General features: G+C 46.1%; 7 protein-coding genes and 2 pseudogenes across 7 annotated transcripts; 5 read left to right on the top strand and 4 right to left on the bottom strand.

Moving 5' to 3' along the window:
• The first annotated feature begins 16,460 nt into the window (after window positions 1–16,460).
• On the top strand, window positions 16,461–18,088 carry LOC117193240. Its single transcript, XM_033397987.1, has 2 exons — window positions 16,461–17,798; window positions 17,869–18,088. The coding sequence occupies exons 1-2, from the start codon at window positions 16,716–16,718 to the stop codon at window positions 17,896–17,898; spliced, it is 1,113 nt and encodes a 370-aa protein (XP_033253878.1). The 5' UTR covers window positions 16,461–16,715; the 3' UTR covers window positions 17,899–18,088.
• A 22,816-nt stretch (window positions 18,089–40,904) lies between these two features.
• LOC117193746 (immune-induced peptide 3-like) lies at window positions 40,905–41,188 on the top strand. The gene is made up of 2 exons (XM_033398471.1): window positions 40,905–41,012; window positions 41,076–41,188. The coding sequence occupies exons 1-2, from the start codon at window positions 40,961–40,963 to the stop codon at window positions 41,144–41,146; spliced, it is 123 nt and encodes a 40-aa protein (XP_033254362.1). The 5' UTR covers window positions 40,905–40,960; the 3' UTR covers window positions 41,147–41,188.
• Window positions 41,189–42,024: 836 nt separating this feature from the next.
• On the bottom strand, window positions 42,025–42,430 carry LOC117194029. The gene is made up of 2 exons (XM_033398656.1): window positions 42,322–42,430; window positions 42,025–42,236 (listed from the first exon to the last, which is right to left on the bottom strand). Exons 1-2 carry the CDS (start codon window positions 42,383–42,385, stop codon window positions 42,073–42,075), a joined length of 228 nt encoding a protein of 75 aa, XP_033254547.1. The 5' UTR covers window positions 42,386–42,430; the 3' UTR covers window positions 42,025–42,072.
• A 975-nt stretch (window positions 42,431–43,405) lies between these two features.
• On the bottom strand, window positions 43,406–43,870 carry LOC117193550 (immune-induced peptide 3-like). Its single transcript, XM_033398297.1, has 2 exons — window positions 43,656–43,870; window positions 43,406–43,583 (listed from the first exon to the last, which is right to left on the bottom strand). Exons 1-2 carry the CDS (start codon window positions 43,708–43,710, stop codon window positions 43,516–43,518), a joined length of 123 nt encoding a protein of 40 aa, XP_033254188.1. The 5' UTR covers window positions 43,711–43,870; the 3' UTR covers window positions 43,406–43,515.
• Window positions 43,871–58,259: 14,389 nt separating this feature from the next.
• On the bottom strand, window positions 58,260–58,628 carry LOC117193749 (immune-induced peptide 1-like). Its single transcript, XM_033398479.1, has 2 exons — window positions 58,482–58,628; window positions 58,260–58,420 (listed from the first exon to the last, which is right to left on the bottom strand). The coding sequence occupies exons 1-2, from the start codon at window positions 58,537–58,539 to the stop codon at window positions 58,266–58,268; spliced, it is 213 nt and encodes a 70-aa protein (XP_033254370.1). The 5' UTR covers window positions 58,540–58,628; the 3' UTR covers window positions 58,260–58,265.
• A 306-nt stretch (window positions 58,629–58,934) lies between these two features.
• LOC117193048 lies at window positions 58,935–60,233 on the top strand (annotated as a pseudogene).
• Window positions 60,234–61,074: 841 nt separating this feature from the next.
• LOC117193402 (immune-induced peptide 2-like) lies at window positions 61,075–61,352 on the top strand. Its single transcript, XM_033398154.1, has 2 exons — window positions 61,075–61,158; window positions 61,220–61,352. Exons 1-2 carry the CDS (start codon window positions 61,101–61,103, stop codon window positions 61,297–61,299), a joined length of 138 nt encoding a protein of 45 aa, XP_033254045.1. The 5' UTR covers window positions 61,075–61,100; the 3' UTR covers window positions 61,300–61,352.
• Window positions 61,353–67,015: 5,663 nt separating this feature from the next.
• Window positions 67,016–67,367, bottom strand: LOC117193403 (immune-induced peptide 2-like). The gene is made up of 2 exons (XM_033398155.1): window positions 67,210–67,367; window positions 67,016–67,148 (listed from the first exon to the last, which is right to left on the bottom strand). The coding sequence occupies exons 1-2, from the start codon at window positions 67,265–67,267 to the stop codon at window positions 67,069–67,071; spliced, it is 138 nt and encodes a 45-aa protein (XP_033254046.1). The 5' UTR covers window positions 67,268–67,367; the 3' UTR covers window positions 67,016–67,068.
• A 197-nt stretch (window positions 67,368–67,564) lies between these two features.
• LOC117193047 lies at window positions 67,565–68,428 on the top strand (annotated as a pseudogene).
• Window positions 68,429–69,812: the final 1,384 nt, after the last annotated feature.

The following is a 69,812-nucleotide window of genomic DNA, read 5'->3' as shown; positions in this document are numbered from 1 at the left end:
ACGCTTCCATCCGGATTGGACTTAACTGCGTAAACCCATCTGCATCCAATGACTTTTTCCCGCTAGGCAATTTAGTAAGAGACCACGTGCCGTTCTTCACGAGAGATTCGTACTCGTCCTTCATTGATGCTTTCCATATCTCGCCTTCAGTAAACCGTTCTGCTTGTGCGTAGTTTTGTGGAACTGTACGTCTGCTGCCAGTATCGCATTGAGCATATGATACTGCTTCCTTGGTCGTCCTGGTTTGCCCGTCCGTACTATGGCTGGGCGTCCTGGTCCTCTTATTGGTTCTGAATTACAAGAATGTCATTACTAGACCTAATCTCCTCCTGATTTCTGGCTCATTTTCTGGATCTTTAAATTGCTCGCTATCCATTTCGGGTTCAGAGTCCTGGTTTGTTGAACCTCAATTGATGCCATGTCATTGGAACATGATGCATCTAGTTTGCCCCTTCAGGTTCTACAAAAATGACATCCCTACTTTCTACGAGTTTCCTGGTTTCTTTACTGACAAACGGTATGCTTTGGCCGTATCCGAGTAGCCCACCATTATATACTCTAAGCCTTTCTGTGCGAACTTTGATTTCTTGTTTTATTAGAGCTATCGCTACTGAGCCAAAAACTCTTAAATGCGATACCACTGGCTTTCTACTGTCCATATTTCAAAAGGTGTCACTCCGCTCAAGCAGCTGCTTTCCACTCTATTTCGCAAATACGTGCAGTTCGAATCGCTTCTGCCCAATAGCATTCACTTAACCCAGCATGCAGCAGCATACTTCTTGCCATTTCTACCAATGTTCTGTTGGCCCTTTTTGCAACTCCGTTTTGTTGAGGTGTATATGGCACTGTTAAGTTTCGCTTTATTCCATTTTGGTTTAGGTAATTATCAAAAACGTTTGATATGTATTCTCGCCATTGTCGCTTCGTAAAACCTTGACTTTCTCCCAGTTTGGCACTCAACTTGACTTTTAAATTCTTTAAAAGCCTCGAAAAACCTGATCTTTGTTTTTAGGAAAACTTACTGATACATATCTTGAACAATCATCAATAAATGTGGCGAATATCGATTGCCTCCCATTGACTGCTTTTGCATTGGACCGCATACATCAGTAATGTATTAAGTCTAGAACGCCCTTTGACCTGTTTGTGCTCGATTGAAATGGTTGCACGCAAATTTTACTTTTTGCGCATGTTGCACACCTTTTTTTGGCTTGTATATGCCTTGAGACCTATTACCATCTCCTTGTTAACCATTTCCTTAATGCGTCAAAATGTACATGGCCGAACCTATTGTGCATTTGAATGCATCTGCCTCAACATTATATAATGTTCATACACTTTTTTCCTGATTGTCCTGAACATAAACAATCCATTTTCCAGGTGTGCCGTTATAACTATTTTTCCGTTTTCAAAAATCATCGCTTGATTTTTCTCAAACACAACTTTTTCCATGTTTTAATAGTTTTGTGACCGATATAAAATGTACTGCAAATCTGGTACACAAGATAACCTTTTCCAGCGTAACGGATCTATCACCGAACTTTACTTGAACAGTTCCATGACCTTCAGCAATAAGTGATTTACCGCCGGCTAAAAATACTTTTTGATTATCTTCCGTGAACGACACAAAGCGTTCCTTGTCACAACATAGATGCGCCGTTGCGCCACTGTCTATGCACCATGCATTTAACATCTGGACATTTGGCTTAGCTAAACTTAGGATTGGTACATATTTTCTGGTTCCACTTTGCATATTCGCTTACGCAAAGCATTGTACCCAATCTTTCCCCGCTTTTACTGTTTGCGGCCTTGTGTTTGCTCCTTCCTGCTTGATTTTAGCACGGCATTCCGATTTAAAATGCCTTCCTTCCCGCACTTAAAACACTTTTCCCTTCTTAAAGTTTTCTTAAAATTGTTGTTGTCATAACTGACGTGTAGTTCGCGCTACTTGTAATTTCTTGCTAATGCTATCCTCTGCCTATTCGCTTCTTCAGAATTTTATTTAGCATGCTCAAGCTCGGCAAATCATTTCGCGTCTCAATCGCAACAACAAAACTTTCATACGATTTAGGCAAACCATTTAGCAACACAACTGATAAGATCTTTTCATCAACCTTTTATGTTGACCTCTGCTAAAGCCTCGTGTACCACCTGAATTCCGCAAATATTCCTGTGCACTTATACCATCCGACATTTTAACGTCAACAATTGTTTAATTAAAAGCACTACCTTGCTGGTCCGCTTGGCCTGTGAATTTTATTTAGCTTTGCCATGCCTGTGACGACGATACACAATTTTTAATATTGTTTAGTTGGGTCGATTAACACAAAGTAAAATTGACGCCAACGCCTTTTGATCCTTTAGTTCAAAAGCTGCACGTTGCTCATTTGTTGCACTTCACTAAGCTCAATTTTACCACTGACGATTGCCACAAATCATTTTGTATGAGAACACTTCTCATCAAAACTTCCCATGTGCTATAATTGTTTTCGTCCAGTTTCTCAATATAGAAATTCATATTTCCACTCATTTTTATACTTATTGTCCCACAGTGCAAAATTTGTAACTGTCGATCGTCTCATGCACAAAGCAACTACGACGACAAAACTGTTGTCCGTGTCTTTCTTTTGTTTTTCGTTTTTTTTTTATACCCGATACTCAAAATGAGTATGGGTATATTAATTGTGGTAAAAGTGGATGTGTGTAACGTCCAGAAGGAATCGTTCCGACCCCATAAAGTATATATATTCTTGATCAGCATCAATAGCCGAGTCGATTGAGCCCTGTCTGTCTGTCCGTCTGTCCGTCCGTTCGTCTGTGCGTCCCCTTCAGCGCCTAGTGCTCAAAGACTATAAGAGCTAGAGCAACGATGTTTTGGATCCAGACTTCTGTGATATGTCACTGCTTAAAAAATATTTCAAAACTTCGCCCCGCCCACTTCCGCCCACACAAAGGACGAAAATCTGTGCATCCACATTTTTAAAGATACGATAAAACTAAAAACGCAGAATCGTAGAGAATAAGCATATCTTTAAGACTGCGGAATCTGAATTGGATCGTATAATTATATAGCCAGAATCAAGAAAACAATTTCATTCTTTCTCGCTCTGTCTCTCTCTAACGCACAGGTTTCATGGTCGGCTTTGCCAATTGCAAAATATGAGTTCAAGGATCTCAAAACCTATAAGAGCCAGAGCAACCAACTTTGGTATCCACACTCCTGTGATATCGGACCTTGACCGTTTTGTATCCAAATTTCGACACACCCCCTTCCGCCCCCGCAAAGGACGAAAATCTGGGGCATCCACAAATCTCAGAGACTATTAAGGCTAGAGTAACCAAATTTGGTATCCGCACTTCTGTTAGATCTCACTATAAAAAGTATATCTCAGAATTTCGCCCCACCCCCTTCCGCCCCCACAAAGAACGAAAATCTGTTGCATCCACAATATTGCAGATTCGAGAAAACTAAAAACGCAGCATCATAGATAATGACATATCTACCAGACTGCTGAATCTGGATCAGATCGGATAATTTTTATACCCAAAAGGAACAAATCAATTTGCAACTGGCTACGCAGCGCCCGACGTCACGCTCAGACTGATTTTCTGTCTCTCTCGCACGCACTCTTTGTCGTGTCGTTTAATATTAGCGGCGTCTGCCGCAGGAGAGACTAAGTATCGGTATAACTGTAGAGTTGCGGTGTCCGCAGCAACTCACAACGTCCCCCCTCGTTTTAAGTATCCCTCCGAGTTGCTATTTACACACACACACTCGCGATTTTCTATGCCTTGGTATACACACTTTGGGTATACACACTCGCGGTTTTGTGCGGCTTGGCATACGCACTTTTTGGTATACACACTTGAGTCTCCGTCGCTTTTGTGTTTCTTGATCCGTTGGGACTGCTTTATTTTGGACTTTAAACCACGGCAACGGTCCGATTCGCTGCAAAATACTAATCAAAAACGAGGGGAACGTTGTGAGTTGCTGCGGACACCGCAACTCTACGGTTATACCCGATACTAAAGTCAGTATAACTCTCCTCCGGCAGACGCCGCTAATATTAATCGACACGACAAAGAGTGCGTGCGAGAGAGACAGAAAATCAGTCTGAGCGTGACGTCGGGCGCTGCGTAGCCACTGAAAATTGATTTCTTGCTTTTGGCTACAAAAATGATCCGATCTGATCCAGATTCAGCAATCTGATAGATATGGTCATTATCTATGATTCTGCGTTTTTATTTTCTCGAATGTGCAATATGTGGATGCAACAGATTTTCGTCTTTTGTGGGGCGGAAGGGGGTGGGGCGAAATTCTGAGATATACGTTTTATAGTGAGATCTAACAGAATGCGGATACCAAATTTGGTTACTCTAGCCTTAATAGTCTCTAGATTTGTGGATGCCCCAGATTTTCGTCCTTTGCGGGGCGGAAGGGGGTGTGGCGAAATTTGGACACGAAACGGTCAAGGTCCGATATCACAGGAGTGTGGATACCAAATTTGGTTGCTATGGCTCTTATAGGTTCTGAGATCCTTGAACTCATATTTTGCAATTGACAAAACCGACCATGAAACCTGTGTGTTAGGGAGAGACAGAGCGAGAAAGAATGAAATTGTTTTCTTGATTCTGGCTATAATCATTATTCGATCTGGTTCAGATTTGCACTGTAAAAGATATGGTCATCCTCACCGATTCTGCGTTTTCGGTTTTATCGTATCTTTAAAAATGTGGATGCCACAGATTTTCGTCCTTTGTGGGGCGGAAGTGGGCGGGGCGAAGTTTTGAAATATTTTTGTAGCAGTGACATATCACAGAAGTCTGGATCCAAAACATCGTTGCTCTAGCTCTTATAGTCTTTGAGCACTAGGCGCTGAAGGGACGGACGGACGGACGGACGACGGACAGACGGACAGACAGACAGGGCTCAATCGACTCGGCTATTGATGCTGATCAAGAATATATATACTTTATGGTCGGAAACGATCCTTCTGGACGTTACACACATCCACTTTTACCACAAATCTAATATACCCCAATACTCATTTTGAGTATCGGGTATAACGAGGGGGAACGTTGTGAGTTGCTGCGGACACCGCAACTCTACGGTTATACCCGATACTAAGTCAGTATGGCTCTCCTCCGGCAGACGCCGCTAATATTAAACGACACGACAAAGAGTGCGTGCGAGAGAGACAGAAAATCAGTCTGAGCGTGACGTCGGGCGCTGCGTAGCCACTGCAAATTGATTTGTTCCTATTGGCTATTAAAATGATCTGAGCTGATCCAGATTCAGCAATCTGATAGATATGGTCATTATCTATGATTCTGCGTTTTCTCGAATGTGCAATATTGTGGATGCAACAGATTTTCGTCCTTTGCGGGGGCGGGAAGGGGGTGTGGCGAAATTTTGAAACAAACTCGTCTCGGTCCGATATATTAGGAGTGTGGATACCAAATTGGTTGCTCTAGCTTTTGTAGTCTCTGAGATCTAGGCGCTAATGTTTTACTCTAAGCAAAGCCGCCTATGCTACGTGTGTTAGAGAGAGACAGGGCGAGAAAAAATGAAATTGTTTTCTTGATGCTGGCATAATAATAATACGATCCAATTCAGATTCCGCAGTCTAAAAGACATGGTTATTCTCTACAATTCTACGTTTTGTTTCTCATATATTTAAAATTGTGGATGCCACAGATTTTCGTCTTTGTGGGGCGGAAGTGCGGGGCGAAGTTTTGAAATATTTTGTAGCAGTGACATATCACAGAAGTCTGGATCCAAAACATCGTTGCTCTAGCTCTTATAGTCTTTGAGCACTAGGCGCTAATAGGGACGGACAGACGGAGAGACGGACAGACGGACGGACGGACAGACGGAGAGACGGACAGACGACGGACGGACAGACGGACAGACAGACATGGCTCAATCGACTCGGCTATTGATGCTGATCAAGAATATATATACTTTATGGGTCGGAAACGATTCCTTCTGAACGTTACACACATCCACTTTTACCACAAATCTAATATACCCCAATACTCATTTTGAGTCGGTATAACAAACCAAAACCCAATCTACAGAAACAACTACACCATGGCGCTACCACCACAAACATTGAGTGAGATCCACTTGAACCAGGCACTGCGTCGATACGACAAATACCTACCTACCTACGATGGTTCATCTGGACAGTTGAGTTCGTTTATCAACCGAATCGAATATGTATGCAGTTTATATCCGATTGAAGATCTTCGCCAACAAAGATCAACGAGTTCAATCAAATCATACACAATACGAAGAACTCTTAAACCAACTATACTCTACCAGATTCAACGGCAGTCTTCGGAAGTTTATAGAAGAATTAGAAGTAAAGGCTCTATGAATAAAAAATAAGCTAAATTTAGAAAATATACCAGAAAACACTATCATTTATAGAAAATGCTTAAAACAATACAGTAAATGATGTTATTACCCGAAAACTCTCAGATAGAATGTTCATGACATTAGCAAGAAAAGATATCTCTACATTGTCTAATCTTAAGAAGGCAGCGCAAGAAGAAGATTGTATGAAACTATTACGACAGATTGAAATTCAAATAAAGATCAATCGAAATCGCCTCAATTAAATCGAAAGAATGTTGGAAACTATTATCCAAATTATAATAATACTAATTATCACAACCAAACTCAGATTCATCTCGAAACAGGTCAGACTAATGAACAAATCAAAATCAAAATTCTCAAAATCCAGGATTAATACAATGAATTCAAAAATTCCTTGAATCAGGGTAGGGGTCAGAATCCATTCAATCAACAAATATCTCAAAGCCAAGCTAGTGGGTGCAGACCCAACCAACCTACTAAAAGAATGAGAGAAATCCAGAGTGGGCAAATGAAAATGGACGTAAATTTTCATCAAGCCGCCCTCGGAAGAAACCGTGGAGAATCCTATATAAACATTACTATTAATAAAAGAATACTGAGGTGTATCGCTGACTCGGATCATCGATCAACATCATGAAAGAAAACTACACAGATTCCGAGATAAAAGACGATAACCTTACAGTCCATACCATCAATGGACCAGTCCGTTTAACTAAAAGCATAATGAGATATGCAAACAAAACAAGTCCGTCCGAAACAAAAGTTCTACATTCACAACTTTTCCGAAAATTATGATATTTTATTATGAAGAGAATACTTGGTGGCAAGTAAAGCCGTCATCGATTACAGAAATGAAACTGTAACATTAGGAGCTGTAACATGGAGAAGCTATTGAAGCCGCAAGACCGCACAGAAGTGCACTGATCTCTCTACAAAAGAAGAGAAGATCACACATAAGCGCCTTGACCCATCTCCAGAGGGAGATCAATACTTCGCATCCGCTCTAGACAGTGAATTAAGGGAATTTAATCAATTAAGATTAGATCATTTAACCGACGAAGAAAGGGAGGCATTGAAAAAGGTCTTATATGAGATTAAAGATGTGCAGTACAGAGAAGGTGACAATTTGACTTTCACAAGTACAATCAAGCACGAAATCAAAACTCTACATGAAGACCCGGTCTACAGACGACCATACAAATATGCCCTGATACATGCTCAGGAACCAAAATAGCAAATCAAAGACATGATCAGGCAGGGAATAGTTCGAAAGTCGAATTCTCCTTACTGCTCGCCCATATCTATGATTCCGAAAAAGATAGACGCTTCAGTAAAGCAAAAAATACCGAATGGTAGTAGACTATAGAAGTCTAAATGAAATAACAATTAAGGACAAGTTCACAACTCTAAGAATGGATGAAATCCTAGATAAACTAGGTAAATGTCAGTATTTCAGGACAATCGATTTAGCAAAAGGTTTCCATCAAATACCCAAGGAACCCTAACCACTGCCTCTGCTACCTTCCAAAGATGTATGAACAATCTGCTAGAAGAGTTAATCTTCAAGGATTCTTCGTATACTTAGATGACATCATTATATTCTCCACTTCATTGGAATTATTGGCGATCGTATGGGCCAATTATTTCCGTCATACCTGTCCGGTAGAACATTCGTATACAAACCGATCATAAACCCTTGATTTGGTTGAACAACCTCAAGGAGCCTAATATGAAATTACAAAGATGGAAAATAAAACTGAATGAGTTTCGACTTTAAAATAAAATATCTACCAGGCTACCTAGCGGATGCCTTATCAAGGGTAAAGATTAATGAAAATCTCCTTGGAGAAACCCAGGCAATCTCAATCCCACTGCCATCACGGAAAGACCAATTAACTATTGTAGCAAGGTAATAATAGTAAGCATTCAATTAGTATTTAAATAGTGTAGTATGTAGTGTAGTGTAGTAGTAACCGTCACTCAGCCGTGCGCCGCCGAAAAAACTGACTCCGACCACTCCAAGTTGCAGCAGTTGATCTCGTTTGCCACTCCAAGGGCAACGACAGCTGCTGGCGATGCAGATTCGGTAGCCGAATTCATCGCCTCGGAGAATGTGCAGCCAAGTACGTCTGCAGCGTCCGTGTCCGTGGTGTCCGCAAGTTCGCTAGTTGTCCCGTCTATCCCGATCCCACCAGTAAATAGACGTTCCGGACCTCCGGATATTGCCACCACAGGTACTAGGCCTGTGGTGACTAAACCACTGGTGGGAGTCCCACCAAAACGACAAGTTTTTGTTTCACGGCTGGCCCTGACCTCACATCTAATGATGTAATTGCTTTTATTCCAAGCAAATTAAAGCCGTGGGTTTAAAGGTGGAGAAATTTAACTTCTCTTATGCCAGGGAGATAGCCTCGTTTAAGATAAGCATCTCCCCAACTCAATTTGACACCATTTGCTCCGCCAAATTTTGGCCGGAGCATTTGGTGGTGAAGGAGTTTAAGGCTAAGAAGAAGAATAGGCCCCCCATATCCCTTCCAAATCTTTCCAGTGTGCCACCCTCAACCTCCGCACTCCTGTTAGATCTCACTGTAAAACGTATATCTCAAAATTTCGCCCCACCCCCTTCCACCCCCACAAAGGACGAAAATCTGTTTCATCCACAATATGCAGTTTCGAGAAAACTAAAAAACGCAGAATCGGAGGTAACGACCATATCTATCCGACTGCTGAATCTGGATCAGATCAGATTATTTTTTATAGCCAAAGGAAACAAATCAATTTGCAGTGGCTACGCAGCGCGTGAACGTCACGCCAGACTGATTTTCTGTCTCTCTCGCACGCACTCTTTGTCGTGTCGTTTAATATTAGCGGCGTCTGCCGGAGGAGAGCCATACTGACTTAGTATCGGGTATAACTGTAGAGTTGCCGGTGTCCGTAGCAACTCACAACGTTCCCCCCTCGTTTTTTATACCCGATACTCAAAATGAGTATTGGGGTATATTAGATTTGTGGTGAAAATGGATGTGTGTAACGTCCAGAAGGAATCGTTTCCGACCCCATAAATATATATATTCTTGATCAGCATCAATAGCCGAGTCGATTGAGCCATGCCTGTCTGTCCGTCTGTCCGTCCGTCCGTCTGTCCGTCTGTCCCGTCCCTTCTTCAACGCCTAGTGCTCAAAGACTATAAAAGCTAGAGCAACGATGTTTTGTATCCAGACTTCTGTGATATGTCACTGCTACAAAAATATTTCAAAACTTTCGCCCCGCCCACTTCCGCCCCCACAAAGAACGAAAATCTGTGGCATCCACAATTTTAAAGGTATGAGAAAAACCAAAAACGCAGAATCGTAGAGAATGACCATATCTTTTAGACTTGCAAATCTGAATTGGATCGTATATTATTATAGCCAGCATCAAGAAAACAATTTCATTTTTTCTCGCCCCTGTCTCTCTCTAACACACACACGTAGCATAGCCGGCTTTGCTTAGAGTAAAACATTAGCGCCTAGATCTCAGAGACTACAAAAGCTAGAGCAACCAAATTTGGTATCCACACTCCTTATATATCGACCGAGACGAGTTTGTTTCAAAATTTCGCCACACCCCCTTCCGCACCCGCAAAGGATGAAAATCTGGGATATTCACAAATCTCAGAGACTATTAAGGCTAGAGTAACCAAATTTGGTATCCGCACTCCTGTTAGATCTCACTATAAAACGTGTATCTCAAATTTCGCCCACCCCCTTCCGCCCCCACAAAGGACGAAAATCTGTTGCATCTACAATATTGAGTATACGAGAAAACTAAAAACGCAGAATCATAGATAATGATCATATCCATCAGATTGCTGAATATGGATCAGATCAGATCATTTTTTAGCCAAAAAGAACAAATCAATTTGCACTGGCTACGCAGCCCCCGACGTCACGATCAGACTGATTTTTCTGTCTCTCTCGCACGCCCACTCTTTGTCGTGTCGTTCAAATTAGCGGCGTCTGCCGGAGTTGCTCTCTCCTACTGACTTAGTATCGGGTATAACTGTAGAGTTGCGGTGTCCGCTGCAACTCACAACGTTCCCCCTCGTTTTAGCACTGCTTTTCACTAAGCACCAAACAATGTTTATTGTTTCTCACTGTTTCTGTTTTATACTGTTTCTGGGGTGAATTGGTGTCTGGGCCATAACCTGTTAAAGTTATTTTATTTGTAAGACAGCAGAAGATCAGTATACAGAATTATATGTTCTTCCGAGTAACATACGCAAGAGACAGACGCCGAAAAAAGAATATCGATATGAGAACATCGATATCAGCAGGCACATGCGCAGTGTTGTTAGAGATCAATATCTAATTATCGTGGCGGTCACTTTGAACATATATAAATATAAAAAAAAAAAAAATATATTGATAAAATTTTAAGGATATAAAAAAAAAAAAGGTATATAGATATGTATATTCACACAAAAAAATAATTTTTAATAATTTTTTTATTATTGAAAAGAATAAGCGGAATAGCAGATAATTAAAAAAAAAAAAGACCCCAACATTGTAGAAACCAATTTTTGAGAGAAAATCATCACCATGGTTGGTTCGGTTCTGACGATAGTCAGACCAAAGACAATACGGCCAAATTGGTCAATAATGTCTAAATAATAGACCACAGGGATGATCTCAATGCACTCTGGTTATTACTTCTGATTTTAACCATTGTTAGTGTTTTACAATTCCTTTTAACATTGTATGTAAAACATAATAAGATAATTAAAAGCAGATATATGAGTAGGGCAAACAATTAAGATAGTCTAAAAAAAAAAAGGAAAATATATATAAAAGACAAAACTTTATAGAGCTAATTAAATATGACCCAGATTTTCCAAATAAAATTCTACAATTGGTCTCAACGACCCCTAGGAGCATAATAGAGCTCGAATACATGTACATGGTACATTTCAGTAGAACTCCCGCCTTTAATATACTGTTACATAGCCAAATAAAATGTCTTGTAGCACAGCAGCAGCCATTAGGGCTACCCACGATAATAATGAAAATTTCGAATATATAGCTAAAGCAATCTTAGCCGTATTCCCCCAATCCAATTAGCATATACGAGTTCGAATACTCATATATGAACGAATATAATTTAGCTTTTCACCACTAATTCATTGTGATGCCACACAAAAGGTATCGTATTATCAACCATACCCGGCATCCTCGTAAAACAGCCAAATAATAGAAAATTAATTTCTAGGAAGAATTGTGTTGCTAATGTTAGATTGTCTTCCAATCGGGAATGGACAACATTAAAAAACACATATGGACTGGCTTACGATCTGCACTAAAGTTTGCACTCTAAGAGCAGAATTCGATAAGTCATATAAATGCTTAACGCAGAACAGACCTACTCAAAATAGTACGGTCATTAAACATACAACTAATTTGGTTAACAATATAATGAGTCAGAGAAATTTTTCTAGAGAACAAACAAAGACTTACTGATATACATTGGTTTTCAAGCTACAGACGTTTTCAAACGTCTAAGGGAACGAGTAGTATTCGTTAGAGAAAAACTCAATCTAGACATACACATACCAAAATCTTCTAAACACAGCTGCGACATATATACCAGCTGTAGAATCGAATCAAAGGCAACAAGTCCCAGGCCCCCGAATGTAAAAAACATTATCATCATATCGAAGACGATTCTCGATCAAATAGATCGAACCAATCCCGTAAACGACGACAAACCGTCGACTAGTTCAGCAAACAGCGTGTTGGGCAAGAACCAACCACAATGGCAGACGAAACAATTGCCCAACGGGCATATATCAAAGATATTTCGCACGCCATTCCGGAATTTAATGACAAAAACTTCCATTTACAAAGATTCATTACGCAGCTCAAATTGGTCAATCTAACGAAAGACCATACGAAAATTTAGCTATAGAAGTAATTAAATCAAAAGTAATAGGAACTACATTGTAGAAAAATACAAGATGAAACCACCATTAACGCAATAATAAAGAAATTGCAAGACACTATTGTCGGTGAGTCATCAGATGTTATAAAGGCTAAAATGGCAAAAGTATGCCAAAAAGGCAAAACAGCCGCCCAATTCACAACAGAGATTGATGATATGAGAAACTTCTAGAAGCATCATACATTGATGAGGGTCTGCCAGCGGAACACGCTGATAAGTTCAGCTGCAAAGAGGCCATTAGTACAATGGTTAAAAATTGCGAAGCACGCAGACTAAAAACAATACTAGAAGCAGGCACATCCCAACAATGAATGATGCCGTAACAAAATATATACAGTGTAGTAACAGAGATGACTGGTGTGCAAGTTCAATATGTACACCAGACAAGACAAGTCTACCGCGGTAGTAACTTTCGAGGTAACTATCGTGGTTAGAGGAAATGGTCGTGGTTACAAACCACAACCATATTTACAACAACAATAATTATAATAACAATAGAGGTCGTGGTGGCTATAGGGGAAATAACCGTAATAACGTGGAACCTATAACAACCAAAGATACAATAGCAATGGAAACACACGACAGAACAATGTTCGTGTTACCCAGACAGCTTCGGAAACTACCAAGATCCTTTAGATCTTGGAATTCCTCAATTCTAAAACAGGAAAACAACTTACATTCCTTATAGATACAGGTGCCAATATATCACTATTAAAAGAAAATTCAGATGTCTTTAACGACATTCAAACAAAAAATACAATAGATATTCAAGGAATAGGGGAAGGTATAATAAAATCCCAAGGCCTTGCCCTAATAGAGCTACAGACAGATAAGTACATTATTCCACACAATTTCCATTTAGTTAATCAGCATTTTGCAATTCCGTGTGATGGAATAATAGGCATTGATTTCATAAAAGAATTAAACTGCCTAATAGACTTAAAACCTTCAGAGGATTGGTTAATAATACGACCAAATAATATAAAAATTAAAATTTATGTTCCAATAACATACAGTTCTGGTAACAATACAATTCTTCTACCAGCAAGATCACAAGTTGTCAGAAAAATAGAATTAACGTCCGATATAGAAACCATATTAATCCCAAACCAGGAAATTCAACCTGGTATTTATGTAGCAAATACAATAACTTAAAAAAATAATACATTTGTCCGATTGCTGAATACAACCAGTACCAACCAATTAGTACATATAAATAACATACAATATTAATCACTTTCGAATTACAAGGTAATTCAAACAACTCAAAAAATCCGAGAAAAAACTGTCATAGCTGAATTAGGCAAACATTTCACAGTACAATTCAAGAAGCAATTAACTAAACTATGCACCAATTTTAGTGACGTATTCGGGCTTGAAACCGAATCAATCACAACAAATAATTTTTATAAACAGAAATTGAGATTGAGGGATGACCAACCTATATATATAAAGAAATATCGAAGCCCGCATAGCCAAGTTGAGGAAATTAAAAAACAAGTAGGAAAATTAATAAACGACAATATTGTCGAACCATCCGTATCAGAATACAACAGCCCACTTCTTCTTGTCCCAAAGAAAGCCGTTCCGGGTTCAGAACAAAAGAAATGGCGATTAGTAGTTGACTATCGTCAAAAAAACAAAAAACTCCTGGCCGACAAATTTCCACTACCTAGAATTGATGACATTTTGGATCAACTAGGTAGAGCAAAGTATTTCTCATGTCTTTACTTAATGTCAGGTTTTCATCAAATCGAACTAGAAGAAAGTTCGCGAAATATAACGTCTTTTTCAACGAGCAATGGCTCATATCGCTTCACGCGACTACCATTTGGTTTAAAAATAGCGCCGAATTAATTTCAAAGAATGATGACTATAGCATTCTCTGGACTTGAAGCTTCGCAAGCCTTCCCGTATATGGACGATCTAATAATCATGGGTTGTTCCGAAAAAAATTTGCATAAAAACTTAACAGATATTTTTGAGATATGTAGGAAACACAACCTAAAATTACATCCACAAAAATGTTCATTTTTTATGCATGAAGTGACCTTTCTTGGTCATAAATGCACAGATAAAGGAATCTTGCCAGATGACAAGAAATATGACGTCATCAAAAACTATCCAGTCCCACATGATGCGGACAGCGCTAGACGATTTATTGCATTTTGCAATTATTATAGACGTTTTATTACAAACTTCGCAGACTATTCCCGGCACATAACTAGATTATGTAAAAAGAATGTCCCCTTTGAGTGTTCAACTGAATGTCAAAATGCATTCCAATATTTAAAAGACAAACTTATGGAACCCACTCTGTTACAGTACCCAGATTTTCAGAAAGAATTTTGCATAATCACCGATTCTAGTAAACAAGCATGTGGAGCGGTTTTAACTCAAAACCATAACGGACTCCAACTCCCATTAGCATATGCATCACGTTCATTCACAAAAGGTGAAAGTAACAAAAGTACTACAGAACAGGAATTAGCAGCAGTTCATACCCATTTTCGACCATATATCTATGGTAAACACTTTACAGTAAAAACGGATCACAGACCACTAACATACCTATTTTCAATGGTGAATCCCAGCTCAAAACTCACACGCATGCGGCTCGAATTAGAAGAATACGAGTTTACAGTCGAGAATCTAAAGGGTAAAGACAACCATATAGCAGATGCTTTATCAAGAATAACCATCACAGACCTGAAAAACATACAAACATACAAAACGAATAAAGTCCTGAAAGTCACTACCAGGCAACAGAGTAGACAGAAATCCTGCGCAGGAAAAGAACAAATAGAATTGCCTAGGCAATCTTAACAAAAGCTTTAGAGCCCAAAGTATATGAAGTCATCAACAATGACGAAGTACGTAAAGTAGTGACCTTGCATGTAAATAATAATTTATGTTTTTTCAAACATGGACAAAAAATCACTTCAAGATATGATGTTAGCGATTTGTATACTAATGGAACCCTTGACTTAGGTCAGTTTTTCCAAAGGCTTGAAACGCAAGCCGGTAAACAAAAAATCAGCCAACTCAAAGTGGCACCGTGGCAAAATATCTTTGAATACATTTCAATAGATAATTTTAAAAATATGGGCAATAAAATATTACGAACAATAAGAGTAGCGCTACTCAACCCGATGACCGTAATTCAAAATGAAAAAGAAAAAGAAGCAATACTGTCTACATTACATGATGATCCCATACAAGGAGGACATACAGGCATAACAAAAACCTTGGCCAAGGTCAAAAGACATTATTTTTGGAAAGGTATGACTAAAGAAATTACCAATTACATACGAAAATGTCCAAAATGCCAAAAAACTAAAGTAACCAAGCACACAATAACTCCATTGACTATTACAGAAACACCATACATGGCTTTTGATAGGGTAATAGTGGATACGATCGGTCCACTTCCTAAATCAGAACAAGGAAATGAATATGCAGTCACCTTAATATGTGACCTGACAAAATACCTTGTTGCCATACCTATTAGAAACAAAAGTGCAAATACAGTACCTAAAGCTATTTTTGAAAATTTTATTCTAAAGTACGGTCCAATGAAGACGTTCATTACGGACATGGGAACAGAATATAAAAATTCAATAATTGAAGACTTATGTAAAAATCTAAATATCAAAAATATAACTTCTACTGCACATCATCACCAGACTGTAGGAACCGTGGAGCGAAGCCACAGAACATTTAACGAGTTCATACGCTCATACATCTCAGCTGACAAATCAGATTGGGATATATGGCTGCAATACTTCGTATATTGTTTTAATACAACCCCCTCTATGGCACATGATTATTGAACTTACCAGTTCAATTTAATACTATAGATAGAATAGCACCTCTATATAACATAGCTAGCTAGATCAGAATAAAGAAATTTACTTATATTTTACAAAGAATTATACTTCTTTTTACAAATGCATACAGCGCGCATTGGTATTTACCGCACCATCGATACACTCGGCGGGAAATACCAATAGTGAGATATCGGATAAGAAACATCGATAATAAAGTAACTAATAAAGTAATAAAGTAATCGTGAGACACAGACGTGTTTAGAAGAAAATGAGTGTGGAATAGAGAATGATTGTTTAGGAGAATATGAGTGTAAAGTAAAAGATGAGGGTGGTAAAGAGAACGAGCATGAAGTAGGCTTGTGTTTTTATACAGACAGTGCACCCACACACCGATATTGGTCACTACAATTCCCAGGTTAGACGGCCTACAATTTCAGAAGTGGGATAGGATCAACCGCAGCCAGTGAAAAATAGCGAACATTTTTCTTTTCTCGTCCTTCGATGACGCCATCGCTGAAAAAAACATGTCGGTCTTGGTCGGCACGGAGGAGTTCTCGGCCGCCCAGCTGCGCGGATGGCTGGAGTCCCTCAATCTACCAAAAGGTGGAAGCAAAGCCGCCATGGCAGCGAGACTTAACGAAATACCTGTAGAGCTGCGGGGACAGGGACCACCGGCAGCCGAAACAAGCGAGAGCGAGAGGGAAGATGAGGCAGCCGCAGATCAAGACTCGACGAAGAGCGAACGCAAAGAGAAGAACGAAAAAGCACCGCAAGCGCCTGGGCACAACAGCAACCACGGCGAATATCGAGCAGAGGTCGAAATATTAAAATTGCAAATGGAGCTGCTGAAGCTGCAGAGCGAGAGGGAGAAGGAAGGGAGAGTAGAGAACACAACACCAGCCGCCAACAATGACGCTGGCGTCATGCTGCTAAATGCCGCCAAAGACATGTTGCCAACATATCATGGCAACATTTCTGGAAACAACGATGACGTCACAACTTGGATCGCGCAGTTTAAGGCCATCGCAAAAGTTAACAAATTGAAGGATGAGAAGCTACTAATGCTGCTAGTGTCGAAGCTTAAGGACAAAGCATTGGTGTGGCTGCATTCGAGTCCGGAGTACATGTCGTTGCCAATCGATCAGTTGTTGAACGTCATGGAAGACACTTTCCATCCCAAGGAAAGCAAGCTGTTGCTCCGCCGCAAGTTCGAGGCCCGTTCATGGGGACGTGACGAGGAGTTCTCAAAGTACTTCAACGCCAAAGTGGCGCTGGCATCCCGCACAGTCATTGACGTCGAGGAGTTTATCGACGGAGTCATCGAAGGTATCCCAGATGTAGGCCTGCGTAGGCAAGCCCACATGCAGTGCTTTGGTGCTTCATATCAACTACTCAAGGCGTTTGAGAAGATCATGCTGCCAAAGAAGTACGGTTCAACTGAGGGGGCAAACACTGGAGCCTCGCCAACACCCATTCGCTGCTACAACTGCAACTCTTTGGGCCACGTGGCAGGGGAGTGCCGCAAGCCCAAGCGCGAAAGAAGAGCGTGCTACGGATGCGGCAGCATGAGTCACCAGGTGTCACACTGTGACGAAAAGAAGAACAAGGTACATAACGATTACATATACAAATTTAATATATACATTAGCAATTACAATAACAAATGGTTGTCCTTAGATTGCCTCATCGACTCAGGGAGCCCAATAAGTTTTATAAATTTATCATGTCTAGAGCACCAGTCGGAAAATAAACTAAATAAAGCGGAAGATCGCTCACGATTAAGTTCAAATGAAGTCAAAAAAGATGATTTAAGTTTATATAAGTTTAACAAAGACAAGAAAAACAGAAATTGAATTTATTTTGAATAAAAAGGCGGATTACGCTTATGTTGGACTAAACAATAGCAAACTTAACATCTTTGGTAAAATACCCAGTTTTGTAATTATTAACAAAAATCGAATCAACTTTGAATTACTAGTAGTGGCAGACAAGTCAAATTTAAAATTGTAAGTGACATTTGCAAGGAGAAGGAGAGTGGGACAAAAAAGTGCGAAATAGAAAATAATTGCATAGAAAGCAGCAAGCGTGAAACAGATAACGAAAAAGGAATAAAAAATGAGTGTTTAGGAGAAGATGAGTGGTTAGAAGAAAGAGTGTGGAATAGAGTATGATTGTTTAGGAGAATATGAGTGTGAAGTAAAAGATGAGGGTGGTAAAGAGAACGAGCATGAAGTAGAAAGTGAAGGCAAGGTAGAAAATGAGTGTTCTGCAATGGTTGAATGTCTGGAAGACAGCGATACCTGCGAGAGCGTAAAAGCCAATTTCAACGAACTACCAAGCCAGTATCCGCACAAAGAAAACGATTGGGAGTTTAAAGTAGGGACAGAATGTAGCCAAACCAAGTGGGAAATGAAGTTGAATTTCGAACACGAAAAACCGTTTCATTGCCCACCTAGAAGACTGTCGTATAGCGAAAAAGCCCAAGTACAGAAAATGATAGACGATTACACAGAAAAAGGTTACATCAGAACCAGTGAGTCAGAATACGTTTCGCCTATAGTACTGGTAAAAAAGAATTCGGGAGAGTTGAGACTGTGCGTCGATTATCGCACACTTAATAAAGGAATGATAAAGGACAATTACGCAACGCCTCTTATAGACGACCTACTACTAGGTTGAGGATGCCGTTCGGGTTACGAAATGAATCTGCGGTGTTTGAAAGATTCACAAACAAAATTTTCGCAGACATGGTAAAGGAAGACAAAGTTATAATATACATGGACGATATTGTGGTAGCAACAAAAGATAGTGCTAGTCACATGGAAATTTTACAAGAAGTGATGAGACTGTGATGGACCTATTTCAGGCTGAGGCAAGCTCAGTCACATCCAGAGGTCAATCCACAAGAAATTTGTAGAAATGGGATGGAACCTTAAGGGCGTCGTCAGGGGGGCGGCCTATCGCAGAGAGGTGGATCGGGGCTAGAATGGGCGTCGCTCGTGGTGTATACGAAACGGCTGCGTGGACTCGTGGTGCGGTGTCGTCGGTGCCTCGACTAATTGGAGTGAACTTACGCAACCGGGTGTTTTTACTTTGATAATTCGACACTTTATTGTATTTCTTAGCAGTTTAAATTAACTTATTTTAATTGGTCGCCGATGTCTTCTGTGAGTTCCGGGTACCGGCGTCTGTACTCCGGACCGGGTCTCTGCGTAAGTTTTGGTACCACGACCGTACTGTGAGCCGGATCTCTGTGTAAGTTGCTCTTTGGTTCTCGTCGCCGTCTTTTATAGGCCCGTATTGCTGGGTCGGCGGGTTTGGCAACTGCACTTCCGCGTCGGGGTGCACTTTGCCGTTCTTGGTGATCGTCGCAGATTTTGGCGGCGCCGACTTTCCTCCGTCGATGAACCCGGAAGACCGCACTCGGCCGATGGCTTGGCTTGGAGTGGGGAAAGTTCGCGTGACCTGATGTCTTTGGTCGTCGTTCTGGAGTTGGCGCGTGTTGATCGGTGGTTGCTTGCTGAGGGGGGGCGTTGGTTGCGGGGTGTGGTGCGATGCTCTCATTATAAGTCGGGGACGGATTGTATCGAAACCGTTTAGGTTCGTTACACCCTCCCCTTTCTTCCCCGGCGAGAGTTACGAGGCCTCGCGGGTCGGGCTCTTGTGGTTTCTTCTGTGGTCTGCGTTGGGGTTTCCTCGTTCTCTTCGCTTCGTCAGCGGATTTGTGGGGCGCGCGGTCGTGAGCGTTACGTTACTTCTCTCGCTGGCGTCAGCGCTGTTCGATTAATTGGTGGTCGCGCGGTTCGCTGCGCTTGCATTCTCGGCGGTATTATGCCATTGGGCTCGTTTTTTTGCCGGTGTTGTCTTTTGGCCGGGTGTCCCGGATTTTGCTGACTCAGCGGTGCCGTGGTTGGGGCGTCGGGTTGAGGTCTCGTTGCTTTCTTCGTCGATGTCAGCATTCTCGAGTAGGTCAGTGGGTTCTTCGGACTCGTGATTGTGGAACTCTCTCAGGTCGTTGATATTTGCAGTTTTGTGTTTTCGGCTTTCGCAGTGTTGTAATTTGGCGATGTTTGGCGATGGAAAACTCTGACCCGGTAGGGACAGTCGAACTTCGGGGCTAGCTTTGCCGCAAAGCCCTCGGCGGCGTTTGAGAGGTGTTGTTGGCGTAGTAGTACCAGTGATCCGACGGCGGGGCGCCATAGTCGCCGGCGGAGGTTGTAATGTCTCCCTTGTTCTTGACTGGCTCTCTGGATGTTGTTCCGGACGATGTCGAATACTTCTTTCAGCCTCGTCGCATTGCTGGTGGCCGTCTCTGGCGTACTTCCTGTCCCGGGCGTGACTTCGTCGTAGAGGGCGCCGGGGAGTCGGGGCTCTCTTCCTTGCAGGAGGAAGGCGGGGCTGAATCCGGTCGTCTCGGAAACGCTGGAGTTGATCGCCAATGTCATCTCGGGTAGGAGCCGTCCCATGTATTCTGGTGGTCGTCGACGAACTGGGCGATCATCGTTTTCACAGTCCGATTGGCTCTCTCTGTCGGGTGTTCTTGGGGGCAATACGGGGCTGTGTGTTGCAGCTCCACGCCTGCGCTTCGCATGAATGTTCTGAACGATCGGGTCCCGTTGTCGCAGACGAATAGTTTCGGCACGCCGAAGCTGCTCAGTATTCGTTCTCTGAAGGCTCGTTCGAGGTTCGCCGTTGTCGCTTTCTTGAGTGTCGAAGAATACCAGTAAGATGGTGTTCCCGTGCTTGGACCGTGGTAATGGTCCGACGAAGTCGGCACACAGGGTGTCGAAGGGTTCTTCGGCTTTACGTGTGAGCATCCTGCCCACGGCCTTGCGCTGCGTGGCTTTGAACTTCTGACAGCTTACGCAGCCCTGCACGTACCGTCGCACGTCTCGGTGTAGTCCTGGCCAGTAGTATCGTTGTGTTGTCCTCAGGATGGTTTTCCGGACGCCAAGGTGTCCTGCGTTGGTTCGTCATGGCATTCGCGGAGTACTCTCGTCCGGCCGTTTTTGGGCACGCATAGTTTTCACGGTATGTGGTTGTCGTCGGATCGCCCAGATGACGGCGAGGCCACCTTGTCGGTGGCCGAGTAGTTTTCTTCTGCCTTGTTGAGGCGTCGACTGACGTGTGCGATGACCCGCTCTTTCCCTTCGATCTCTTGGGTGAGGACCGCGCCTACTCCAGGTTGCTTGCGTCCGTCTGCAGGGAAAATTTGACGTTAAAGTCTGGGCAGGCGAGTACCGGTGCGTGGTGAGCAGTGTTTTCAGCTCGTCGAAGGCGTCTTGTTGTTCTTGGCCCCATGTCCATGCTTTCCCTTTCTTCAGCAGCAGTGACATTGGTTGGACTACGGTGGCAAAGTTTGGGACAAATCTGCGGTACCACCCGGCCATGCCTACGCATTGTCGTAGCTCCTTCAGGTTGGTCGGCGGCCTCAGATCCTTTACGGCTGCGATTTTGTCGGGGTCCGTGTGGATACCTTCTTCGCTGATCATGTGGCCCAGGTATTTTATCCGGCGTTGGATGAAGGCACACTTGTCCGTGTTGACCCGTCGGTTTGCCTTCCGCAGTCGTGCGAAAACTTCTTTCACGTTGTTCAGGTGTTTCTGGAAGCTTTTCCCGACGATGACGATGTCGTCGAGATATGCGAACGCGAATGGTTCCATGTCTGCGCCGATAACGGCGTCGAGGGTCCGTTGAAACGTGGCTCCCGCGGAGTGTAAACCGAAAGGCATTACATTCCATTGGTATAATCCTCGGCCGGTATCGTGAACGCCGTGGCTTCCCGGCTGTCGCGGGCCATTGGTATCTGCCAATACCCGTTTTTATACCCGATACTCAAAATGAGTATTGGGGTATATTAGATTTGTGGTAAAAGTGGATGTGTGTAACGTCCAGAAGGAATCGTTTCCGACCCCATAAAGTATATATATTCTTGATCAGCATCAATAGCCGAGTCGATTGAGCCCTGTCTGTCTGTCCGTCCGTCCGTCTGTCCGTCTGTCCGTCCCCTTCAGCGCCTAGTGCTCAAAGACTATAAGAGCTAGAGCAACGTTGTTTTGGATCCAGACTTCTGTGATATGTCACTGCTACAAAAATATTTCAAAACTTCGCCCCGCCCACTTCCGCCCCTACAAAGGACGAAAATCTGTGGCATCCACATTTTTAAAGATACGATAAAACCAAAAACGCAGAATCGTAGAGGATGACTATATATTCTAGAGTGTAAAATCTCAGCCAGATCGTATTATTATTATAGCCAGAATCAAGAAAACAATTTCATTCTTTCTCTCTCTGTCTCTCTCTAACACACAGGTTTCATGGTCGGTTTTGCCAATTGCAAAATATGAGTTCAAGGATCTCAGAACCTATAAGAGCAACCAAATTTGTGTGGGTACCATCCTGTGATATCGGACCTTGACCGTTTCGTGTCCAAATTTCGCCACACCCCCTTCCGCCCCCGCAAAGGACGAAAATCTGGGGCATCCACAAATCTCAGAGACTATTAAGGCTAGAGTAACCAAATTTGGTATCCGCACTTCTGTTAGATCTCACTATAAAACGTATATCTCAGAATTTCGCCCCATCCCCTTCCGCCCCACAAAGGACGAAAATCTGTTGCATCCACAATATTGCACATTCGAGAAAACTAAAAACGCAGAATAATAGATAACAACCATATCTATCAGATTGCTGAATCTGGACCAGATCAGATAATTTTTATAGCCAAAAGGAACAAATCAATTTGCACTGGCTACGCAGCGCCCGACGTCACGCTCAGACTGATTTTCTGTCTCTCTCGCACGCACTCTTTGTCGTGTCGTTTAATATTAGCTGCGTCTGCCGGAGGAGAGCCATACTGACTTAGTATCGGGTATAACCGTAGAGTTGCGGTGTCCGCAGCAACTCACAACGTTCCCCCTCGTTCAGGTCTAGGGTCGTGATGAAGTGGGCATTTCGGAGTCGCTCTAGTATGTAGTTGATCCTGGGTAGCGGGTACGCGTCCGGGATGGAACGCTCGTTTAGCTGCCGATAATCTACACACATGCGCCATCTCCCGTCCTTTTTGCGGACCAGGACGATTGGCGCGCTGTGGGGGCTCCGGGATGGTTCTATCAGTTGGTCGACCTGTTCATCGATGATCCGCCGCATGGCTAGATTTTTCGGGTAGTACCGTTGTTTTATGGGTCGGTTGTCCCTCATGGCGATGGTGTGTTCCGTTAGGCCCGTCGTTCCTCGGATGCCTGCGAGTGTTGGCAGTTCCTTGTATAGGAATTTCCGTATTTTCGGCGCGATGTCGGGAGGCCATGGGTCGGAGATTCGTTCCGAATCGTCCTCGGGTGGGTCGTCGATTCCTGGGTCGCAAGTGTGGTCGGGTTTCTCGGGAGGATTGTTGTGTCGAATGCGCTTGGTGGTTCGACTTCGCGAGTGTATTCGCTTATGCTGGCGACGATTGCGGGTGCCTCGATCGTGAGTAGGGGGCTCGTGTGTGTCCTGGGGGGTGCTTGCGCGACGTTGTACTCTGCGTGACGTACGAACGTGCGGGTCCCGATGGCGGTCGTAGCGTTTCACAGACGGCTAGTTTGGGCGGTGAGGTTCACCGACATGGCTCCAGGCGTGGTGCTGGGCCGCATGCCGGCGCCGTACGAGGTGTTGCCCGGGAGGCGTTCCATGATGTCGGGGACGATCGATGGTGCGTCGGCTCCAGGTGCGTCGGGGTTCCGATGGGTGCCTCGTGTGGCAGTGATCGCCTTGCCCGGTTCCTGCCTGAGAGGACGCGGGCGTAGCGGGTCGGTCGGTGTCGTAGGGGTTGTTTTCGCGTCGAGGGCGGTGTCGACGCGTTCGTGGGCCAGGGTGGCGGTCGGAGGTGGTACCTCGAGCGCCTGGCTGCTGCGTGGCGGCTGTCGTTGCTGGGGGCGGGTTGTTTTCTGGAGGGGCGTCCTGGGTTCTTTTCCCTTCGTTGGTGGAACCGCGTCGGTGCCCTCGGGAGACCGGCTCGCTTTCTTCGTGGCTTTGCTTAGTTTTGGTTTTCTCGGAGTGGGCCTGGGGCTAGTGTGCTTCGTCGTGGCCGTGGGTTCTGTGATCCTTGTTCCTTGGGCTCTTGTCTCGTGTCGTGGCGGGGAATTCATCGGCGGCGGAGGTCTCGAGTTCGTGGGTCCGGGGGCGTGTACTTGGCTAGCGGTGATCGTCGGCGTGTTTGGGGTGGGGCGTCGGGAGCCTTGGAGCTGGAGGCGTGTGGCGCCACATTGTATTGTGGTTTCAATGGCGCACAGGAAATCCATCCCTATGATGGCTTGCTCTACCATGTTGGGTAGTACCAAGAGTGGCATCTGTACCTCTTGTTCGTCTAGTTTGACGCACGCTAGCAAGATCTGAGTTATCTCGCGAGCCGAGCCGTCGGCTAGGCGTATCGGGACCCAGGCGTTGATGAAGCTTCGGGACGCCCCGGTGTCGACCGTGGCTTCCGCGCGCCGTCCTCCGATGGTCACTCTCGCCATTATCCGGCCGTCGTGTACTTGTAGCGGGTTTCTTAGTTGGTTGTCTGAGGAAGCGTCGTGCCCGGCTGTTCCCGTGTCAGCTGGGGACGCGAGTCGTTTCCCGACGGGTCCCGGTGGCAACAGCCCACGGTGCGCGTTCCGTGCCTGCCGCATTCCCAACAGAAGATGATCGATGGGTTGGTGCAGTCGCGAGAAACATGTCCAGCTTCTCCGCAGCGTGGACAGGCTGCGCGTGGGTTGGCGATGGGCGTGGTGATCATTCGATGTGCCGTTTCCTGTGCTGGAACGCCGGCCTGGTGCGGCTTCCTTGCGGGTTCCGAGGTGTTCCAGTGAGGCCTTCGGAATTGGGCCCGATTCGTCCCGCTTTCCTTTTGTTGTGTCGTTGGCCGCGTGTACCTGGGTGGTTGTCGAGGGGGGATGAGGGTCGCTGGTACGTTTCGTTCCTGGATACTCTCGAACTCTGTGGCCAACATTGTTAATTGCGTCAGACTTCTCAGTTCGTGCCTTCGCACGTACAACTGGTACGCCGGGAGGGTGTTGTCATAGATCCGGCTAAGTTCCTTGGCTTCGTCGTACCCGACGTGGTGCATGAGCAACCGGAGCTCAATGACGAAGTCCTTGAACGGTTCGCCCACCGCTTGTTTGCGGTCGCTGATCTGGTCTTCCCATTGCTCGAAGTACCGGGGAGGCAGGAAAAAGGCTTGGAATTCCTGGCGGAAATCGGCCCAAGAGGCGCTCTGGAGTTCATGTCTACCCCGTACGAGAGGGCACGCTCTTCCAGTACTTCGACGAACGACAGTGGGTCGTCCTGCCCGTCGAACTGGATTCCCCACTTTCGGATCCGTTCCGCCATCTGTGCGGCGTGACTGTAGTAATGACCGTCTGTGGGGCCATTTCCTCCTGCTGTCCGCAAGATCCTTCTCATGGGCGAAGGCCTTGACTCCGTGGGCGGGGGCTTCGGTAGATCTTCGACGGTTATCGATATCGGTGAGGTGCTGGCATTGCCCTCCATGACTCCTGGAACTTGTAGGCTGAGTTTGGGGTCCGTCTTCCGCTTCTCTGTTAGTGCTGAGATGTCGGGCTGGGGCGATCTGGCTCGTCCAGGTGATCTGGCGTACTGCCGCTCGAGCTCTGCCAACCGGACCCAGGCATCGTGTTCGAGGGGCCCGGCGACTAGTTCGGCGAAATTTCTCCGCAAATCTTCCACGTTACCCTCGCGGCTGAATCCGAATTCCTCCGAGAAGGACTCCAGCTCCTCTCGGCGGCGTTTGTGTATCCAGCCGGTACTCACCACTGGGTTGGCGACAAATTCTCCAGGGTAATACCCACTGGGCTGTTCCTCTGTATGGGATTCCATCGCTCCGGTTGTTACTCGAGTTGGCTGTTTCGCTGGGCTTGCGCTTTTCCTTCACTAGGGCACTGTGTCGAGCTTCGCGGCTGTCGCTTCGAATTTCTTCTCGGGGGTGACGGCACTGTTTGCGTTTCTCTGTCGCCGTGTCGCGCTTTCGTCTGCTCGTTGCGCAACTCTTGCCGTTTGTATTGTGCGAGGTCGTGGTTTTCTTTGGGTTGTTCTCTTTTGTTCTTCTCTAGTGGCCGTGGGGTTTTATTCCACAAACCCTCGCTGACGTTCCCTTGCGTCCCTGCTCGGGTGCCACTTGTGATATACCTATTTCAGGCTGAGGCAAGCTCAGTCTCGTCCAGGGGTCAATCCACAAGAAATTTGTAGAAATGGGATGGAACCTTAAGGGCGGCGTCAGGGGGGCGGCCTATCGTAGAGAGGTGGATCGGGGCTAGAATGGGCGTCGCTCGTCGTGTATACGAAACGGCTGCGTGGACTCGGGGTGCGGTGGCGTCGGTGCCTCGACTAATTGGAGTGAACTTACGCAACCGGGTGTTTTTACTTTGATAATTCGACACTTTATTGTACTTCTTAGCAGTTACTTCTTAGTCCACCACTAATTCTCTTTGTCTTATTAAATTATTAATCCTTACACACCTTTCTATTAATTAGTAACTGTAGTTGTATTTGTATTTTGATTGCATGCTTAGTTTCTTAGTAAGTTTAGTACTAATTTTCCTCGAATGTTAGTCTAATAGCTATCTTTCTTGCATGTTCGCGTTTGGTTCGGCTACGCACCGCGCGTCATGCGGCAGCGCCCCTCGGTCCGTTGGGCGAGAGGAGGAGCCTTCTGCTGGTGTCACACGGGCCACTTGACGGTGCAGTAACTGCATCGCCTCTTGAAAGATGCAGTCATTGCATGTCAACGTCCAAAGAAATGAACTTATTTTAATTGGTCGCCCATGTTTTCTTGTGAGTTCCGGGTACCGCGTCTGTACTCCGGACCGGGTCTCTGCGTAAGTTTTGGTACCACGACCGTACTGTGAGCCGGATCTCTGCGTAAGTTGCTCTTTGGTTCTCGTCGCCGTCTTTTATAGGCCCGTATTGCTGGGTCGGCGGGTTTGGCAACTGCACTTCCGCGTCGGGGTGCACTTTGCCGTTCTTGGTGATCGTCGCAGATTTTGGCGGCGCCGACTTTCCTGCGTCGATGAACCTGGAAGACCGCACTCGGCCGATGGCTTGGCTTGGAGTGGGGAAAGTTCGCGTGACCTGATGTCTTTGGTTGTCGTTCTGGAGTTGGCGCGTGTTGATCGGTGGTTGCTTGCGGAGGGGGGGGCGTTGGTTGCGGGGTGTAGTGCGATGCTCTCATTATAAGTCGGGGGACGGATTGTATCGAAACCGTTTAGGTTCGTTACAACACATTAAAGCTCTCAACTACAGCAACAGCAACAGCATGAGGATTTGTCACTCCGCATGACCTGGCCAGAGCAACACAACACCACAGGGGTCGGGGTCACCACTCAGACATGGACGAGTGAGTGTCCATGGCCGGTGCCTCCACCGCCTCACATCTCTTGCCTTCGCAGTTGATTAGCTACGTTACTCAAGGGTGGCATAAGTAAGCCCTGTGCCGGGAAACCTGAAACAGGTGTGCACTCTCTGGTCAGATTTTACTTGGGTGGGCGGAAAAGTCCAACCAATTGTGGTTAGGAAAATGCTAACTCTTTGGGAAATTACTATTTCGAGCGGAGGCCAGCTGGCCGCTTTCCAAAATCCCAATGAGCCCTGAAATAATTTGGGGCTCTTCTAATGTGTTTATTTTATTGGCTTGAAATTTGGAAAAACGACACGGCAGAATTGTTATTTAAACTTCACTTTTGCACCCCTGAGAAAAAGTCAACACCGTCATTAAATTTATGAACAGGCCAAGGCCATTTAGCTATGCCATAAAGCCAAATGGCAAGACCTATAAAACTAACGAAGGCAAAAAGAAGTCGAACTCAGGAGGCGGAGTATCCACTGAAAGATACACTACAAAGTTCGGCATCCAATTCAAATTTGGCACATTCTCTGCAAGGGTCTTTATAAGTAGTTCTTGGATGTATGGACGAATCATGTATAAAGTCAACTTCAAAAATGAAAAACCACAACCAATAGAGTGCACAGTATCTCTCAAATGCTCTCCAAAACACACGCGGGAAGGTGGATACTCAATGGATCAATGGATACTCTATTTAAGTGGACACACTCACAGAAAAAAATGAATACCTAAGAGCTTAAGCTTTAAGAGGCGTTCAGCTAATGCCTGAAGGTGGTGCAAACGTTCCCTAGAAAGTCTTTAATACCTGAATACCCTTTTGACGGGGGGATTAGCTTTGCCGAGTGACATGTGGCAGCTTCCCGCCACACCGCAATGTTATTAAATTGTTAACGCACGCGTGTCCACCATGCGTACGTCCACACAAAGATACAAATAATACTCGTGCACGTGGAGACTCACATGAATCTGTGTGGGCTTCCGAAAGCATACGCCACTCTCCTCTCTCTACACCACGCACAAACGCGCCGTTCGGTAATCCACTGAGTGAGTGGAAGTTGGTTGAGAGAGCCAAACCCTTTCTGAGGAGAAAGGGATCCGAACTCACGGGCAGCCCTCCCAGAACTCACCAATACCACTCGAAGAAATTTAGCACGGAACCCTTGAAGGCCTTTCTGTCTGTTTTAAAGCAAACTAAAACTTAGTTCAGACTATCACAACATATATTTCTGAGAAGCATCGAAATATATCGTATACAAAGATAGAGTATCAGGCTTCGGCCTCCTGGCTGTCTGCTCTTTTTTTGAATCATTCGCTTAATTGCCAACAATGTGAGCCAACTCATACGGACGGACAGGAACTTCTGCCGGAAAAGTTAATTCGACCGCAGACACGTCCATTTACGAGTACCTTCTGCGGCGGAACATACACATACTCCTGCCACAGCACTTTCACAGACGGAATTGAACCAGTTCAATTGCTGAGTTTATACAGCTCTGCTGAGCGCTTCTTCGATCGATATGGCCATATCAATCTTGAGACTTTACAGGAAACGGTTTGCTGCCATCTCCTATTGGCATTTTGCTCGAACAATTCGTGCGTTAGGAGCCTGCACGTAGCCAAGGGCATCGCTACTTGCTCCCTCTCCGATAGGAGAGGAATCGTAGTACCCTGCCTGGCTAGCTCGTCGGCGGCGTCATTCCCCTCGATGTCCCTGTGGCCGAGGACCCATATAAGGAAGAGATTTAACTGCTCTGCGATCTCGTGCAGAGACCTGCGGCAGTCATTTACAGTCGCTGAGTTCGACGATATTGAGCCTAGAGCTTTGATAGCTGCTTGGCTGTCCGAGAAGACGCACACTAAGTGCGTATCTAGAAGTAGTTTGGAGACGATCGAAATGGCCTCCTTGATGGCTTCAACCTCCGCTTGGACCCCATTGAAGTGTTCCAGGAGCCTGAAGCAATGACTGATGTTCAGCTCGCTGCAGTAGACTCCGCCTCCCACGCGGCCGTATAGCTTTGAGCCATCAGTGTAGAAGTGGACCGCATTTGCAGGTCCTGGTTCCACCTTCTTTCCATGAGATCCACAGGGAGGAGGTCCAGCACAGTATCCAGGGCTTCCCCTGGAGTAGTGCGTAGCCCGCCAGTTATGCATAGCTCTGCCATGCGTTGAACTCTGCTGAGTTTATTGAGGCATGTCCTTCTGTCCAAGGCTGGCCACCATACCACCACTCCATAGAGCATGATTGGTCGTATGATGGCGGTGTAGTGCCACCGAACTATATAGGGGGTCATTCCCCATTTTAGTCCGATGGCTTTCCTGCAAGTATAGAGGGCCACTGTGGCCTTCTTTACTCTATCCTCTATGCTCAATTTCCAATCGAGCTTTCTATCGAGGATTAGGCCAAGATAATTGGCGTTGTTGCTGAAGACTAGCGTTTCCCCACATAGACTTGGGGGAATCAGTTCCGGAACTTTGTACTTCCTAGTGAAAAGCACCAGTTCCGTTTTAGACGGGTTGACGCCTAACCCGCATTTGTCTGCCCATTTCGACATTTTCGTGAGAGTACTTGTCATGCACTCACACAACGTCTGCGGAAATTTTCCGGAGAATGCTATGGCAACATCGTCCGCGTACGCCACCACACGGCAGCCACCCCCCTCTATCTCCCGCAGCAATGTGTTCACAGCCACGTTCCATAGGAGGGGCGAGAGGACTCTGCCCTGCGGTGTGCCTCTGCTGACAAATCTGGTACACGTTGACGTCCCCAGTGATGCCTCAACCGTCCTGCATTGTAGCATCTGATCGATCAGGCTCACCGTCCTGGAGTCATCGCCCAGATCTGTCAGTGCGCCCGTGATGGCGGTCGGAAGGATGTTGTTAAAGGCGCCTTCTATGTCGAGGAAGGCTACTAGGGTGTACTCCTTAAAGTTAAGGGACGCTTCGATGATCGATGTGATCGAGTGTAGGGCCGTTTCGGTGGATCTTCCCTTCCGATAGGCATGCTGGGAGTCTGAGATCAGACTGGACGGAATGCACGCCGTTAGATGCAGCCCCAGGAGCCGCTCCATCGCCTTTAGAAGAAAAGACGATAGACTTATGGGTCTGAAATCTTTTGGGGCAGTGTGCGAGGGCTTGCCTGCCTTGGGTATGAATACGACTTTGGTCTGAAGCCAGGTGTCAGGAATGCACCCGTGGGAGAAGATTCCCTCGTAAATTGTTTTGAGCCAGTTAATGGCTTTATGTCCCGCGTGAATCAGTTGGGCAGGGAAAATGCCGTCTGGCCCCGCGGACTTGTAGGGTTTAAAGCTTCTGATCGCCCAGGAAATGTTCTCCTGGCTTAGCAGTCTCAGGATGGCATTTGAGGCGACAGAAGGAGGCGCGAGGTAGTTGGGTCTGTTTTCATTGCAGCCAGGGAAGTGGGTATTTAGGAGAAGATTTAGCGACTCATCGCTGGACGTAGTCCACGACTGGTCGGTGTTCTTCAAGTAGCCCGGGGAGGGTGTTGTCTTCGAGAGAACTCTGCGCAAGCGTGAGGCTTCTGAGTTACTCTCGATTTCGCTGCAGAACTTACGCCAGGAGGCGCGTTTGGCTTTTTTAAGTTATTTGTTGTAGGTTGACAGACTGGCCTTGTATTCGGCCCAGTTTTGCTCAACGTTTTCAGCCTTAGCTTTATTGAAGAGTCTCCGGGGGGCTTTCCGGAGTTCACCCAGTTTCGGATTCCACCATTCAGGTTTCTTCCGGCCTCTGTTCTTGCCAGAGGGGCATGCTTTGTCGAGCGGCTTATTGCAGGCGTCGGTAAAGATCTTAAGAAGACGAGTCGTGGCCTCCGTGGAGAGCTCCTCCTCAGATGGGGGCTCAGGGAGAACACGACAGAGGTAATCAGAGTACCGAGTCCAGTTTGTCCGCCTGATGTTCCGGAATCGGACTGGCTTCGGTACTGAGAAGGAGAAGACAGTTTCCACGTACCTGTGGTCCTAGAAGGAGTTCTCTTCCAGGACCCTCCAGGATACAATGTTACGCTGTATCTCATGAGAGGCAAGCGTGAGGTCCAGGACCTCCTTGCGGTTTTTAATGATAAAGGTGGGATCACTACCCCGGTTTAATAAGACCATCTGAGTGGTCAGTAAGTAACTGAAAAGGTACTCACCCCTTTCGTTTGCGTCAGTGCTTCCCCACTGACAGTGATGTGCATTGGCATCGCACCCCACAATTAGGCCGATGTCCTTGGCCGAGCAGTCTGCGATTAGAGCCCGGAGAGGCGCGTGTGGAGGGCGGTCTGGTTGTTCATGCCCCATGTATGCGGAGCAGATCCTCAGTGAGCGTTCCTGGCCTTTGAGGCTCACTGCGACAACGATGTGGCTGAGACCTCTGGCTAGGTCGCTCTCGTCGAACGCGTAGTCGTCTAAGATGTCGTCCGACATCATGGACGCCGCATCCGACGCCGGGTTGTCTTCCTCGCACGAGGCCCCCTCTTTCGGGATCTCCGGCAGCTCCGGGTCTGGCTCGACCTCCGCTTGCCTGCCCTTGCGGTCGGACTTGTAAGTGGATATGGTGTCCTTCTTGTAGCCATAATCCACTACACCGTCCGACTTTGCGAGGAGATCAATGGATTCCTCATTTAGGACGAGGATAATCTGGCGCCTCTGCCCTTGGATATCCTCCACCTTTGCCTTCATTTAGAGGGCCGCAGAGCGAGCGTCTTGGCAGGCGATGGCTTTCACCTTGCCTTGATGCCACCCTGCGTCCTCACACTTTGGCGGTGGTCCGCCGTTCTCCTCCAGTTCCAGTAGGAACCGGTCCTGGAGCTCGTTCTCCACCAGGTGCCACTTATCGCGAGGGACATGGCCGTCCTCGGCGCCCCTGTCCAGGACACCGATCAGGGTCTTGCCCCTCGCCACCTCAGCGAACGACCGGTTCGTGAGGTGGGTCTTCACCCGCTTGGCTTGCTGGGCTTGGCCTGGCTGATTTGCAGTGTCCTCCGCTGAGCGTTGCCGCTTGTTGGGGAGCCTTGGCTGCGCCCTTTCCGGCTTTGGCTGGCTGGAACAGTGGAAGGATTGAGCAGGCCCACAGCCTCTGCTCCTTTCCTTCGGCTGACGCCTTGAAGTTCGGGTCTTCGTTGGACAGGATGAAAGCCGCTCGTCTCCTGTCCTGGTACGACGGCTTTCCTCCCCGTGGTGCAGAGACGCTGCCCGCCGGGGCTCCCATGGGTTCTTCGGTCCCGGTGCGCTTACCAGCCGCGATTACGCTCTGCTTGGCAGCCACCCCGGTATCCGCTTCGCCCTTGGATCCACCCGACTTGGAAGGACCCGATTGGCTTTTCGGGCCCTCCCTCGCTGCGGCTGCTGCCTGAAGACGGTGGACCGACTCAGTCTCCTTCCCCGTCTTCTTTGGACCCGGTTTCCCAGGCGCTGGTGCAGAGGGATTGGCTTGTCCCTCCGGTACTTTAAGAGGAGTACCGAGCTCCTTTGCGGTTTTGTTGGTTTTTATATATTTAGTATTTGGCATAGTAGTTCCCACGAGTAGGCGGGAAGGGGATGGTCACCCGAGGCAAACTGGAGGTCGGCAGGTATCCAGAGTCCGCATATTAGCGACCGGGCACCCCCCCGGCCATGCATCCCTCGGCATATAACAGTGTCACCTTGGATTGGGGTAATTTCACTGAGAGTTTTCTTCTCTCCGCCCGACTACCATTCGCCAGCATCCTAGCAGAGACATGACCGTACTAGGACCTGTTTCCAGCCGCCCTCACGGGGAGAGTATAGTCGCACTTCCACCGGTGTGCACAGTTACGGCGGGTGACGGTTCGCTCGCAACCCTCTGTGTCCTAGGGGGGGTGTGAGACGCAGACCGCACCGGGTATTACTAACCGGAGCGGCTGCGCCTCAGTTCCGAGTTCACAGTTGTGCGAGCCGACCCGTCATCCGTTTGTCCCCCTGTAGCACCCGATGGCTGACGGCCATTTTAAAGTTTAACGAACTAAACTTTCGTAAATAGTTTTTGTTTATTTTTGAAAGGGAGAAAACTCATTTTAAGCTGCCGTTTTACGGAGCTTTAGGGGCTTAGAGCTTGGTTGATGAGTACTAAAATTCCGGTATTTAAGGGAGTACAAACAATAAACCTACGTATATGTAACATATACACATATTCATACAGTGTTCAGTCGAACTCTCGCTTAGATTCCCAAATAGGAGTTATTTAATGTTATATACATACACTAGATGACCCGGCAAATCATTTGCCGTAGTACTATTTAGAATCTGGCATTGAATCAGCTAATGGTCTTCAAGAACAGATTTGAATCTAGATCCGATCTAGATAGCCAATGAGCAAGCCATTCAATGATTCTGATGGTGTCTCAATTATAGGTAGCTGCACTTTTCCCGATGAGACATACCAATGTGGACCAATCAGCAATTTCGGATAAGCGGATTCATCGGTTCATAGCCGAATGCAAGACGAACACCACAGGGGTCGGGGTCACCACTCAGACATGGACGAGTGAGTGTCCATGGCCGGTGCCTCCACCGCCTCACATCTCTTGCCTTCGCAGTTGATTAGCTACGTTACTCAAGGGGTGGCATAAGTAAGCCCTGTGCCGGGAAACCTGAAACAGGTGTGCACTCTCTGGTCAGCTTTTACTTGGGTGGGCGGAAAAGTCCAACCAATTGTGGTTAGGAAAATGCTAACTCTTTGGGAAATTACTATTTCGAGCGGAGGCCAGCTGGCCGCTTTCCAAAATCCCAATGAGCCCTGAAATAATTTGGGGCTCTTCTAATGTGTTTATTTTATTGGCTTGAAATTTGGAAAAACGACACGGCAGAATTGTTATTTAAACTTCACTTTTGCACCCCTGAGAAAAAGTCAACACCGTCATTAAATTTATGAACAGGCCAAGGCCATTTAGCTATGCCATAAAGCCAAATGGCAAGACCTATAAAACTAACGAAGGCAAAAAGAAGTCGAACTCAGGAGGCGGAGTATCCACTGAAAGATACACTACAAAGTTCGGCATCCAATTCAAATTTGGCACATTCTCTGCAAGGGTCTTTATAAGTAGTTCTTGGATGTATGGACGAATCATGTATAAAGTCAACTTCAAAAATGAAAAACCACAACCAATAGAGTGCACAGTATCTCTCAAATGCTCTCCAAAACACACGCGGGAAGGTGGATACTCAATGGATCAATGGATACTCTATTTAAGTGGACACACTCACAGAAAAAAATGAATACCTAAGAGCTTAAGCTTTAAGAGGCGTTCAGCTAATGCCTGAAGGTGGTGCAAACGTTCCCTAGAAAGTCTTTAATACCTGAATACCCTTTTGACGGGGGATTAGCTTTGCCGAGTGACATGTGGCAGCTTCCCGCCACACCGCAATGTTATTAAATTGTTAACGCACGCGTGTCCACCATGCGTACGTCCACACAAAGATACAAATAATACTCGTGCACGTGGAGACTCACATGAATCTGTGTGGGCTTCCGAAAGCATACGCCACTCTCCTCTCTCTACCCCACGCACAAACGCGCCGTTCGGTAATCCACTGAGTGAGTGGAAGTTGGTTGAGAGAGCCAAACCCTTTCTGAGGAGAAAGGGATCCGAACTCACGGGCAGCCCTCCCCAGAACTCACCAATACCACTCGAAGAAATTTAGCACGGAACCCTTGAAGGCCTTTCTGTCTGTTTTAAAGCAAACTAAAACTTAGTTCAGACTATCACAACATATATTTCTGAGAAGCATCGAAATATATCGTATACAAAGATAGAGTATCAGGCTTCGGCCTCCTGGCTGTCTGCTCTTTTTTTTGAATCATTCGCTTAATTGCCAACAATGTGAGCCAACTCATACGGACGGACAGGAACTTCTGCCGGAAAAGTTAATTCGACCGCAGACACGTCCATTTACGAGTACCTTCTGCGGCGGAACATACACATACTCCTGCCACAGCACTTTCACAGACGGAATTGAACCAGTTCAATTGCTGAGTTTATACAGCTCTGCTGAGCGCTTCTTCGATCGATATGGCCATATCAATCTTGAGACTTTACAGGAAACGGTTTGCTGCCATCTCCTATTGGCATTTTGCTCGAACAATTCGTGCGTTAGGAGCCTGCACGTAGCCAAGGGCATCGCTACTTGCTCCCTCTCCGATAGGAGAGGAATCGTAGTACCCTGCCTGGCTAGCTCGTCGGCGGCGTCATTCCCCTCGATGTCCCTGTGGCCGAGGACCCATATAAGGAAGAGATTTAACTGCTCTGCGATCTCGTGCAGAGACCTGCGGCAGTCATTTACAGTCGCTGAGTTCGACGATATTGAGCCTAGAGCTTTGATAGCTGCTTGGCTGTCCGAGAAGACGCACACTAAGTGCGTATCTAGAAGTAGTTTGGAGACGATCGAAATGGCCTCCTTGATGGCTTCAACCTCCGCTTGGAACACACTACAGTGTTCCGGGAGCCTGAAGCAATGACTGATGTTCAGCTCGCTGCAGTAGACTCCGCCTCCCACGCGGCCGTATAGCTTTGAGCCATCAGTGTAGAAGTGGACCGCATTTGCAGGTCCTGGTTCCACCTTCTTTCCCATGAGATCCACAGGGAGGAGGTCCAGCACAGTATCCAGGGCTTCCCCTGGAGTAGTGCGTAGCCCGCCAGTTATGCATAGCTCTGCCATGCGTTGAACTCTGCTGAGTTTATTGAGGCATGTCCTTCTGTCCAAGGCTGGCCACCATACCACCACTCCATAGAGCATGATTGGTCGTATGATGGCGGTGTAGTGCCACCGAACTATATAGGGGGTCATTCCCCATTTTAGTCCGATGGCTTTCCTGCAAGTATAGAGGGCCACTGTGGCCTTCTTTACTCTATCCTCTATGCTCAATTTCCAATCGAGCTTTCTATCGAGGATTAGGCCAAGATAATTGGCGTTGTTGCTGAAGACTAGCGTTTCCCCACATAGACTTGGGGGAATCAGTTCCGGAACTTTGTACTTCCTAGTGAAAAGCACCAGTTCCGTTTTAGACGGGTTGACGCCTAACCCGCATTTGTCTGCCCATTTCGACATTTTCGTGAGAGTACTTGTCATGCACTCACACAACGTCTGCGGAAATTTTCCGGAGAATGCTATGGCAACATCGTCCGCGTACGCCACCACACGGCAGCCACCCCCCTCTATCTCCCGCAGCAATGTGTTCACTGCCACGTTCCATAGGAGGGGCGAGAGGACTCTGCCCTGCGGTGTGCCTCTGCTGACAAATCTGGTACACGTTGACGTCCCCAGTGATGCCTCAACCGTCCTGCATTGTAGCATCTGATCGATCAAGCTCACCGTCCTGGAGTCATCGCCCAGATCTGTCAGTGCGCCCGTGATGGCGGTCGGAAGGATGTTGTTAAAGGCGCCTTCTATGTCGAGGAAGGCTACTAGGGTGTACTCCTTAAAGTTAAGGGACGCTTCGATGATCGATGTGATCGAGTGTAGGGCCGTTTCGGTGGATCTTCCCTTCCGATAGGCATGCTGGGAGTCTGAGATCAGACTGGACGGAATGCACGCCGTTAGATGCAGCCCCAGGAGCCGCTCCATCGCCTTTAGAAGAAAAGACGATAGACTTATGGGTCTGAAATCTTTTGGGGCAGTGTGCGAGGGCTTGCCTGCCTTGGGTATGAATACGACTTTGGTCTGAAGCCAGGTGTCAGGAATGCACCCGTGGGAGAAGATTCCCTCGTAAATTGTTTTGAGCCAGTTAATGGCTTTATGTCCCGCGTGAATCAGTTGGGCAGGGAAAATGCCGTCTGGCCCCGCGGACTTGTAGGGTTTAAAGCTTCTGATCGCCCAGGAAATGTTCTCCTGGCTTAGCAGTCTCAGGATGGCATTTGAGGCGACAGAAGGAGGCGCGAGGTAGTTGGGTCTGTTTTCATTGCAGCCAGGGAAGTGGGTATTTAGGAGAAGATTTAGCGACTCATCGCTGGACGTAGTCCACGACTGGTCGGTGTTCTTCAAGTAGCCCGGGGTGGGTGTTGTCTTCGAGAGAACTCTGCGCAAGCGTGAGGCTTCTGAGTTACTCTCGATTTCGCTGCAGAACTTACGCCAGGAGGCGCGTTTGGCTTTTTTAAGTTATTTGTTGTAGGTTGACAGACTGGCCTTGTATTCGGCCCAGTTTTGCTCAACGTTTTCAGCCTTAGCTTTATTGAAGAGTCTCCGGGAGGCTTTCCGGAGTTCACCCAGTTTCGGATTCCACCATTCAGGTTTCTTCCGGCCTCTGTTCTTGCCAGAGGGGCATGCTTTGTCGAGCGGCTTATTGCAGGCGTCGGTAAAGATCTTAAGAAGACGAGTCGTGGCCTCCGTGGAGAGCTCCTCCTCAGATGGGGGCTCAGGGAGAACACGACAGAGGTAATCAGAGTACCGAGTCCAGTTTGTCCGCCTGATGTTCCGGAATCGGACTGGCTTCGGTACTGAGAAGGAGAAGACAGTTTCCACGTACCTGTGGTCCTAGAAGGAGTTCTCTTCCAGGACCCTCCAGGGTACAATGTTACGCTGTATCTCATGAGAGTCAAGCGTGAGGTCCAGGACCTCCTTGCGGTTTTTAATGATAAAGGTGGGATCACTACCCCGGTTTATTAAGACCATCTGAGTGGTCAGTAAGTAACTGAAAAGGTACTCACCCCTTTCGTTTGCGTCAGTGCTTCCCCACTGACAGTGATGTGCATTGGCATCGCACCCCACAATTAGGCCGATGTCCTTGGCCGAGCAGTCTGCGATTAGAGCCCGGAGAGGCGCGTGTGGAGGGCGGTCTGGTTGTTCATGCCCCATGTATGCGGAGCAGATCCTCAGTGAGCGCTCCTGGCCTTCGAGGCTCACTGCGACAACGATGTGGCTGAGACCTCTGGCTAGGTCGCTCTCGTCGAACGCGTAGTCGTCCAAGATGTCGTCCGACATCATGGACGCCGCATCCGACGCCGGGTTGTCTTCCTCGCACGAGGCCCCCTCTTTCGGGATCTCCGGCAGCTCCGGGTCTGGCTCGACCTCCGCTTGCCTGCCCTTGCGGTCGGACTTGTAAGTGGATATGGTGTCCTTCTTGTAGCCATAATCCACTACACCGTCCGACTTTGCGAGGAGATCAATGGATTCCTCATTTAGGACGAGGATAATCTGGCGCCTCTGCCCTTGGATATCCTCCACCTTTGCCTTCATGTAGAGGGCCGCAGAGCGAGCGTCTTGGCAGGCGATGGCTTTCACCTTGCCTTGATGCCACCCTGCGTCCTCACACTTTGGCGGTGGTCCGCCGTTCTCCTCCAGTTCCAGTAGGAACCGGTCCTGGAGCTCGTTCTCCACCAGGTGCCACTTATCGCGAGGGACATGGCCGTCCTCGGCGCCCCTGTCCAGGACACCGATCAGGGTCTTGCCCCTCGCCACCTCAGCGAACGACCGGTTCGTGAGGTGGGTCTTCACCCGCTTGGCTTGCTGGGCTTGGCCTGGCTGATTTGCAGTGTCCTCCGCTGAGCGTTGCCGCTTGTTGGGGAGCCTTGGCTGCGCCCTTTCCGGCTTTGGCTGGCTGGAACAGTGGAAGGATTGAGCAGGCCCACAGCCTCTGCTCCTTTCCTTCGGCTGACGCCTTGAAGTTCGGGTCTTCGTTGGACAGGATGAAAGCCGCTCGTCTCCTGTCCTGGTACGACGGCTTTCCTCCCCGTGGTGCAGAGACGCTGCCCGCCGGGGCTCCCATGGGTTCTTCGGTCCCGGTGCGCTTACCAGCCGCGATTACGCTCTGCTTGGCAGCCACCCCGGTATCCGCTTCGCCCTTGGATCCACCCGACTTGGAAGGACCCGATTGGCTTTTCGGGCCCTCCCTCGCTGCGGCTGCTGCCTGAAGACGGTGGACCGACTCAGTCTCCTTCCCCGTCTTCTTTGGACCCGGTTTCCCAGGCGCTGGTGCAGAGGGATTGGCTTGTCCCTCCGGTACTTTAAGAGGAGTACCGAGCTCCTTTGCGGTTTTGTTGGTTTTTATATATTTAGTATTTGGCATAGGAGTTCCCACGAGTAGGCGGGAAGGGGATGGTCACCCGAGGCATAGCCCGCTTGCCCCGGGAAGCCTGATTTAAACTGGAGGTCGGCAGGTATCCAGAGTCCGCATATTAGCGACCGGGCACCCCCCCGGCCATGCATCCCTCGGCATATAACAGTGTCACCTTGGATTGGGGTAATTTCACTGAGAGTTTTCTTCTCTCCGCCCGACTACCATTCGCCAGCATCCTAGCAGAGACATGACCGTGCTAGGACCTGTTTCCAGCCGCCCTCACGGGGAGAGTATAGTCGCACTTCCACCGGTGTGCACAGTTACGGCGGGTGACGGTTCGCTCGCAACCCTTTGTGTCCTAGGGGGGGTGTGAGACGCAGACCGCACCGGGTATTACTAACCGGAGCGGCTGCGCCTCAGTTCCGAGTTCACAGTTGTGCGAGCCGACCCGTCATCCGTTTGTCCCCCTGTAGCACCCGATGGCTGACGGCCATTTTAAAGTTTAACGAACTAAACTTTCGTAAATAGTTTTTGTTTATTTTTGAAAGGGAGAAAACTCATTTTAAGCTGCCGTTTTACGGAGCTTTAGGGGCTTAGAGCTTGGTTGATGAGTACTAAAATTCCGGTATTTAAGGGAGTACAAACAATAAACCTACGTATATGTAACATATACACATATTCATACAGTGTTCAGTCGAACTCTCGCTTAGATTCCCAAATAGGAGTTATTTAATGTTATATACATACACTAGATGACCCGGCAAATCATTTGCCGTAGTACTATTTAGAATCTGGCATTGAATCAGCTAATGGTCTTCAAGAACAGATTTGAATCTAGATCCGATCTAGATAGCCAATGAGCAAGCCATTCAATGATTCTGATGGTGTCTCAATTATAGGTAGCTGCACTTTTCCCGATGAGACATACCAATGTGGACCAATCAGCAATTTCGGATAAGCGGATTCATCGGTTCATAGCCGAATGCAAGACGAAGCGTTTGTAAATGCTCGATGTAGAAATGAAAACGGAACGTTATTTGCCCATTATTTGCTGCACAGTGTATCAGATGCATCGATATATATATTTGACAAGTGCTCAAAAGATCATTCCGAGTTCACCGCCAGCGAATATTCAAATATACGTGTAACCCGAATCAAATCAAGACGCAGTGAAGCTATCAGCTATGGCCTCAGGCACAGCACTTTGAAATCAAGTACATAATGCATTGCTATATACCCAGATAGTACTAGCTACATATGGACATGTGTGTATAATTTGAAAATTGCGCGTTTTACTGTTGATTGGTAGCGCCAGATGAAGTTATAAAAGAGACCTGTTCGCGCCGAACGTCAGATTAGTTGCCGCCAAGTAGCACCGGAATCAATAACAACATGAAGTGGCTGTCGATTGCCTTCGTTCTGGGCCTTTTGGCCCTGGCTAGCGGTGAGTAGGAGGCCCCGTACTGAGGATCCCCGTACTAAGCAAGGATTTCTTTTCTATGTCTAGCCAACCCCCTGAGTCCCGGAAACGTGATCATCAACGGCGACTGCAAAGTTTGCAACATACGAGGCGATTAGGTCGTGAATCATGCAAAAATAAAATAAAACAAACAAAATACATTTCTGGTGCAATTTATTTATCTATTCTTTTGGCCAGTCTGCATCCAGTGCATCGCCAACAGTTTCTCCCCGTTTGCTTCCACCAAGGTCCATGTATTATAGTGGTATCAGACGTCATCGGTGATGCTGTGGAAATAGAAAAAGATTACTAAGATTACTAAGGCCAAAATTTGGTTGAGGTAGACACCAAAAATGTGTAAAATGTACAATCCTTCCGCGGGGAACAGCGGCTCCTCTCTCTGGCAAAACCCAACGACGATCATAGATAGCCATACTTTTACTTGTATGGCGGGCAAAGTCAAATCGGATTGGGAAATACCCCTCGAAATTAACTTTTTCAATAGATAAGCCGCTGTACGTACTACTTTAAAGCAAATAGAGAAGAAGCTCGTAATAGGTTCATCTGTATCCCCCCTGTCCCTGAACCGCAAACAATGTCAGATAGAGACCATCTCAATTGGTCATTTTTGGGCAGTACTGCAAGGCTATCAGCCTTTATTATCAGCATTTCTGCTGGACATATGTAAATGCATACATTCCATAAGTACATACGAAATATACCAGCATCTTGGGGTATACCCTCGTTTATCAGTGAACAATTGTTGGTTGGAATTTGAAAGGTTAATATGAGTATTATTTGATATGAGTATGTAGGCTTAAGAGGGTTTCGTCGGGCCATTTTCCTTAAAAAACACTACTATTTGTAGTAGGATTAATAAAGTAGGATTTCTTCAGGTTTCCAATGCTTTCCAACAAGGTATCCCTTCTTCAATTTGGAATAACAGAAAGGATTCGAAAAGCGTATCTCCCAGTCTATTATTTTCCACCCAAAATCATTTTACAATGGAAACTTTATTTATGTATTAATTTTATGAGACATTTAACTAGCTGCAAAGATGATATAGTACTCCAAATACCATGGCTCCAGAAGTAAGGGCGTACAACATAGCCCCTGAACGGCGTTCCACGGGAATAACGATGGAGTCGTCGCCATCTGGTCGATTGCAATCAATGCACTTCCCATTGATATACACCTTGCCGGGCGTGGCTGCAATTAGATAAAGAAAGTTGTTTCCTCTTAATAGAGATGTCACGTCACCCACTAGAAACCCACACGTTGCAATATCAATTACCGTTGACCACAGCCAGAAGGCAGCAAAGAAGCAGCACTGCTGAGGCAAGTCCGATCGATTTCATGATTGGTTCGGGGCTGGGCTTGAACGGAATCTGTTTCCAAACAGACGAATCCCTTGTACTTTTATATTGAAACTGACTATAAACTGACTATGTTTTAATCGTACATACATGTAAGATTAATAATAATGTATCGTTTATTAATAGTGTTTTTCGAAAAAGAGTACAAAGTGTATGATTTAAGATGTGCAATTAATGAGTCTGTTCTTCCGACTTTTTGTTCAACTTTCTGCTTCTACTTCCAACAACCGACTCCCATATCGATAACCCCTTATCGGTTAGGACTTTTAAACATCGGTTAAGTCTGGTTATATCGGTTAGGTCTTATCGATGGTATCTTAAGTTCAAATGTTAATTTAGATGGGATAGTGTTAACTGCTTGATACACTGTCCTTTACATACATCTATAAAGAAAGTTCCCTAGAAACGTTGTGAGTCGCTGCCACGGCCGCGACGCTACATTTATACTCAGTCAGTATGGCTATCCTCCGTCAGAGGGCACACACATTCACGACGAAGAGTGTGTGAGAGATAGACACTGCACATTGATCTGTTCCTTCTGGCTATTATAATAATTCGATCTGATCTAGATTTTGCAGTCTGCTAGACATGCTATATATTGATTTTTCGTATCTTCAAAAGGGAGGATGCCACAGATTTTAGTTCCTTGTGGTTCAGTGTGATATCACAGGAGTCTAGATAGTTGCTGTAGCTCTTATAGTCTCTGAGAACTAGGCGTCAAGCAAGACGGACAGACAGACCTGGCTCTATCAACTGGTCATTGTATATATAAACATACTTTATGCAGTGCAAAACGCTTCGTTCTGGGCGTTACACACAGCCATTTTCTGCACAAACCTAATATACCCCTATATTCTTTTCGAGGTTAGGGTATTAAAATGGAATAGCTGAATATGTTACTAGTTTTTTGAATAGTTATTGAAAAAGTTCTAACCACATCTAAAAACCAACTACAAAAACTTTCCCTTATCAAATAATAATAATAGTATAGATGCGATTTCATTTTAAAATATATTTTATTCGTTTAGAAATTCAGTTTAAGGCTTAAGACATTATATTATGTGGCGGTGTGTTGTGGCCGATTGTAGCGATCCTTCCGTCTTCCGTCTACCTTAAGCCCTCACATTGCACGTGCGGCAGTCGCCGTTGATGATGACATTTCCGGGGTTCAGTGGCGTGGCTACACTCACAGAGAAATATTATAATTTAATTTAATTTAAATACACTTTTATATATTTTTGTCTCAACTCACCGTTAACCAGAGCCGCCATCAGGCCCAGGACAAAGGCAAGCGAGAGGAATTTCATTGTGGATTAGTGAAGATTTGGTGCACGGCAGGCAGGCAACTGATGCCGATCGCCAGCAAAGCTTTTATACCCCCAGAGCCCCCAGAGCTGGGGCTGGAGCCTGCACCGAATCAGTGGCTTATCAGTGGCTGGCTTGGGAAAAGGCATCGCATCCACTGGGAATTTCCGAGAACCACAACACCCCGACTCGGACAGCCCAGACAAATTCCCCAAGTGCAGTGCGACGTCTCAATGAAATTGAGCGTAAACAAGTACTCGTACGGCCAGAGGCTAGATTCGATTCACGTGCTGAACTGAACCGAGATCGCAAACCTGATTTGTTTTTCCAGTAAAACGACTTGTTCCACAATCTAAATACCAACTTTAGTAGGTTCAATTCTGATGAATTAATAAACGTTTAAATTGAGTGTAAATCAAAACAAGCGATATACAAGTTTCAAAGTGAAATTTTTAGAATTTCTCTATGTTAAGGGCTAAAAAGAAAGAGACAGAGAGAGCTGTAACGGACGTTGTGGCATGGAAATAAATAGAGAATAAACGGAATGCAGGAATATGTTTTACAAATTCCAAAAGTATATTGAAAATGCGACTAAATCAATAACCTGAAATGTTCTAGGGGGCAAAACAAGCGATATTCAAATCTGAGAGTCTAATTCAAATAGTTTCGCTGAATATATAGAAAGAGAGAAGTGCAACGGACAGTGTGGCATGGAAATGGAATGGAATATGGTTAAAGGTGGCAAGAGGATAGACGGAAGAGGAAGATTTGTACAAGTTAGATACATATATATGTGCATATATTTATGTATTGAAAATGAGTACCAGGGACCACTTTAGTGTCCCAATGTCAGAACTGGTTGTGTGTCTCTGTGTACAATTGGGTGCATATCAAATTACAGACAATCGTATATTTTCTTGGGTCAAGTCTTGCTAGATGTTATGCAAATAAAAGTATTTATAACAGAGAGTTTTTCCGAGAAGAAAGGGTATTTTTTTGCAGCTTGTTACAGAAAAATCTGAAATGCAACAGATTCAAACCAATAAACACTATACGAGTAGAGCAATCGTACTTTAGATGTTCTTTAGTCGTATACCACCTCTTTAAGCTCCATTAAACTAAACTAGTACCGAACCATTAGTCCTAGATGGAGATTTCTAATGGAGGTGGAAATACTCCTTTGTGGACAACATTATAACAACCTCTGCAAGGGTATTTAAGTGCCTCCCTGGGTTAACTGCGGAATGCAGATTGAGGAAATAACTTTGAACGACAAATGTGTATTGATTCTTTTAAGGTTTTATATTTGTTTACTGTTTCGTTGGTTCTAAGTTCTAGGTTTCATTTATAGAAAGTGGTAGCATAAATATGGTGTATTAAGTTTGAGGTATGTTTATTATACCCGATACTCAAAATGAGTATTGGGGTATATTAGATTTGTGGTAAAAGTGGATGTGTGTAACGTCCAGAAGGAATCGTTTCCGACCCCATAAAGTATATATATTCTTGATCAGAATCAATAGCCGAGTCGATTGGGCCCTGTCTGTCTGTCTGTCTGTCCGTCTGTCCGTCTGTCTGTCCGTCCGTCCGTCCGTCTGTCCGTCCCCTTCAGCGCCTAGTGCTCAAAGACTATAAGAGCTAGAGCAACGATGTTTTGGACCCAGACTTCTGTGATATGTCACTGATACAAAAATATTTCAAAACTTCGCCCCGCCCACTTCCGCCCCCACAAAGGACGAAAATCTGTGGCATCCACCATTTTAAAGATATGAGAAAACCAAAAACGTAGAATTGTAGAGAATGACCATATCTTTAAGACTGCGGAATCTGAATTGGATCGTATTATTATTATAGCCAGCATCAAGAAAACAATTTCATTTTTTCTCGCCCTGTCTCTCTCTAACACACACGTAGCATAGCCGGCTTTGCTTAGAGTAAAACATTAGCGCCTAGATCTCAGAGACTATAAAAGCTAGAGCAACCAAATTTGGTATCCACATTCCTAATATATCGGACCGAGACGAGTTTGTTTCAAAATTTCGCCACACCCCCTTCCGCCCCGCAAAGGTTGAAAATCTGGGGATATTCACAAATCTCAGAGACTATTAAGGCTAGAGTAACCAAATTTAGTATCCGCACTCCTGTTAGATCTCACTTTCAAAACGTATATCTCAAAATTTCGCCCCACCCCCTTCCGCCCCCACAAATGACGAAAATCTGTTGCATCCACAATATTGAGGATACGAGAAAACTAAAAACGCAGAATCATTGATAATGACCATATCTATCAGATTGCTGAATCTGGATCAGATCAGATCATTTTTATAGCCAAAAGGAACAAATCAATTTGCACTGGCTACGCAGCGCCCGACGTCACGCTCAGACTGATTTTCTGTCTCTCTCGCACGCACTCTTTGTCGTGTCGTTCAATATTAGCGGCGTCTGCCAGAGGAGAGCCATACTGACTAAGTATCGGGTATAACTGTAGAGTTGCGGTGTCCGCAGCAACTCACAACGTTCCCCCTCGTTATACCCGATACTCAAAATGAGTATTGGGGTATATTAGATTTGTGGTAAAAGTGGATGTGTGTAACGTCCAAAAGGAATCGTTTCCGACGCCATAAAGTATATATATTCTTGATCAGCATCAATAGCCGAGTCGATTGAGCCATGTCCGTCTGTCCGTCTGTCCGTCCGTCCGTCTGTCCGTCTGTCCGTCCCCTTCAGCGCCTAGTGCTCAAAGACTATAAGAGCGAGAGCAACGATGTTTCGGATCCAGACTTCTGTGATATGTCACTGCTACAAGAATATTTCAAAACTTTGCCCCGCCCACTTCCGCCCCCACAAAGAGCGAAAATCTGTGGCATCCACAATTTCGATGATACGAGAAAACTAAAAACGCAGAATCGTAGAAGATTACTATATCTTCTAGAGTGCAAAATCTGAACCAGATCGTATAATTATTATAGCCAGAATCAAGAAAACAATTTAATTTTTTCTCGCCCTGTCTCTCTCTAACACACACGTAGCATAGCCGGCTTTGCTTAGAGTAAAACATTAGCGCCTAGATCTCAGAGACTACAAAAGCTAGAGCAACCAAATTTGGTATCCACACTCCTAATGTATCGGACCGAGACGAGTTTGTTTCAAAATTTCGCCACACCCCCTGTTCGGGCCAGCCGCTGAAGAATAACCGTAACTTTAACATTATTATTGTATGAGCAGAGAGAGCCGCCTATGTTGTAAAACGTTGACGTTCTGCAGAGCTGCTGCGCTCTCCCGCTAAAGGGGCTCTCTGCTAACCCCTCTGCGCATTGGTTGCATATCGATCTCGCATAAGGTTTATCTGGCAATAGCAAGCAATCGGCTTCCGCTAAGCCACCAAGATTAAATACGAATTATAAAGTTTAACCCGAAATCTCTTTTCATTTTTGAAACACATAGGTGCCAAAAAAGCTTGGCATCTCAAACATTGGTGACCCCCCGACGTGATATAAAACCATTGCTTAATCGCGTTCCGTTAAAACACTTATTATTTATACAATATTTTGTTGTTGGGTAGTTTAACTACCAACAAATACATTTGGGTGCACGTTGAAAAACAGTTTAAAGTGCAAATTCAGTGAGAGTGCGGCTGGAATATTTATAGACAAATTCCGGTACTTTAAGCGTCGAATCTCTCATTCTCTGTGCAGCTGCAGCCGCGGTTCTTGACTTTTCGTGTCTTGCTTTCTCGCTCTCGCGTCTATACATCGTCGCTTAAGCGGTATTTCATTTTCCGTTGTTGTGTCGAATTGCACAACGGTTAACATGGACAACGATCCGAATACAGACGCGGGCGGTGGTGGCTGATTCCAGACTGAGTCTGTATAAGCGTAAAAGTCAGGCTTGGCGATTGCACAGGCTTGGCGAATCCTTCGCGGGGAATAAAATCGATAAGCTGACCGCCGCGGAAGTCGAGGTGCGCCTTGATATGTTTGCAGAAATTCGAGAGGAATTTAATAAGGCCCATAATGAGTTGGAGGCTCTCGATCAAAACGAGATTGGGAGTGAGCTGCGCGAAATCTTCGATACTCTTTTCATATCGTTGAAAGCTGAGTTGCTGGCTGCTGTTAAAGTAAGCCAGTCACATGCCGCTGCCCATTCTACGACTCTGCCAAGCCATTCCGGACATAGTACCATCATCATGGCTCACAAGCAGCGACTTCCTGAGCTGAAGGTGCCTAAATTTTCTGGTGGTTACGTCGAGTTCTCGGATTTTATGGCAATGTTCAAATCGGTGATTGAAGCGGATGCGGATCTCAGTGACATCGAGAAATTCCAGCACCTTCGCTCTTGCCTCGCTGATTCGGCTTTGGATTCGGTTCGATCGTTAGAGCTCTCCAGTGCCAATTATCGTGCGGCTCTGGATATACTTAATAAACGCTTTAATAACAAAAGACTTGTTTTCCAGGCACACATCAAGAAGATTCTTGGGCTAAAGAGGGTAGACTCGCCTTCTGCTAAAAAGCTTCGGGAGTTTTCGGATGCAGTCAATTTACACATGCGAGCGTTGCAGACATTGGGAACTGCTGAGGAGATTTCAGGATTCATGGTCATCAACATGCTGCTGCAGAAGTTGGATTCGAAGACGCAAACCAAATGGGAGGAGCACACATCGTCGGATGCTATACCTACCGCAGAGGAATTCTTCGAATTCTTGCAGCAACGCTGCCAGAAAATGGAGCGGTTGGAATATGCTACAGCGACACACGCTACTAGCGATCACGTGGGAAAAAACCATTCCTATACGCAGGTTAAGAAAACGTTTGTAGCTTCCAACTCTTCCGCCGACCCGTCTGTATGCGTCTTTTGCCACTCAGCGGGCCATGGAATATACTCGTGCAAGATATTCGGATATCTCTCACCGTTGCTGCGCCACAAAAAAGTGAAGAAGCTTTCCCTATGCTTCAATTGCCTAAAGCCGGGGCACCGGACCCGCGCATGCAATAGTGGAAAATGTCGAGTATGCGGCGGTAGGCATCATAGTTTGTTGCCCTTCGATAGTATACAGCCCACAACACAAGGCTGCCCAGGTATTACTCCTCCCGATCTGGCCATTCAACCGGACACTCTTTCCGTTGCTCAAAATTCTGCTAGCAGCTCGTCTCTCCCTTCGTCTACCTCTCTTGCTGCCCAAGGTCTTCACTCTGATGTAGTGCTTCTGGCTACAGCCGTGGTTCTCGTAAAGAATCGGTCTGGCGTTTTAGTTCCTTGTCGTGCCATCTTAGATTCAGGATCGCAGCTGCATCTCGTCACATCCAGGTTCGCCCAGCAGCTTCAGCTTAGGAGAACTCAATCGTCTGCACTTGTGTCTGGGCTGGGCGATACCAGCGTTTCTACTGAGGGATCCACCATAAGCATTTGTATGCATTCTCGCACCTCTGCTTACACAACTACACTTACTGCTCTCATCGCCCCCACGATTACCGATTCTCAACCAAGTATGACAGTAAATGTATCCGATTGGCGTATTCCATCTAACATTCAGCTCGCTGATCCTGCATTTTTCAATCCTCAACGGGTTGATCTTCTCATTGGTGCGAGCGTTTTTTATGATCTCCTCTGCGTAGGGCAAATCAAACTCACCGATGGACTGCCTCTTCTGCAGAAGACCCGGCTTGGGTGGATCGTATCTGGCGTTTCTAGGCGCACTAAAGCGTTTTACTTCCACTCGAGGAACGCCAAGTCAAATTTGGTCGGACAATGCGACAAACTTCGTTGGGGCCAAGAACGAGCTTCTGGAGCTAAAGAAGCTTTGTCTGAGCGAACCGCATATGAAGGAGGTCCACGAATCCTGCTTGGCTGACTCGATCGACTGGCGTTTCATCCCACCTCGCTCTCCGCATTTTGGCGGGTTGTGGGAAGCGGCCGTGAAGACCGCAAAATATCACCTGTACCGCTCAGTTGGAACATCTGTGCTTAGCTTCGACGAGCTGCGCACTCTGATCTGTCAGATCACTGCAATTGTTAACTCTCGCCCTTTGCTCTCGCTTTCAGAAAATCCTGATGATTTAGACGTTTTGACTCCTGCTTATCTGCTTTTAGGCGGCCCCCATGAGCAAATCCTCGAGCCTGACCTAACGAAGCTGAACTACAATCGTCTGGATGGCTGGCAGCGGGTCACCCAACTACAGCAAATATTTTGGAGCCGTTGGCGCGAAGAGTATCTCACTCTTTTGCAAGAGCGCGCGAAGTGGCGTACCCCCGCGCAAAACATCTGCAAGAACGACCTCGTTCTGGTGAAGGACGAAAATCTTCCTCCAATGCGTTGGCCACTGGCTAGAGTGGTCGATGTCGTTTTGGGCAAGGACGGAGTGTGTCGCGTCGCTGACCTGAAGACATCCTCAGGAAACATCAGGAGGGCCGTCACTCGGCTATGTTTGCTGCCCCTTAAGGAATCTGTTGAGAGACTAGCTCCCAACGGGGGGAGTATGTTCGGGCCAGCCGCTGAAGAATAACCGTAACTTTAACATTATTATTGTATGAGCAGAGAGAGCCGCCTATGTTGTAAAACGTTGACGTTCTGCAGAGCTGCTGCGCTCTCCCGCTAAAGGGGCTCTCTGCCGCCGCCACTTCGGCAACTACTTTGATCTGCTGCCGCCACTTCGGCAATCACTTTGATCTAACGCCGTCGTCTATAGTTTAGTTCTATGCTAACCCCTCTGCGCATTGGTTGCATATCGATCTCGCATAAGGTTTATCTGGCAATAGCAAGCAATCGGCTTCCGCTAAGCCACCAAGATTAAATACGAATTATAAAGTTTAACCCGAAATCTCTTTTCATTTTTGAAACACATAGGTGCCAAAAAAGCTTTGCATCTCAAACACCCCCTTCCGCCCCCACAAAGGACGAAAATCTGTTGCATCCACAATATTGAGAATACGAGAAAACTAAAAACGCAGAATCATAGATAATGATCATATATATCAGATTGCTGAATCTGGATCAGATCAGATCATTTTTATAGACAAAAGGAACAAATCAATTTGCAGTGGCTACGCAGCGCCCGACGTCACGCTCAGACTGATTTTCTGTCTCTCTCGCACGCACTCTTTGTCGTGTCGTTCAATATTAGCGGCGTCTGCCAGAGGAGAGCCATACTGACTAAGTATCGGGTATAACTGTAGAGTTGCGGTGTCCGCAGCAACTCAGAACGTTCCCCCTCGTTATACCCGATACTCAAAATGAGTATTGGGGTATATCAGATTTGTGGTAAAAGTGGATGTGTGTAACGTCCAAAAGGAATCGTTTCCGACCCCATAAAGTACATATATTCTTGATCAGCATCAATAGCCGAGTCGATTGAGCCATGTCCGTCTGTCCGTCTGTCCGTCCGTCCGTCTGTCCGTCCCCTTCAGCGCCTAGTGCTCAAAGACTATAAGAGCGAGAGCAACGATGTTTCGGATCCAGACTTCTGTGATATGTCACTGCTACAAGAATATTTCAAAACTTTGCCCCGCCCACTTCCGCCCCCACAAAGAGCGAAAATCTGTGGCATCCACAATTTCGACAATACGAGAAAACTAAAAACGCAGAATCGTAGAAGATGACTATATCTTCTAGAGTGCAAAATCTGAACCAGATCGTATAATTATTATAGCCAGAATCAAGAAAACAATTTAATTTTTTCTCGCCCTGTCTCTCTCTAACACACACGTAGCATAGCCGGCTTTGCTTAGAGTAAAACATTAGCGCCTAGATCTCAGAGACTATAAAAGCTAGAGCAACCAAATTTGGTATCCACACTCCTAATATATCGGACCGAGACGAGTTTGTTTCAAAATTTCGCCACACCCCCTGTTCGGGCCAGCCGCTGAAGAATAACCGTAACTTTAACATTATTATTGTATGAGCAGAGAGAGCCGCCTATGTTGTAAAACGTTGACGTTCTGCAGAGCTGCTCTCGTACAGGGGCTCTCTGCCGCCGCCACTTCGGCAACTACTTTGATCTGCTGCCGCCACTTCGGCAATCACTTTGATCTAACGCCGTCGTCTATAGTTTAGTTCTATGCTAACCCCTCTGCGCATTGGTTGCATATCGATCTCGCATAAGGTTTATCTGGCAATAGCAAGCAATCGGCTCCGCTAAGCCACCAAGATTAAATACGAATTATAAAGTTTAACCCGAAATCTCTTTTCATTTTTGAAACACATAGGTGCCAAAAAAGCTTGGCATCTCAAACATTGGTGACCCCCCGACGTGATATAAAACCATTGCTTAATCGCGTTCCGTTAAAACACTTATTATTTATACAATATTTTGTTGTTGGGTAGTTTAACTACCAACAAATACATTTGGGTGCACGTTGAAAAACAGTTTAAAGTGCAAATTCAGTGAGAGTGCGGCTGAAATATTTATAGACAAATTCCGGTACTTTAAGCGTCGAATCTCTCATTCTCTGCGCAGCTGCAGCCGCGGTTCTTGACTTTTCGTGTCTTGCATTCTCGCTCTCGCGTCAAGGGATCCACCATAAGCATTTGTATGCATTCTCGCACCTCTGCTTACACAACTACACTTACTGCTCTCATCGCACCCACGATTACCGATTCTCAACCAAGTATGACAGTAAATGTATCCGATTGGCGTATTCCATCTAACATTCAGCTCGCTGATCCTGCATTTTTCAATCCTCAACGGGTTGATCTTCTCATTGGTGCGAGCGTTTTTTATGATCTCCTCTGCGTAGGGCAAATCAAACTCACCGATGGACTGCCTCTTCTGCAGAAGACCCGGCTTGGGTGGATCGTATCTGGCGGTGGACAGAAGGTATCAAGCTCCCTCAGTAGAAACGCTGGTATCGCCCAGCCCAGACACAAGTGCAGACGATTGAGTTCTCCTAAGCTGAAGCTGCTGGGCGAACCAGGATGTGACGAGATGCAGCTGCGATCCTGAATCTAAGATGGCACGACAAGGAACGAAAACGCCAGACCGATTCTTTACGAGAACCACGGCTGTAGCCAGAAGCACGACATCAGAGTGAAGACCTTGGGCAGCAAGAGAGGTAGACGAAGGTAGAGACGAGCTGCTAGCAGAATTTTGAGCAACGGAAAGAGTGTCCGGTTGAACGGCCAGATCGGGAGGAGTAATACCTGGGCAGCCTTGTGTTGTGGGCTGTATACTATCGAAGTGCAACAAACTATGATGCCTACCGCCGCATACTCGACATTTTCCACTATTGCATGCGCGGGTCCGGTGCCCCGGCTTTAGGCAATTGAAGCATAGGGAAAGCGATGAGAGATTTCCGAAAATCTTGCACGAGTATATTCCATGGCCCGCTGAGTGGCAAAAGACGCATACAGACGGGTCGGCGGAAGAGTTGGAAGCTACAAACGTTTTCTTAACCTGCGTATAGGAATGGTTTTTTCCCACCTGATCGCTAGTAGCGTGTGTCGCTGTAGCATATTCCAACCGCTCCATTTTCTGGCAGCGTTGCTGCAAGAATTCGAAGAATTCCTCTGCGGTAGGTATAGCATCCGACGATGTGTGCTCCTCCCATTTGGTTTGCGTCTTCGAATCCAACTTCTGCAGCAGCATGTTGATGACCATGAATCCTGAAATCTCCTCAGCAGTTCCCAATGTCTGCAACGCTCGCATGTGTAAATTGATTGGCGTATTCCATCTAACATTCAGCTCGCTGATCCTGCATTTTTCAATCCTCAACGGGTTGATCTTCTCATTGGTGCGAGCGTTTTTTATGATCTCCTCTGCGTAGGGCAAATCAAACTCACCGATGGACTGCCTCTTCTGCATAAGACCCGGCTTGGGTGGATCGTATCTGGCGGTGGACAGAAGGTATCAAGCTCGGCGCTTTTGGCTACGCACAATTGTCCAGATTCGATAGCTGAGATGGAAGCAAGGTTGGATAAAACTCTTCGTATGTTTTGGGAAGTCGAGAATTGTGTGGAGGCTGGTTTGAATACCAAAGAAGAAGACGACTGTGAAGCACATTTCGTAAGCCACCTTTCACGGTTGCCATCCGGGGAGTATGCAGTTCGTCTGCCGCTAAATAACAATAATGATCGTTTAGGAGAATCTTATGCTCAGGCTTATCGACGGTTCATCAGTCTGGAGCGAAAACTGGAGCGTAATCCTACACTCAAGGAGCGGTATTCCGCCTTTATGAGGGAGTACATTGATTTGCATCATATGCACCAGTCTTACCCTCTTGGCTCAGCTGCTCTGCGGCAGGAGTTTTACGTGGATGACCTTATTTCGGGCGGTAATTCGGTCGCACAGGTCATGGACAAGATGCACCAAACATCAGCTTTACTGTCCCGTGGTAATTTTAGACTTAGGAAATGGTGCTCCAGTCACCAGGAAGTACTTGAGGGAACCCCTGAAGATGTCATAGTCCTAAAGTTTAATGATGGAAGCGACATTGCCAAAACTCTCGGCTTAGCGTGGGACCCTGCTTCGGATCAGCTGCTTTTTGCCTTGTCCGCACTGGACACAAACTCAAAGCCATCAAAGCGGTCGGTTTTATCTACGATTGCGCGGTTCTACGACCCTCTTGGATTGATAAATCCAGTCATTGTCAGGTGCAAAATCTTCCTTCAGCAGCTTTGGAGAGAAAATTTGGATTGGGATGAAAGCCTACCCTCAGCGTTGCATTCAACTTGGATGGACTTGAGAAATAGTTTGGCAAGCATTTCTCGGATCTCATTTCCTCGCTTGGTTCTTCGTTCTAGTGTGGCTACAGAAGTTCACGGATTCTGTGATGCCAGCTTGGAAGCATATGGCGCTTGCGTGTATGTCGTGTCCAGGGAAGCCCAGTCTTTGAGCCACGTTTTGTGCTCAAAGTCGCGAGTGGCGCCGCTAAAGACTATATCGATTCCTAAGCTGGAATTAAGTGGAGCCCATTTGCTTGCGAAAATCATGCAGAATGTAAAGAACATGGGAATCTTTACAGGTCGGTTCTATTGCTGGTCGGATTCGTCAACAGCATTATCTTGGATTAGGGACGAGCCAGCTAAATTTCAAGTTTTCGTGGCAAATCGAGTGGCATCAATTCAGGAGTTGACGGCAGCCATGGAATGGCGCTATGTTCCCACCTCTTTAAATCCTGCTGATATTCTCTCGAGAGGCTCGCTTCCCAACCATCTTATCCAGTCAGAGCTATGGTTTCACGGCCCATCCTTTTTGCTAGGCTCCAAGGATAAGTGGCCTGTATCTCCATCTAACAACATAGCAACTTTGGATCTTCGCAAGAGAGGATTGCTAATCACGTCTCCACATGCCGATCTCACGTCCGGATGCAAATTTGCGAATTCATTCTTTCGCATGCAGCGCACATTCGCCTACATGCATAAATTTATACATCGTCTTAGGCATCCAGGACTCACCGTTTCTGATATTCGGCAAGGAACGCATCTTCTAATTCGACACATTCAGCTGGCAAATTTGTGGATGGACATAAAGGAGATTCGGCGCAATGGTCAAGTCATGAAATCCAGTACCATTAGTTCGCTCAACCCGTTCATCGATCATTCTGGACTACTTAGAGTTGGAGGTCGTCTTGGCAACTCATCGCTAGGATTTGACGCTCAGCACCCGCTCATTCTGCCAAAGGGACATTCCATTACCTTTGCGCTGATAAGATATTATCATGAAAGAAACCTCCATGCCGGACCTCGCGCCTTGCTATCCAAAATTCGGCTGGAATATTGGCCCATTGGAGGTGTTAAGGCAGTGTCAAGGGTCGTCAGCAGATGTGTGAGATGCTTCAGGACTAGGCCGCGCATGGTCGAACACATCATGGGAGACCTACCTAAGGAACGTTTGGAAGGATCTCGAGCTTTTGAAGTCACTGGAGTAGATTACTGTGGACCTTTTTTCTACCGATCAGAAATCCGCATTAGCGTATTCATCTGTTTCACTTCTAAGGCTATACACATGGAGCTCGTAAAGGATTTGACCACCGCATCGTTTCTCGGCGCACTAAAGCGTTTTACTTCCACTCGAGGAAGGCCAAGTCAAATTTGGTCGGACAATGCGACAAACTTCGTTGGGGCCAAGAACGAGCTTCTGGAGCTAAAGAAGCTCTGTCTGAGCGAACCGCATATGAAGGAGGTCCACGAATCCTGCTTGGCTGACTCGATCGACTGGCGTTTCATCCCACCTCGCTCTCCGCATTTTGGCGGGTTGTGGGAAGCGGCCGTGAAGACCGCAAAATATCACCTGTACCGCTCAGTTGGACCATCTGTGCTTAGCTTCGACGAGCTGCGCACTCTGATCTGTCAGATCACTGCAATTGTTAACTCTCGCCCTTTGCTCTCGCTTTCAGAAAATCCTGATGATTTAGACGTTTTGACTCCTGCTCATCTGCTTTTAGGCGGCCCCCATGAGCAAATCCTCGAGCCTGACCTAACGAAGCTGAACTACAATCGTCTGGATGGCTGGCAGCGGGCCACCCAACTACAGCAAATATTTTGGAGCCGTTGGCGCGAAGAGTATCTCACTCTTTTGCAAGAGCGCGCGAAGTGGCGTACCCCCGCGCAAAACATCTGCAAGAACGACCTCGTTCTGGTGAAGGACGAAAATCTTCCTCCAATGCGTTGGCCACTGGCTAGAGTGGTCGATGTCGTTTTGGGCAAGGACGGAGTGTGTCGCGTCGCTGTCCTGAAGACATCCTCAGGAAACATCAGGAGGGCCGTCACTCGGCTATGTTTGCTGCCCCTTAAGGAATCTGCTGAGAGACTAGCTCCCAACGGGGGGAGTATGTTCGGGCCAGCCGCTGAAGAATAACCGTAACTTTAACATTATTATTGTATGAGCAGAGAGAGCCGCCTATGTTGTAAAACGTTGACGTTCTGCAGAGCTGCTGCGCTCTCCCGCTAAAGGGGCTCTCTGCCGCCGCCACTTCGGCAACTACTTTGATCTGCTGCCGCCACTTCGGCAATCACTTTGATCTAACGCCGTCGTCTATAGTTTAGTTCTATGCTAACCCCTCTGCGCATTGGTTGCATATCGATCTCGCATAAGGTTTATCTGGCAATAGCAAGCAATCGGCTTCCGCTAGGCCACCAAGATTAAATACGAATTATAAAGTTTAACCCGAAATCTCTTTTCATTTTTGAAACACATAGGTGCCAAAAAAGCTTGGCATCTCAAACACCCCCTTCCGCCCCACAAAGGACGAAAATCTGTTGCATCCACAATATTGAGGATACGAGAAAACTAAAAACGCAGAATCATAGATAATGATCATATATATCAGATTGCTGAATCTGGATCAGATCAGATCATTTTTATAGCCAAAAGGAACAAATCAATTTGCACTGGCTACGCAGCACCCGACGTCACGCTCAGACTAATTTTCTGTCTCTCTCGCACGCACTCCTTGTCGTGTCGTTTAATATTAGCGGCGTCTGCCGGAGGAGAGCCATACTGACTTAGTATCGGGTATAACTGTAGAGTTGCGGTGTCCGCAGCAACTCACAACGTTCCCCCTCGTTTTTTATACCCGATACTCAAAATGAGTATTGGGGTATATTAGATTTGTGGTAAAAGTGGATGTGTGTAACGTCCAGAAGGAATCGTTTCCGACCCCATAAAGTATATATATTATTGATCAGCATCAATAGCCGAGTCGATTGAGCCCTGTCTGTCTGTCCGTCTGTCCGTCCGTCCGTCCGTCCGTCCGTCCGTCCGTCCCCTTCAGCGCCTAGTGCTCAAAGACTATAAGAGCTAGAGCAACGATGTTTTGGATCCAGACATCTGTGATATGTCACTGCTACAAAAATATTTCAAAACTTTGCCCTGCCCACTTCCGACCCCACAAAGGACGAAAATCTGTGGCATCCACATTTTTAAAGATACGATAAAACCAAAAATGCAGAATCGTAGAGGATGACTATATGTTCTAGAGTGTAAAATCTCAACCAGATCGTATAATTATTATAGCCAGAATCAAGAAAACAATTTCATTCTTTCTCGCTCTGTCTCTCTCTAACACACAGGTTTCATGGTCGGTTTTGCCAATTGCAAAATATGAGTTCAAGGATCTCAGAACCTATAAGAGCCAGAGCAACCAAATTTGGTATCCACACTCCTGTGATATCTGACCTTGACCGTTTCGTGTCCAAATTTCGCCACACCCCCTTCCGCCCCCGCAAAGGACGAAAATCTGGGGCATCCACAAATCTCAGAGACTATTAAGGCTAGAGTAACCAAATTTGGTATCCGCACTTCTGTTAGATCTCACTATAAAACGTATATCTCAGAATTTCGCCCCACCCCCTTCCGCCCCCACAAAGAACGAAAATCTGTTGCATCCACAATATTGCACATTCGAGAAAACTAAAAACGCAGAATCATAGATAATGACTATATCTATCAGATTGCTGAATCTGGATCAGATCGGATCATTTTTGTAGCCAAAAGCAAGAAATCAATTTGCAGTGGCCACGCAGCGCCCGACGTCACGCTCAGACTGATTTTCTGTCTCTCTCGCACGCTCTCTTTGTCCTGTGGTTCAATATTAGCGGCGGCTGCCGCAGGAGAGCCATACTGACTTAGTATCGGGTATAACTGTAGAGTTGCGGTGTACGCAGCAACTCACAACGTTCCCCCTCGTTTTTATCTATGTATGGCCTTCGGTCGATATTCGGGCAAGGGCGGCAGGCCCCGTTGATGACCACATTGCCGGGATCGGGCGACAGGGGAACAGCTGGAAAATCGTAAATTATAGTAAATTTTGAAGGCATACGCTTATCAAACGTTTAACTCACCATTGGCCAGGGCGAGCAGACCGAGCACAAAGACTGTGACAACTGAGAAGAACTTCATGTTGATGCTGGTTTTGGTTTGGGTTCTGTTTCTGGATCTGCTCTAGACTTGTTCTGGTTCTGGGCGAGTGCCTCAACTGATACTTATCTTATATAGTCAGCTTAGTGTCGGATCGAATACGCCCCACTCCGCTCGACTCGGTTCAGGTGCAGTGGGCTTTCAGATAACCCCAGACCCAGGCGGTCTTGGGAAAACACCGCTCGTCGCTCAGGCTGATAATATTATTATTTTGTTGCGTATTTGATTCTGGATTTTCCAGCGCACAGCCTATAGGGACGAAAATAAATATTGCAAGCGATGTTTTCATCGAAGCCCAAGTGGGGATTCTAGTCCGATTTCTTATCAAAAAGAGCCCACATACCCATCTTATAGAATCTCTGCGTTCTGTTGGATTGATGGACTTGGCTTTAGGGTTAGTATTTGGATTTCAAACACATATGTTTCCTTCTTGATTTGCGATTGCGATTTCGTAATCTCTATGAGCAAAAGTCATTAACAGTTCAGCTTTGTCTAGAAAATATCTATCTATGTACGTTTTCCAGTTCTAGTAAATATATTTACATTCGCAAGCATTTACTTCGTCTTATATACGATTATTTGATGCATTTATTATAGAAATATTACGGATCGTTCTGTCGATCGGGACGGGTATAAAAGAAACGTGTCTGGCAAGGTCAGTTTCCGTTGGCTGGCCACTAGACGCATCTAATATCTTTCACTCTGCAGCTGGCAAAGTGACCATCAAGGGTGAGTGCAAAGACTGTAACGATGGCCGTACGACAAGCACCACCCATAAGACACCACCCCGAGGACAAGGACGTCAGACGACGGCCAAGCCCAAGCCAAAGACCACTCCGGGGCGCCGCCACCAAGCATCAGATGAGGATGACGACGATTCGGCTGGTGACTGGACATTGCAACAGTCGGCAGGCGGATCCCAGCACATAGGAAGACGCCACAGACGCCAGTGGGAGCCTCGTGGCCAGTACATCAATCTGGGTGGCTCGGGGCTATCCAGGAACCGTTGTGCGCAACGACGACTGCGTCGGTTGCAACATTCGGGGTTGACCGGTGCACCGCGGTGCTGGGGCGACGACCTAAAAGTTGATCTAAATAAATTAATCAAAGCTCGATAGCTGTGAGCTTCGTGGAAAACTCATTTCAAAGAATTACCTGTCAATCGAACTGGTTTGGGGGTATTTTCCCAGTCTCGACTCAAAGCTGTTGAGAATGTTTAAAAGCGATCTGCTTTGCCGTGTTCCGACTACATTTCGCCTGCACACAGATCGAGAATGATGCATCTAAGCCTTGCCTTTGCTATTGTCTCTATTCTGGTCTGCCTGGCCTCAGGTAAGCCGACCAGCGGGGGTCCCTTCCTATTCTCTTGACATCCCTTTGTCTCTAATCCCAGCTGGAACCGTGGTCATCAACGGAAGCTGCAAGGAGGCAAGGCCTACGAATCGGGCAAGCCAGGACAGGGCACCATCTACATCAACTCCCCTGATGCCACTCCAGGTGCTGTTGGATCCACAGCAGAAGGTACTGCCAGTGGCTGGGACTATAAGCACTTCGATGTCCGCAACGAGTTTTGAGTTTGGCCTATAAATGAACGGCCCAAGGCCCCATCTAATGTACTCGTAACCGTGTGACATCAATAAAGGAGCATTCCGTAAAGGGAAAATATAGAACACCAATGAAACGATATTCAAAACGAGGTGGAACGTGAGTTGCTGCGGACACCGCAACTCTACAGTTATACCCGATACTAAGTCAGTATGGCCTTCTCCGGCAGACGCCGCTAATATTGAACGACACAACAAAGAGTGCGTGCGAGAGAGACAGAAAATCAGTCTGAGCGTGACGTCGGGGTCTGCGTAGCCACTGCAAATTAATTTGTTCCTTTTGGCTACAAAAATGATCCGATCTGACCCAGATTCAGCAATCCGATAGATGTGGTCATTATCTATGATTCTGCGTTTTTAGTTTTCTCGAATGTCAAATATTGTAGATGCAACAGATTTTCGTCTTTTGTGGGGGCGGAAGGGGGTGGGGCGAAATTCTGAGATATGCGTTTTATAGTGAGATCTAACAGAAGTGCGGATACCAAATTTGGTTACTCTAGCCTTAATAGTCTTTGAGATTTGTGGATGCCCCAGAATTTCGTCCTTTGCGTGGGCGGAACGGGGTGTGGCGAAATTTGGACACGAAACGGTCAAGGTCCGATATCACAGGAGTGTGGATACCAAATTTGGTTGCTCTGGCTCTTATAGGTTCTGAGATCCTTGAACTCATATTTTGCAATTGGCAAAACCGACCATGAATCCTGTGTGTTATAGAGAGACAGAGCGAGAAAGAATGAAATTGTTTTCTTGATTCTGGCTATAATAACTATACGATCTGGTTCAGATTTTGCACTCTAGAAGATATAGTCATCTTCTACGATTCTGCGGTGGGGCGTATTCGATCCGACGCTAAGCTGTCTATATAAGATAAGTATCAGTTGAGGCACTCGCCCAGAACCAGAACAAGTCTAACCAAGTCAAACCAAAACCAGCATCAACATGAAGTTCTTCTCAGTTGTCACCGTCTTTGTGCTCGGTCTGCTCGCCCTGGCCAATGGTGAGTTAAACGTTTGATAAGCGTATGCCTTCAAAATTTAATATAATTTACGATTTTCCAGCTGTTCCCCTGTCGCCCGATCCTTGCAATGTGGTCATCAACGGCGACTGCAAGTACTGCAATGTCCATGGAGGAAAGTAGGGGCCTGCCGCCCTTGCACGAATATCGACCGAAGGCCATACATAGATAAAAACGAGGTGAAACGTTGTGAGTTGCTGCGGACACCGCAACTCTACAGTTATACCCGATACTAAGTCAGTATGGCTCTCCTGCGGCAGATGCCGCTAATATTGAACCACACGACAAAGAGTGCGTGCGAGAGAGACAGAAAATCAGTCTGAGCGTGACGTCGGGCGCTGCGTAGCCACTGAAAATTGATTTCTTGCTTTTGGCTACAAAAATGATCCGATCTGATCCAGATTCAGCAATCTGATAGATATGGTCATTATCTATGATTCTGCGTTTTTAGTTTTCTAGAATGTGCAATATTGTGGATGCAACAGATTTTCGTCTTTTGTGGTGGCGGAAGGGGGGGGGCGAAATTCTGAGATATACGTTTTATAGTGAGATCTAACAGAAGTGCGGATACCAAATTTGGTTACTCTAGCCTTAATAGTCTCTGAGATTTGTGGATGCCCCAGATTTTCGTCCTTTGCGGGGGCGGAAGGGGGTGTGGCGAAATTTGGACACGAAACGGTCAAGGTCCGATATCACAGGAGTGTGGATACCAAATTTGGTTGCTCTGGCTCTTATAGGTTCTGAGATCCTTGAACTCATATTTTGCAATTGGAAAGACCGACCATGAAACCTGTGTGTTAGAGAGAGACAGAGCGAGAAAGAATGAAATTGTTTTCTTGATTCTGGCTATAATAATTATACGATCTGGTTGAGATCTTACATTCTAAAACATATAGTCATCCTTTACGATTCTGCGTTTTTGGTTTTATCGTATCTTTAAAAATGTGGATGCCACAGATTTTCGTCCTTTGTGGGGGCGGAAGTGGGCGGGGCGAAATTTTTGAAATATTTTTGTAGCAGTGACATATCACAGAAGTCTGGATCCAAAACATCGTTGCTCTAGCTCTTATAGTCTTTGAGCACTAGGCGCTGAAGGGGACGGACGGACGGACGGACGGACGGACAGATGGACAGACAGAAAGGGCTCAATCGACTCGGCTATTGATGCTGATCAAGAATTTATATATTTTATGGGGTCGGAAACGATTCCTTCTGGACGTTACACACATCCACTTTTACCACAAATCTAATATACCCCAATACTCATTTTGAGTATCGGGTATAAAAAACGAGGGGGAACGTTGTGAGTTGCTGCGGACACCGCAACTCTACAGTTATACCCGATACTAAGTCAGTATGGCTCTCCTCCGGCAGACGCCGCTAATATTAAACGACACGACAAGGAGTGCGTGCGAGAGAGACAGAAAATCAGTCTGAGCGTGACGTCGGGTGCTGCGTAGCCAGTGCAAATTGATTTGTTCCTTTTGGCTATAAAAATGATCTGATCTGATCCAGATTCAGCAATCTGATATATATGATGATTATCTATGATTCTGCGTTTTTAGTTTTCTCGTATCCTCAATATTGTGGATGCAACAGATTTTCGTTCTTTGTGGGGGCGGAACGGGGTGTGGCTAAATTTGGACACGAAACGGTCAAGGTCCGGTATCACAGGAGTGTGGATACCAAATTTGGTTGCTCTGGCTCTTATAGGTTCTGAGATCCTTGAACTCATATTTTGCAATTGGAAAGACCGACCATGAAACCTGTGTGTTAGAGAGAGACAGAGCGAGAAAGAATGAAATTGTTTTCTTGATTCTGGCTATAATAATTATACGATCTGGTTGAGATCTTACATTCTAAAACATATAGTCATCTTCTACGATTCCGCGTTTTTAGTTTTATACTATCTTTAAAAATGTAGATGCCACAGATTTTCGTCCTTTGTGGGGGCGGAAGTGGGCGGGGCGAAGTTTTGAAATATTTTTGTAGCAGTGACATATCACAGAAGTCTGGATCCAAAACATCGTTGCTCTAGCTCTTATAGTCTTTGAGCACTAGGCGCTGAAGGGGACGGACGGACGGACGGACGGACGGACGGACGGACAGACGGACAGACAGACAGGGCTCAATCGACTCGGCTATTGATGCTGATCAAGAATATATATACTTTATGGGGTCGGAAACGATTCCTTCTGGACGTTACACACATCCACTTTTACCACAAATCTAATATCCCCCAATACTCATTTTGAGTATCGGGTATAACAAAACGAGGGGGAACGTTGTGAGTTGCTGCGGACACCGCAACTCTACGGTTATACCCGATACTAAGTCAGTATGGCTCTCCTCCGGCAGACGCCGCTAATATTAAACGACACGACAAAGAGTGCGTGCGAGAGAGACAGAAAATCAGTCTGAGCGTGACGTCGGGCGCTGCGTAGCCACTGCAAATTGATTTGTTCCTATTGGATCCTAAAAATGATCTGGTCTGATCCAGATACAGCAATCTGATAGATATGGTCATTATCTATGATACTGCGTTTTTAGTTTTCTCGAATATGCAATATTGTGGATGCAACAGATTTTCGTCCTTTGTGTGGGCGGAAGGGGGTGGGGCGAAATTTTGAGATACACGTTTTATAGTAAGATCTAACAGGAGTGCAGATACCAAATTTGGTTACTCTAGCCTTAATAGTCTCTGAGATTTTTGAATATCCCCAGATTTTCATCCTTTGCGGGGGCTGAAGGGGGTGTGGCGAAATTTTGAAACAAACTCGTCTCGGTCCGATATATTAGGAGTGTGGATACCAAATTTGTTTGCTCTAGCTTTTGTAGTCTCTGAGATCTAGGCGCTAATGTTTTACTCTAAGCAAAGCCGCCTATGCTACGTGTGTGTTAGAGAGAGACAGGGCGAGAAAAAATGAAATTGTTTTCTTGATGCTGGCTATAATAATAATACGATCCAATTCAGATTCCGCTGTCTTAAAGGTATGGTCATTCTCTACAATTCTACGTTTTTGGTTTTCTCATGTCTTTAAAGTTGTGGATGCCACAGATTTTCGTCCTTTGTTGGGGCGGAAGTGAGCATGGCGAAGTTTTGAAATATTTTTGTAGCAGTGACATATCACAGAAGTCTGGATCCAAAACATCGTTGCTCTTGCTTTTATAGTCTTTGAGCACTAGGCGCTGAAGGGAACGGACAGACGTACGGACGGACAGACGGACGGACGGACAGACGGACAGACAGACATGGCTCAATCGACTCGGCTATTGATGCTGATCAAGAATATATATACTTTATGGGGTCGGAAACGATTCCTTCTGGACGTTACACACATCCACTTTTACCACAAATCTAATATACCCCAATACTCATTTTGAGTATCGGGTATATTTAGATTGGAGTTGAAAAATTGGACCGGAATTATTTGATAGATGGAAAAGATACAGCCATGGAAGGCTTCCGGCGTAAGCTCCAAATGAGTGCACTCGTTAGGACTCACCTGTCGATTAGTACTATATCGTATATATTGCGCTTCAATCGGAGAAATCACTCTCTTCAATCTCCTGCGATGGCACATGGGATGACACTGATATTGCTATGAACGGCAGGGTATCTAAAATTGGGGAAGGAACGGAACCAGCGGTTGTCTTTAATTTCTGAGATATTATTTATATTCTACACTGAGAGAAAAATGGCATAGTGCAAGGAAATTACCCATTTTTATACCCGATACTCAAAATGAGTATTGGTATATTAGATTTGTGGTAAAAGTGGATGTGTGTAACGTCCAGAAGGAATCGTTTCCGACGCCATAAAGTATATATATTCTTGATCAGCATCAATAGCCGAGTCGATTGAGCCACGTCTGTCTGTCCGTCTGTCCGTCCGTCCGTCTGTCCGTCTGTCCGTCCCTATTAGCGCCTAGTGCTCAAAGACTATATGAGCTAGAGCAACGATGTTTTGGATCCAGACTTCTGTGATATAACACTGCTACAAAAATATTTCAAAATTTCGCCCCACCCACTTCCGCCCCCACAAAGGACGAAAATCTGTGGCATCCACAATTTTAAAGATACGAGAAAAGCAAAAACGCAGAATCGTAGAGAATGACCATATCTTTTAGACTACAGAATTTGAATAAGCTCGTATTATTATTATAGCCAGCATCAAGAAAACAATTTCATTTTTTCTCGCCCTGTCTCTCTCTAACACACACATAGCATAGGTGGCATTGCTTAGAGTAAAACATTAGCGCCTAGATCTCAGAGACTACAAAAGCTAGAGCAACCAAATTTGGTATCCACACTCCTAATGTATCGGACCGAGACGAGTTTGTTTCAAAATTTCGCCACACCCCCTTCCGCCCCCGCAAAAAACTAAAATCTGGGGATATTCACAAATCTCAGAGACTATTAAGGCTAGAGTAACCAAATTTTGTATCCGCACTCCAGTTAGATCTTACTATAAAACGTATATCTCAAAATTTCGCCCCACCCTCTTCCGCCACCACAAAGGACGAAAATCTGTTGCATCCACAATATTGAGGATACAAGAAAACTAAAAACGCAGAATCATAGATAATGACCATATCTATCAGATTGCTGAATCTGGATCAGATGAGATCATTTTTATAGCCAATAGGAACAAATCTATTTGCAGTGGCTACGCAGCGCCCGACGTCACGCTCAGACTGATTTTCTGTCTCTCTCGCACGCACTCTTTGTCGTGTCGTTTAATATTAGCGGCGTCTGCCGGAGGAGAGCCATACTGACTTAGTATCGGGTATAACCGTAGAGTTGCGGTGTCCGCAGCAACTCACAACGTTTTCACTTTCTCGGTTGGGAAAATCCACAGATTTCAATAAATTGTAGGTTTTTGAGCCATGTCTGTCCGTCCGTCCGTCTGTCCGTCCCCTTCAGCGCCTAGTGCTCAAAGACTATAAGAGCGAGAGCAACGATGTTTTGGATCCAGACTTTTGTGATATGTCACTGCTACAAAAATATTTCAAAACTTCGCCCCGCCCACTTCCGCCCCCACAAAGAGCGAAAATCTGTGGCATCCACATTTTTAAAGATACGATAAAACCAAAAACGCAGAATCGTAGAGGATGACTATATGTTCTAGATCGTAAAATCTCAATCAGATCGTATAATTATTATAGCCAGAATCAAGAAAACAATTTCATTTTTTCTCGCTCTGTCTCTCTCTAACACACAGGTTTCATGGTCGGTTTTGCCAATTGCAAAATATGAGTTCAAGGATCTCAGAACCTATAAGAGCCAGAGCAACCAAATTTGGTATCCACACTCCTGTGATATCGGACCTTGACCGTTTCGTGTCCGAATTTCGCCACACCCCGTTCTGCCCCCGCAAAGGACGAAAATCTGGCGCATCCACAAATCTCAGAGACTATTAAGGCTAGAGTAACCAAATTTGGTATCCGCACTTCTGTTAGATCTCACTATAAAACGTATATCTCAGAATTTCGCCCCACCCCCTTCCGCCCCCACAAAGGACGAAAATCTGTTGCATCCACAATATTGCACATTCGAGAAAACTAAAAACGCAGAATCATTGATAATGACCATATCTATCAGATTGCTGAATCTGGGTCAGATCGGATCATTTTTGTAGCCAAAAGGAACAAATCAATTTGCAGTGGCTACGCAGACCCCGACGTCACGCTCAGACTGATTTTCTGTCTCTCTCGCACGCACTCTTTGTCGTGTCGTTCAATATTAGCGGCGTCTGCCGGAGAGAGCCATACCGACTTTGTATCGGGTATAACTGTAGAGTTGCGGTGTCCGCAGCAACTCACAACGTTCCCCCTCGTTTTTTATCTATGTATGGCCTTCGGTCGATATTCGGGCAAGGGCGGCAGGCCCCTACTTTCCTCCATGGACATTGCAGTACTTGCAGTCGCCGTTGATGACCACATTGCCGGGATCGGGCGACAGGGGAACAGCTGGAAAATCGTAAATTATAGTAAATTTTGAAGGCATACGCTTATCAAACGTTTAACTCACCATTGGCTAGGGCGAGCAGACCGAGCAGAAAGACGGTGACAACTGAGAAGAACTTCATGTTGATGCTGGTTTTGGTTTGGGTTCTGTTTCTGGATCTGCTCTAGACTTGTTCTGGTTCTGGGCGAGTGCCTCAACTGATACTTATCTTATATAGTCAGCTTAGCGTCGGATCGAATACGCCCCACTCCGCTCGACTCGGTTCAGGTGCAGTGGGCTTTCAGATAACCCCAGACCCAGGCGGTCTTGGGAAAACACCGCTCGTCGCTCAGGCCGATAATATTATTATTTTGTTGCGTATTTGATTCTGGATTTTCCAGCGCACAGCCTATAGGGATGAAAATAAATATTCCTAGCGATGTCTTCATCGAAGCCCAAGTGGGGATTCTAGTCCGATTTCTTATCAAAAAGAGCCCACATACCCATCTTATAGAATCTCTGCGTTCTGTTGGATTGATGGACTTGGCTTTAGGGTTAGTATTTGGATTTCAAACACATATGTTTCCTTCTTGATTTGCGATTGCGATTTCGTAATCTCTATGAGCAAAAGTCATTAACAGTTCAAGTTTTGTCTAGAAAATATCTATCTATGTACGTTTTCCAGTTCTAGTAAATATATTTACATTCGCAAGCATTTACTTCGTCTTATATACGATTATTTGATGCATTTATTATAGAAATATTACGGATCGTTCTGTCGATCGGGACGGGTATAAAAGAAACGTGTCTGGCAAGGTCAGTTTCCGTTGGCTGGCCACTAGACGCATCTAATATCTTTCACTCTGCAGCTGGCAAAGTGACCATCAAGGGTGAGTGCAAAGACTGTAACGATGGCCGTACGACAAGCACCACCCATAAGACACCACCCCGAGGACAAGGACGTCAGACGACGGCCAAGCCCAAGCCAAAGACCACTCCGGGGCGCCGCCACCAAGCATCAGATGAGGATGACGACGATTCGGCTGGTGACTGGACATTGCAACAGTCGGCAGGCGGATCCCAGCACATAGGAAGACGCCACAGACGCCAGTGGGAGCCTCGTGGCCAGTACATCAATCTGGGTGGCTCGGGGCTATCCAGGAACCGTTGTGCGCAACGACGACTGCGTCGGTTGCAACATTCGGGGTTGAACCGGTGCACCGCGGTGCTGGGGCGACGACCTAAAAGTTGATCTAAATAAATTAATCAAAGCTCGATAGCTGTGAGCTTCGTGGAAAACTCATTTCAAAGAATTACCTGTCAATCGAACTGGTTTGGGGGCATTTCTCCAGTCTCGACTCAAAGCTGTTGAGAATGTTTAAAAGCGATCTGCTTTGCCGTGTTCCGACTACATTTCGCCTGCACACAGATCGAGAATGATGCATCTAAGCCTTGCCTTTGCTATTGTCTCTGTTCTGGTCTGCCTGGCCTCAGGTAAGCCGACCAGCGGGGGTCCCTTCCTAGCCTCTTGCCATCCCTTTGTCTCTAATCCCAGCTGGAAACGTGGTCATCAACGGAAGCTGCAAGGAGTCGGAGGCAAGGCCTACGAATCGGGCAAGCCAGGACAGGGCACCATCTACATCAACTCCCCTGATGCCACTCCAGGTGCTGTTGGATCCACAGCAGAAGGTACTGCCAGTGGCTGGGACTATAAGGACTTCAATGTCCGCAACGAGTTTTGAGTTTGGCCTATAAATGAACGGCCCAAGGCCCCATCTAATGTACTCGTAACCGTGTGACATCAATAAAGGAGCATTCCGTAAAGGGAAAATATAGAACACCAATGAAACGATATTCAAAACGAGGTGGAACGTTGTGAGTTGCTGCGGACACCGCAACTCTACAGTTATACCCGATACTAAGTCAGTATGGCTCTCTCCGGCAGACGCCGCTAATATTGAACGACACGACAAAGAGTGCGTGCGAGAGAGACAGAAAATCAGTCTGAGCGTGACGTCGGGGTCTGCGTAGCCACTGCAAATTAATTTGTTCCTTTTGGCTACAAAAATGATCCGATCTGACCCAGATTCAGCAATCCGATAGATGTGGTCATTATCTATGATTCTGCGTTTTTAGTTTTCTCGAATGTCAAATATTGTAGATGCAACAGATTTTCGTCTTTTGTGGGGGCGGAAGGGGGTGGGGCGAAATTTTGAGATATACGTTTTATAGTGAGATCTAACAGAAGTGCGGATACCAAATTTGGTTGCTCTAGCCTTAATAGTCTTTGAGATTTGTGGATGCCCCAGAATTTCGTGGCGAAATTTGGACACGAAACGGTCAAGGTCCGATATCACAGGAGTGTGGATACCAAATTTGGTTGCTCTGGCTCTTATAGGTTCTGAGATCCTTGAACTCATATTTTGCAATTGGCAAAACCGACCATGAAACCTGTGTGTTAGAGAGAGACAGAGCGAGAAAGAATGAAATTGTTTTCTTGATTCTGGCTATAATAACTATACGATCTGGCTCAGATTTTGCACTCTAGAAGATATAGTCATCTTCTGCGATTCTGCGCTTTTAGTTTTATACCATCTTTAAAAATGTAGATGCCACAGATTTTCGTCTTTTGTGGGGGCGGACGTGGGCGGGGCGAAGTTTTGAAATATTTTTGTAGCAGTGACATA

The sequence above is a fragment of the Drosophila miranda genome, assembly GCF_003369915.1.
Source record: "Drosophila miranda strain MSH22 chromosome Y unlocalized genomic scaffold, D.miranda_PacBio2.1 Contig_Y2_pilon, whole genome shotgun sequence".
NCBI classification, from domain to species: Eukaryota; Metazoa; Arthropoda; class Insecta; order Diptera; family Drosophilidae; genus Drosophila; species Drosophila miranda.
This window is presented reverse-complemented; position numbering and strand designations above follow the sequence as displayed.

Bases quoted from the DNA above. Each gene is read 5' to 3' on its own strand.
- LOC117193550 (XM_033398297.1), bottom strand. From the start codon at position 43,710: ATGAAATTCCTCTCGCTTGCCTTTGTCCTGGGCCTGATGGCGGCTCTG. The intron at 43,584-43,655 runs GTGAGTTGAGAC...CTGTGAGTGTAG, and splicing joins GATGGCGGCTCTGGTTAACG to CCACGCCACTGAACCCCGGA.
- LOC117193749 (XM_033398479.1), bottom strand. From the start codon at position 58,539: ATGAAGTTCTTCTCAGTTGTCACAGTCTTTGTGCTCGGTCTGCTCGCC. The intron at 58,421-58,481 runs GTGAGTTAAACG...ACGATTTTCCAG, and splicing joins TCTGCTCGCCCTGGCCAATG to CTGTTCCCCTGTCGCCCGAT.
- LOC117193402 (XM_033398154.1), top strand. From the start codon at position 61,101: ATGAAGTTCTTCTCAGTTGTCACCGTCTTTGTGCTCGGTCTGCTCGCC. The intron at 61,159-61,219 runs GTGAGTTAAACG...ACGATTTTCCAG, and splicing joins TCTGCTCGCCCTGGCCAATG to CTGTTCCCCTGTCGCCCGAT.
- LOC117193403 (XM_033398155.1), bottom strand. From the start codon at position 67,267: ATGAAGTTCTTCTCAGTTGTCACCGTCTTTCTGCTCGGTCTGCTCGCC. The intron at 67,149-67,209 runs GTGAGTTAAACG...ACGATTTTCCAG, and splicing joins TCTGCTCGCCCTAGCCAATG to CTGTTCCCCTGTCGCCCGAT.
- LOC117193240 (XM_033397987.1), top strand. From the start codon at position 16,716: ATGTCGGTCTTGGTCGGCACGGAGGAGTTCTCGGCCGCCCAGCTGCGC. The intron at 17,799-17,868 runs GTACATAACGAT...GGTTGTCCTTAG, and splicing joins GTGACGAAAAGAAGAACAAG to ATTGCCTCATCGACTCAGGG.
- LOC117194029 (XM_033398656.1), bottom strand. From the start codon at position 42,385: ATGAAATCGATCGGACTTGCCTCAGCAGTGCTGCTTCTTTGCTGCCTT. The intron at 42,237-42,321 runs GTAATTGATATT...ATCTAATTGCAG, and splicing joins CCTTCTGGCTGTGGTCAACG to CCACGCCCGGCAAGGTGTAT.
- LOC117193746 (XM_033398471.1), top strand. From the start codon at position 40,961: ATGAAGTGGCTGTCGATTGCCTTCGTTCTGGGCCTTTTGGCCCTGGCT. The intron at 41,013-41,075 runs GTGAGTAGGAGG...TTCTATGTCTAG, and splicing joins CCTTTTGGCCCTGGCTAGCG to CCAACCCCCTGAGTCCCGGA.